A 72,089-nucleotide genomic window follows, 5' to 3' on the forward strand; every position below is an offset into this window, starting at 1 on the left:
TATCGATGTAACATTTGCCTGACACAAATATGATTAGGAGTCGTGTCATGCCCTTGTTTCGAATCGAGCTTAATTATTTCTTTTACCGTGTGGTTGATTGCTTGAGGACAAGCAATGGTTTAAGTGTGGGGATATTAGATAACACGAAAATGTATCGTTTATTTGGCTCGATTTATATCAATTATTTCCTTATTTTATCTTAATTATGTTGTTTTATGTTGGTTTTATGCTGGTATTTCTATTGTTTCAGGTTTTACGCTCATATTGAGACTATTTGTGAAAAGGAAAGAAATTGAGCTAAAATCACTACTATTTGTGCCTAAAAGATGGAAAAGAGGTACTGTAGTGAAGTGGAGGTGCAAATGGAATTAATCAAATGTGAAGGGTGAAAATACGATGGATCAAGTGTGGAAGCCCAACCCACGAAGCTGAGACGCCCGTCTAAGGGCCCAATTGCAGGGAGACGCCCGTCTCCAAAGTTCTAGGGCCACGTCATCAAAGGAGACGTCCGTCTCCCAAGCTCACCCACGTTCATAGGCCACATCACATGAAGGAGACGCCCGTCTCCAAAAGCACGTGGACCCCGCCACTTTCTCCATTAATTTCGTGAACAATTCCAAGTCCACTCACCCCATGATTTTCTCAACTTCCCACTATCCCACTCTTTCTCACGTGATAACTCCCACTTCCACTCACTATATAAAGAGTCTTAACATTCATTTGAAGGTATCCAAGTTTTAGGCGCGGAAGCGCTGTTCATAGTTTTAGGCATATATTATCACTTTGTAAAAGTGGTAGTTTCTCACATTGAGGAACTACCACACCATTAGTTTTAGGCCTACAATTTATGTACTCTTGGATCACAATCTTGCCGACATTATTTCAAAGCTTCATTCAAGTTTCAAGATTTGTTTTGTTCGCAATTTAATTCAAGTTTATTTCGTCTGCTTTACTTCCAGGTTTATTTATTTGCAATTATTTTAGTTTTATGTTCTTATAATATTGTTTTATCATTATTATTATTATAATATGGTTAGTAATTATAATTTCATGTTTAATAATTATAATTCCATGTTTAATAATTATAATTTCATGTTTGTTTCTTTAAGTATGTCTGGCTAATTTATTTAGATGTCGGTATGTAAAGTAATTTAACCGTAGGGATCCGAATTAAATTGGCTTAATTATGTTTTATTAATTATCACTTGTTTTTAGTTTGTATGTCTAATTTAATTAGTAAGTCTTAAAACCAATAGAGCGAAAGTTTGAGGGGTTAAGACGGTCAAAGGTTAAAATCAATAGAGCGAAAGTTTGAGATCTTTAACTGGATAGTAGACATAGGACATTAGTTTTAAGGATGGCGAAAGCGTATTAGAACTAATTAGAACTTATTTATTTTCAAAAAGTGTTTTTATACCCGCGCGGGATGGCGAAAGCGTACGTTAGGGATATTAGCATGTTCCGAGTCAACAGAACGAGAGTTTGAGATTAGGAGATTTAAGTAGATAACGACTTCATAAAATAAGCATTTTATTAATTACGTTGTTTTCAAAAAGCGTTTCTAAATCTGGTGGGATGGCGAAAGCGTACATTAAGAGTTAGGATCGTAGTCTGAATCAATAGAGCGAGAGTTTGAGAGGAGGACTTTTAATCAATAGAATTAATAAAGATCTTTAATTGAATTAACACCATAGCCAGTGGACCTTCGGATCACCTAAGTTAGATGAAATACATACTGACATCCGTTTGTTATTATATTTTACCTAGATTTAAGATTTTAGTTTCCCCATTTATAAAAAACCCAAATATCATTAGCCTTAGCTTTACATAGTAACTTTAGATAACGGTAGGTCGATTTATAGTCCCTGTGGATTCGATATCTTTTAAAACTACACGACACGACTGTGCACTTGCAGTTATCCCGACTAATAGACACGCAAAGTCGCGATCAGCCGCTCGGCACCCACCACCACCAAGCCATGTCGATCACCATGCTTCCTGTACCCTTCGGAACACTTCCTTCATGCATGCCATCTGTCACACCTTGTGTGCCCCTTGGCACACCTGTTTTCCTGGTGACGCACTTCTGTATTTTCTTTCTTCTTGTCCAATTTCCCTTCAATTGATAGTTTCTCACACCAATTGACAGTTTCTCACACCATAACAATTTCATCAATTTCGAAAACATCCACATCAAATCAACGCACACACACAACAATTTTACACAACCCAAATTCCACATACTATTCATCATGCAACCCATTATAGAGTCAGAACCCCACCCTTACCTTGGATTGGAGACCGCTCTATTCTACCGATTAAACCTAGCTTTTGCCCTAGCTTCCAACCTTTTCTCTTCTAAATCAGAATCAAAAGCTGAAAATTTTCCCAAATATGCAGTTGTAGTTCGATGATGATATCTCACAACTCAGACCTTATTTTGAAGATTCCAACGGTCAAAAGTTAGATATAGGTGTTGCGAACCTACCCTCAAAATTTGAGCATGATCCAATGGTTAATGAATCGGGGATCGTCGATTTAGTGAGACTACTGCAAGAAAAACGGGAATGAGTTCCTCTCCTCTTTTCTCTCTTCTCTGCAACTTCCCATGACCAATTTCCCAAGACTTTTTTTCCTTCTAATTAACCTAATCCTTATATAATTAATTTAACCTAATTTCATTAAACCTATTGGGCCTAACATTCAACCCCCACTTATACAAAACACAACCATAGAAATAAGCCTAACAAAATCTTATATTATTCTAATATATTACTACTACAAATCAACTTAAATAATCAACTCAATAATTCCACTAATTAATCAACTTAGCAATTCATCACAACATTTCACAACTTCAACAATTAATCCAAAAATAATTTAATTAAATAATTAATTAAATTACCGGGCGTTACAACCCGCACGTATATGTGACGGATATGGATATCATATTTCTCCAACAGAACAGACATGGATATTATAATGTATATCCACATGGATATCCATTTACATCTCTAATTCCGGGCAGTCACATAATCAATAAACTATGGACCTTATGATTGTAGTCAAATAATGTGGATTTAACGTGATATAAACAAATAAAATTTATCACGAAAAATTAGATGGTTGAAATCAACCTGCTGCCATCAATATTTGACTGCAGGGAAACCATTTTCCTACCCGAAGGCCCTTTATAGTTGGTCAAACATTAGAAGGTTAAATATGTTTTTGGTCCTTATAAAAATGACATGTTTTGGTCCCTACAAAATTAGTGTGCACGTAATTTTAATCCTACTGGTAAACTACTGCGTAATTTTGAATGATTATTTTGCAGATATGTTTAGAACATTATAAAAAGTTCATTGAAAAAAATTAAAATTTAATTTCTAAGTCGAAATTTTCTTTACTTTTATCATTATCTTTTGAAATTTAAAAAATCATATTTAATTATTCTCATTTTAAAATTTTAAAATTTAATAAATAAATATTTTATAGTATTCTAAACATATATGAAAAATATTATTCAAAAATTTAAAAGTTAAAAGATAATTAAACAATTTTCAAAAATTTAGAAAATAATAGAACTAATACTGCAAAATTGTGTATAAATCAAAATATATGCAACCCCTGATAACATCAAAATATATGCAACCCCTGATAACATTGATAGAAGAGTAGACGTTTGCCTCCCAATTCAAGTTTATTAAGATGTGAACTCTTCATGAGGACAGCGTGACTGTTGCATTCCAATGTCATATTCTCAAGAATATACTGATAACATTGATAGAAGAGTAGACGGACAGCGTGACTGTTGCATTCCAATGTCATATTCTCAAGAATATACTGTTTTTTAATATGTAAACTCTTCATGAGGACCTGCCTCCCAATTCAAGTTTATTATGTGAACTCTTCACGAGGACCGCGTGACTGTTGCATTCCAATGTCATATTCTCAAGTATATACGCTCTTAAAAGTCATCTAGCTCTCTTTGCTTTTCTTCACAATGGCACAATTATGAAATCATAATGATCAACTGTCTAATATATTGAACTAATTAACAGCATCATCTTAGCTACGAAAGGCTGATAAATTCAAAAAAATTCTTTCCATCTTCCTTATCTGACACTATTTAGAACATGTGTTTCCCAGAATGATAAGTCATTAATTATACTTTTGTAAATATGGGCAATACAGTACTTGGTTAAAATTGATGGATGAATCATATTCAATGCCATGAAAAACTATTGCACAAAAACTCCAACATTTGCATCAGTGAATGTTCATAAAATTCATACAAAAGAAATGGAATTGAATACACGCATACACCAACAACACTAAACACAATGAAGGTGAGAAAGATGAAACATAATCATGGAGAAAGTAGTGAGGTCACAAAATCATTCTGGACTACAGAGGGACCTGAGGTGCATTAAGCACTATGTTACACTCTTATACGATTCTTCTTGGAACTCTATCAGTTGAAAAAGATTAGGTTTGTGCTGTAAAAGAGAAAGCAATTTGCTTGTTTTTGGCTTCACCAAAGTATAGGACACAACAAGATCATACATGCTCTGCTACATTGCTAATTCTCTACGCCTTATTCACACGGATCTTTTGGCCTTCTAACAACTGCAGTTAACAAGTCATCAAATAAATAGCAAATAGCAAATTAGTGTGAGCATTGTATTTTTCATAGCTTAATCACTTATTAAATCACCAAAAATTATTTTCAATCAATAAAATTCAATCCCATCGAACAACACATCATCAGACAATGCTAGGATTTTTGTTAAGAAATTTGGAGATAGGAAACTTATATTGCAAGATATCAAGATCAATGTTGTCAAATTGCGGCCATGGCAGATTGTGGTTGCGGATTTTCAACATAGCGCCATGGAAAAGCCATGGCGTTGCGGATTTTGCTTTGCGGCACCATGGCGGCCGCCACGAGTTTAAGTGCATGGCGGTATGGTGGAAATTGCGTTTTTTATTTTTAAATTCTTGTCCGGGTATTTTTTTATTAATAACCACCATTAAATACTCTAGTTAATTAAATATATATAAAACCAAAACCCTACAACCTTTCCATTCTCCAGACTTTTCTTCTCTTCAGTCTCTTTTCTCTTCTCACGCTTCTCCAGAGACTTTTCAGACTTTTCTTTTCCATCTGTTTCTCTTATCTTCTTACACAACTATCCGGTACTCTTCTTCTTCAGTTTTTTTTTCTCTTTTATTTTTTATTTCTTTTATTTCTCTTCTTTTTTCCTTTCCATTACTGTCTTTTCTGTTCTACTTTGTTGGTTCTCCCTTTTATTTTTCTCCTGCTCTGTTTTTTTAGTGTTGTATTTATCTCATTTTAAGTGCTGTCTAGGGTTGGGAAACCTCCCTAACCTCTAGGGTTAGCGGTTGAAAGAGAAGTGACCATGGTTGAAAATATATATATATATATATATATATATATATATATATATATATATATATATAGGGCATATCATATGAGAATGACATATTTATATGAGAATGTGAGAATGAATCTGAACCATTGGATTTTAAAATAAATGGTGGAGATTATAAGTGAATCTTTTTTTTCTCTCTCCTACTTCATTTATTTCAAGATGCATGAGAGAGAAAAAAAGATTCATATATAATCTCGACCATTTATTTTAAAATCCAATGGTTCAGATTCATTCTCATATTCTCATATAAATATGCCATTCTCATATGATATGCCCTATATATATATATATATATATATATATATATATATATATATATATATATATATATATATAACAGAGATACAAACTCTACTCACTGTATTTTTTGCACAAAATTGAATAATGAAAGAATAACCAGAGCCAAAGATCATCTAATAAGAAAGAAGTGCAATGTTCAAGCTTGCATCAAATGTTCATTCGAAATAACTTCAAAGAAGATTATGTTGAAGTTAGAGAAGAAGATTAGAGATTTAATAATGTTTTATAGTTGTGTTTTATAATGTCTTTTATGAATGAAATGTTTTGAGGTACTTAAGACATGCCACATCTATTTTATTTACCTTATATATGAATGAAATGTTTTTATGACTTCTGATTTTTTATTTTTTTGGTGCTATTACTGTTTTTTTTAGTATAAATAATGTTTTTTGTCTGTCCATCATGCTTCCACAATTTTCCGATCCGCCATATTTTTCTGGCAGATTTTTGGCTCGCCGCAATTTTCCGCAATCCGCCATAGACAACACTGATAAAGATACATCTAAGAAAGCTTGAGGAAAATTACCGCAATCAAAGTAAGCATGACCAAAAGATACAGCGAGGGACGAGATGTGCACTTCTATGTTTTTACAAGGGAACTCAATAATGGGAAAGTTATTGTGCTTTTGCCAATGTTTGGAATATACTAATATCTCAGATTTTCATTCATTAAATTGGACATGAAGTTTGGATATCATCAAATATGCAACAATATCACCTGCAAAACTAATTCAGCCATAGCCTATTCCTATCTTAAAGGTTTGGAGTGACATATTCATGAACTTTGTTGAGGATCAATCTAAAACTCACTGAAAAGACACTATTTGGTGGTAGTTGATAGATTAACTAAAATTTGTACACTTTCGTCCTAGTTGCTGAAATCTTCATTCAAGAGGTAGTAAGATTACATGGATTTCCTTCTTCTATAATTTGGGAAGGTGACTTACAAATTAGATTTACATGGTAAAAGCAAAGTACATCATGTTTTTCACGTGTCTTTGCTCAAAAAAATGGTAGGCCAACAGCACCAGCTCAACCTTTACCTGGCATGCTCTCCGATGGTACAGCCTGAGGCAATACCAGACTCCAGAGACAGACAGTGCAGGAGGAGGTGCTGGTTTAGTGGCAACATCTCCCAACTTGCGAGAAAAGGGGATTATAACTCAAATACTGAAGCAGTTATGGTAGATGGCATCAGTTAAGAAATTAGTGTCATTTAGGAAGTTCGAAAGTGGATCGTTAGGGAAGGATTCCTTTGGGGAGAGTCTGGTTCTCTCAAATAACTAGTACTATTTTTTTTCAATTTCTATTTAAACAATATGTTTCCCAATTTTTTCTGTTTATCAGAGTCTCCACTGATAAACTTAAATATGTAATGAAATAAAAAAACTGAAGTTGTTAGTCTCCAGATTATCATTATCTACAAGCAAGGTTTGGAGAAGTAACTCTCCACTACATAATGGAGCCATGAATATGAAGAATATCAGGATGTCTTAACTTGCAAATAAACAAGAAAGACAGTTAACAACTTACAGCATCATTGAAAGAAGAAATAGCAGCTTCTACATCCTCATCTGATGAAAATGTAACAAAACCAAATCCGCTAGATTTTGAAGTCCCGGGAACCCGTGAAACCTTGGCACTAAGAGCTTTTCCTTTTTCAGAGAAGAAATTTTTAAGGATATCAGATGTTACATTTTTAGCCAGATTTCCCACATATACCTTGTAGGGACTATCAACAAATTGGGTTTCCTTTTCCTCAGCCTGAAGTGGCAAACTTCCGGTTGTTAAAGGTCTTTCGGTAATATTCACTTTAATCTCACGCCCTCCAATTTCCTGTCATAAAAACACAAAGTTCATAAGTCCCTTCAGAAACCTAGACCATTGAACGAAAATCAGTAATCTTTTAATGTATTTTGTACATTCAGCAGTAAGACTTACAGTGCCATTGAGTTTCTCAACTGCTGCGTTTGCATCCTCAACGGTTTTCATCGTAACAAATGCAAAACGACGGCTCTTTTTAGAGTATTTGTCATACATAACCTATGAATAAAAGCATACAAAAAACTCACATTGGCATGGGAGCAAATCACCTAATACCAATTTACTCTAAATTTACTATACTGCGACACCTATGAAGTCCGGACTCGGACATGGATACAGGACACAAGGACCCGCTAATATAGAAAACACAGGATACGGACAAGGCTATATATATTTTATATATTAATATAAGGATTTAATATAATAATGCAATGTATGAGCACAATTCATAAAGAGTGTAAAGCGAGAAGCAAAATTTATATATATTTAGAATTAGTACTTTCAATAAAAAAAACATAAATCCACCATAACAAAATAATGCAAATCATAACATATTGATAAAACTGATAAAACGAGTGTAAATAAAAAATCTGATAATTATTGAGCTGGGCTTTTTTTTTTTTAAATTATTTGAAACAAAGTGTCTTATCCGTGTCGGCGGCAATTAAATTACTTTTTTTCGTTGGACAATACAAAAATTGTGTCGGATGCAGCGACATGCCTCTGAATGGCGTGTCGGCGCTTCATAGTGCATTACTAAAGCCACACACTTCTTAGTAATTACACATTCAAAAGTACTTTTAACACTACTAAGGACTTGTTTGGATAAACAGCTTATTTAAAGCTTATAAGTTATAACACAGTTGCTTATCAAAATAAGTGCTTATGAATAAGTACCTCGGCTTTTTCAACAGCGCCATGTTCTTGAACAATCTGAGCGAGTTCATCATTCCCAACAGTCCGAGGAATGTTACCGATGTAGAGCTTCCTAACAACCGGAGACGCCGCCGTTGCTTGTTCGGAAACCGTTACGTATCTTCTAAAACGGCGAGTGAGAGAAGAAGGTGGCGATTTCAAGTAATTGCAATTTGCGTAAGTGTTGTGAATTGATTTTGGGGGTTGTGTTGAGAGGGAAAGGAAATTGGGTTGTGAGAGGAGAGAAAGAGAAGACATTGTTGTGAAGAGATGGAGTTTGATGAGGATTTGAGGAAGTAACGGGGAAGTTTAGAGGTTTATCTTGTTATCTTGGTGGTGGTTGTGGTGTTTGATTGGAAATGAGGTCTTTTGTTTAGTGAAAAAAATGGAAATTGATTTTTTTTATGGTGACTTCTAGTATGAGGGCTCCAACAAATCCCTCATTGGTGGACCATGATTTAAAACCGTTAGATTAAATCTCCTCATGCCTATACCACGCTAGATTAGACCTCCATCCAAATTCTCTCTCCTTATTCAACTCCTCTCAACTTTTTGAATTACCTTCGTGTCAATGAGAAAAACTAAATAAAAAGAGAATCACAAAATAATATTAAAAAAACATTTTAGCTGTGTTCTCAATTCCTCCATTTTTTGACAATATGCAAAACATAACTGCAACTATTTCCTATGTAGTTTCATTTTTCTTCTGAATCAAACCGAAATTTTTTTATTCAATGAAAAAACTGAAGACTAAAACAACCTTAAATTTTTACTGAAATCAAAAACTGAAATAATTAGAAGGAGTATGTATTTTTAATTTCTAGATAAAAATGCAGTAGATGAAGAAAAATGAAAGAGCAATTAAAAAACTTAAAACTTTATTACATCTTGTTAACCAACTTATTCAATCGCAGTGATAATCCAAACTCCACAAACATATCTTCAGTGTCACTTATCTACCTTTTTCAAGGGACCAAATCAAACCATTAACATTCCTATAATTCTCGGAATAAAAAGATCAAATCAAATCAATTAACATTTGAGGGGGTTTTTGAACGAGTGTTTTAATTGTCTAAGTTGTAATTTATTTTACTTGCAATTTTTAATGTTGTTCAGTATTTTGAAGGTTGTGTAAGGGAAGAAAAACCATGATACCTCAATGGAATTGTCCAAAATGTCCATGAAAATGGAAAGTAGGGAAAAGAAAATATAATTAGATGTGAAAGGGTCCATCATAATTTATATAATCCAAGGGTTCATAATTGTGGTCCACGGTGAACCACTTACTTGCTGGTTCACCCTAGACACCACCTTTTTTTATATAATACAAACGTTTTTTTGGGTCGGGTAACAAATAATAATAATTGGGTTTAATGAATATGTTACACGGTCTGTGCATCAACCGTTTTCTAATAATAATAATAATAATAATAAATTAAATATACCTTGAGTCAATTAATTACGATCTCGTGCGAAATTAAACTGAAATTTTTAAATTATTTATATGAAATAGCATGATGATATATTCTACCCGGATAAAAGTTACTATATCTCCAGTGTAATAAGGCTTTGGTTAATATGCATAAGGATTTTACTTATGCACCATGCATAAGCCTACATAAGCCATTGGATCATGTTTTTAATCCAGTATTGAATATTGAGTATTGAGTGGTGGGTATTGAGTATTGAGTAATAACAATTGATGTCTAGAATTTGATCCAATGATCCAAGGGTCCATGATAATCTATGCATAGTGCATAGATTTTTATCTATGCACGATAACTGCACCCGTGTAATAAGAATTTAATTGGTGCTCTCAGAATACTTTTAATTTAACAATTTTTTAAGGGTTTGTTTGTTTTAAGGTTTCAAATTTATATTTTTTAAAATGATATTTTTAGGGATAGTAAAATACGTCGGATCCATTGGATTGGTCTGTTTGACCCGCCATTTTTAGAAGCTGGATTAAAGTTTTCGGCTCGGTATCTTAAGTTGGCCCGTCATGCTTAACCCGCTTAAAAAAATGGGACGTGGCGGATTTTGCCTGCGATTTTTTTGTTAAAACGTTTTTTTTACTTAGAATTAAAACAACTTTAACTATAAAAACAACAATCTTCTCTTAGGATTATGTTGATTGAATTGTATTCTAAATCTTTATACAGACAAATTAAATTATAATTGTAACTTTCTTTTCTATAACTTTCTAATACACACGTTGATTGGTGTCATACCCCAAAATTTACCTCCCACACTTCTCTCATAACAAAGGCAAAGTTCAAATCTCAAGACATGGCTCATTCAAAAGATCCAGATAATTCACAGTCAACTAATTCAAAATGAAAGGTCAATCACAATTAAGGCATGATCCAAACCATAATTATTGGGCAAACATGAGGTGCATAACCATCATTTGATCAAGAATTGATCATGATTCCATTAATAGAAACTCAGAGATGAACAAATACAAAAAAGGTTCAAATTAGGGTTTCTTAGAAGAAAGTCAACCCAACTTTGACTGGGCATAACTTTCACATGGAACATCAGAAATTCCCCACTCAAAGCCTATTTTGAAGGAAATTGAATTCTCTACAACTTTGTGTCTCACAAGCCAAGGCTAGAAATGCTTCATTTAGGAGATACAAGGCAAAAGATTACAGGTCATTATCAGGCATCCTTCAAAAGCAGTTTTTTCCCAAAGAGAATATGGTCAAGATAAAATCTTCAAATGAAGAATATGTTCCAAAGTGGCTTGTAGAGGACCTCTTGAGGTCTCTAAAAAGTATTAGAACTCCCTCATAGCTCAAAAATTGAAGGAGATATGCTTGATCAAAGTTAGGTGATTTTTAGGGACCAAATGTGAAAAAGGAGGGTTCAAATGAAGAAACTTTGCAAAAGGGCCCATAGTTTTTTCATACAAACTTGGTCCACAAGCCATTAGCATGCCCAAAAACCACTTGCCACAAAAATTAGCATTATATTTGAATTAATATGATTTTTATTTCACTTTTATGATTTAATAAAGATTAAAAATCAAATATTTTGTTAAAATTAGATTTTGAGTGATTTCCAATCAGAATTAATGTCCAAATATAATATAATTTCGTGCATACTGATTGGAGAAGGAAATTAATACAAATTGGGCCAAATATAGTAGCTTAAAATGCAAGAAATAAAATCAATTTCTCAAATTAGGAAGATTGGATTTAAGTGAGGTTTTGGACAAAGATTTACCCTAATTCTACTCTCCTATAAGTATACAACACAAGCCAATGGACTAGGGGTCGAAGAGCTGCAGAGAAGAGAACTTGCAAGAACACAAAAATTCTCCAAGAAACTCAAGATCGGTTTCAGGGAATTAAGGCGTTTCATTCCAGTTTGAAAGTTGCAATAGCCTTGTTGAGGGATTAGGAACGTGTCTGGATACTCGCGCGTCATCAACACCCCCAGAAATCTCTCCATTTAACTCAGGTAGGTCATTTCAAAAACTCACTCGATCTGAATGAATCATGCATCTATGTTGAAAATTGATTGCATATTTAGGTTTGTTTTGATATTGTGAACGTTTCTGGATTGCTGGTTGGGAGTCTATGTGTCTGAAACGTGATTTGCCATTAGAGTCAGTTTTGAGTTTTTAGGGCTCGATTTAGGGTTTTCTTTTAGAGGTAAAATTAGGCCAAATCAATGGTGTAGTTAGGCTCGTATGGTCTAAACGAGGGTAAAGGAAGGGTCGCGAACAATTTATGCTTGCACAGGTGCTATTCGCTATTTCTCAGGTAAGTTTACTACGAATGAAATCGTAGCAAAATCGTAGCTAATTTTGCAGGGATTTTAAGATGGTGTTGGGGACGATGATGAGGTGGCAACGTCTGGTTTGCCAGTTTAAAATTCGCGCGCATTTTTATGGTTATTGGTCATGTCTTTTATTTATTGTTTTGGGTGTGTATAATAAACAAAGAGCTTGTGTGGTTGGGTTGGTTGAGACGCGCGCGTGTGTGGGGAGAGGTCGCAGGTTCGAGCCTCTCCTCCAACATATATTTTTCTGGAATTGTTTCTATGTGATCCCATGTGCCTTAGCCTCATACCTGCGTCATACACCCTCAGATCCTCACCATAGGATCTTCCCTTGACCAGATCCAGCGCTAAATAATCAAGTACCCATATCATGGTCCCTCATGAACATCATATTGAATCATAATCTCAATAAAACCTAATTTCTTTTAATTATTTGTTTATTTTAAATTAAAATACTTATTTTAATATATGTTAATTATATTATAATTTTTTTTTAATAAAAATAAATACATGATAATTATATTAAAATTTTTAATTTTTTATTCGCGCCGATTAAATCAATTGATCGCTGTGGTTAACAATGATTTTAATTAAAATACTATTAAATTAAAATAAAAATCAAGCTATATTTGATTAAATGGCTGCAATCATCTTATTGATTGTGGTGATTAATCCTGCCTCGTTCTATAATTAATTTGTTATTATTTGTGACCGTATTAACCGGTTATGAGCGGTAACAGTATAAAATAAAATTCATAAAATAATAAAATACAATAAGTTGTTATTAGTGATAATCGAATTAATCGATTTGAATTGGTAACAATGCAAATCCTTAATCTTTTAACTATGGTGATCAAACCTATTGATCATTGCGGTTAATTGTGCCAAATCAGGGTTGTACGCCCTAAACCCTAATAATTCTAAAATCCATTCAAATTACAAGACAAATCAAACTGCGATAGGCTAACTAAAAAGCCTCTAAAAAATACATCTCTAATCAAATTCAAACTTTAAATGGCGTACAACCCTTCCCGAACTACGTAGACTCTGATCCTCCCTAAGGAGGTACGTAGGCACTTGGCAACAAGGCGAGTCCCCCTCTTCAAAATCTCAATCATGTCATTAAAATTCTGTTTGCCACATTTCTTTACAAATCCTGCCATGCAACCCTAGTCTTTGAACATTAGCCTTTAGGAAAGGGCTGAGGGTGCCTAACACCTTCCCTCAGCCTGATTATAATAACTTACCCTCAATCTCTTATCTGCGTAGGGTTTCCTATTCGCCCTTCAGAATAGGTGGCGACTCGAAAGCTGGAATTTTTTAGGCAGGTTGCTACAGCTGGTGACTCTGCTGGGGACAACACTTTTAGTGAATTATTATGCTCCTAAGGCTTGAGTGGGTTTAGGTTGATGGCTCGTGGTTTATGGTTTAGGGTTTGTGGCGCACTTTAGGTTTGGCAAGTTGCCACATTTAGGGTTTGGGGGGAGGTTTATCTTTTAATAAACATTAAATTATTTATTTGTTTATTTGTTTTATGTTTTTTTATCTGCCTAAAAATATCTGCTTTTATTATTATATATTTGCTCTATTTTTATGTCGGTTAAACCTTAAATGTGGGAGTTAACTGTGAGACCAAAAGGGGACATGAATCGCCTTACGAATCTCACTGATAACTCCACTCGGAGTGGGTTAGGTATTTGGAAAGGTCCGAAACGAAGCTTGACTTTGTGGAGGGCTGGACTGGATACTTAGCTGATCTCTCCGGGAACCTACCCAAAAATTCGAACCTCATGGATAAAATGAGTTGTTCCAAAATCCGAAGAGACGAAAAAGTCTCGGAGGCTACGAACGACCCCATGAGACCTTTTAGAACCCCCATATAAAGGCTGGCTCCCAAGAGCCCCCTACGTCGAACCTATGAACCTGGGTTCTTTGAAATACCGTGTTTTTTTGCTTAATTATTTTTTATGTTTGTATTTTTTTTTTGTTATGTGTTTGCATGCATCATCTAATCATTTGCATTTTTCATCATGTCTTATCCACAAATAAAATGATAATACACATATATGTATATATATTTGGTAAAATGTATTTTGTTGGTGAATGTGTAGGAAGGATGAGTACGAAGAAGACAATCGTGCACTTTACTGTTTCTACTCCAGACATTAAGAAATTGAAGATCATCAAAGAAAAACTGCCGTCAGGTGCTTTGGATAGGTTTGAGATTCGCTATGGTAATATCTTGGATTTGCTAAGGGTAAAAGTGCAAGAAGAGGCTATCACCGCTTTGGTACAATTCTATGATCCGCCTTTGAGATGTTTTACTTTCCAGGATTTTCAGTTAGCACCTACCATAGAAGAAATGGATGCTATGTTGGGTTTTTCGAGGATAAAAAAGGAATTCTATACTGGTGTGGGTAAGGAAGTTGACTTTTCGGATTTAGAAAAGGCTTTGGGAATGTCCGCTGAGGAATTAAAAGCTAACTATAAAACTGAGGGAGAGGTGCATGGGATCAAAAGATCTTATTTAGAAAATAAAGCGCTAATGTTTGCTCAAAGGAAACAATGGGACATTTGTGGACATGTGTTAGCTCTCTTGGTTTTCGGTGTTGTTTTATTGCCAAAGAATATTGACTATATTGATCCTACCGCTATTCATGCTTTCACTTCTTTTAGGCTTTTTGACAAAGACCCAACTCCGACTATCCTCGCTAACATTTACTATGCTATTCATATGAGGTATGAAAGAAAGAGAGGAGTGCTAGTTTGTTGTGTTCATTTGCTCTATTCTTGGTTGACTTCCCATCTCTACAAAGCTAGTTGCTTTATCAAAGAATTAACTAGGAACGATTGGTCTCAAAAATTAAGGGCTCTTAAAGCAGACTCTATTCTATGGTATGCAAGAAAATTAAATTCCGATAAGATCATTTACAAATGCGGAGAATTCAACAATGTGCCATTGATAGGAACTCTTGGTTGTATTAATTATAATCCTGCTTTAGCACTACGTCAATTGGGTCATTCCATGGATAAAGAACCTTCCGAGCAACGTATAAAAGAATTAATTTTGCATGACAATGGGAAAGGTGAACCAAGAACATGGAAAAAGGTAATTCAAGCTTGGAGAAATGTTCAAAGGAGAGACTTTGGGCCAAAGAATGTAATTGCAAAAGCATCTTATACCGCATGGGTTCAAGAAAGAGTTAAGAAAGTGTTGCTTCCTTTTGTTGTGGATCCCGCCTACAAGCCTGATTCTCCTGATCCTGTTCCTTTATCCATCGAAGAGATAGAAGGAATCAGGGCTGCCTTAGAGGTGTCCCGAAAGGAGAAAGAGAAATTAGAACTTGATTTGCATCAACTTACTAATGAAAGGAGCCAACTACGCTTTGACCTTAAAGAGAAAGATCAAGAGCTTCAAGCTGCTAAGGAAGAGAATGATAGACAAAGGAGTAAAAGGAAGCGAGCAACCGAAGGAGTTCTAAGTGCTAATTTTAATCTGGAAGCACATAATGAGAGGTTGGAACAAGCGGATAGGGAAATTGCAAGGTGGAGAAGGCGTTACGAAAAGGCTTCCCATGACAAAACAGAATCTGAGAAGAATCTGGAAGCTGTAATCTTTGAATTAACTGATAGGACTAAAGATCAAGAGGATGAAATAAGAGGCCTCAAATATGATCTTCAAGAAGCCCTCAATGCTGGACAACAAGAGCACACAAGAAGATTAACCACGAAAGAAGAACTTTTACAGCGCACTGGTGAGTACGAAAGAGCATTTCAAGCTATGGTATCACTTAGGGAAGTATTCACAAGACAAAAGGAGGAATACGAGGAAGCCCTGGAGGAAAAAGACTATTGGAAGAGACTCTACACAATTATCTTTACGGCAAATGAGCATGTGAGCATGGTTCCTAAGATGCTTGAAGAATATGAAAAATGTCGTGAGGATCATGATAAGCTAGTCTTCTTGTGTAATGATCTAATCCTGGATATTCCAAAAAGTTTGGAAAAAGCAGAATCATCTCCCATCATCCTTCCAAAAGTCGTCAAAGAGTTTATGGAGCTTTGTAGGAACATGGTGGACAAGTTCAAAGAAGACATCCAAAGGCGTTCTTAGCTTTATGTTATTTCCTTGTTGCTTTTGTTTCAAGTACTTTTAACTTAATTTATTTTGAGTACTTTTGTTTAATTTCAATTTCCTCTTTGTGAACCAACAATGGATTAGTATTTTCTGTTTAATAAAGTGTGTTTCTTTTTCGTTACTCATCGTTTCTATAAATATTCACCAACCTTGTTTACTTCTCTAAAAAAAAAAGGGAAAACATATGTGTATATACATGTACAAAAAAAAAGAGAGAAAAAATAAATACATATGCAAAAAATATATACATAATACATGTGTGCAAAAAAAAAGAGAAAAATGTACATGTATATATAAAAAAAAAAAAGAGAGGAATAAAAATAATATATAAATATATATGTGTATTTTAATAATGTGGATAAGACATAAACATTGCATGACCATATCATTCATAGCATGCATATCATATTTATTTTTCAAAACATTAAAGCAAAAAAAAACTATCTTCATCTCCAGTCACACCATTGCAACTCAACCACAAATCAAGACCAGAGCTCAGAAGAAGAAAGCAATGGAACAACTAGAGCAGAACCAAGCCGCCCTTCGTGAAGAAATGACCCAATTGAAAGGTACTGTTGAAGACCTCAAGGGAGGAATGACCCAAATGCTGAGCTTCATGAAAGACCTCAAAGATAAGCAAGACAAGGCTAAGGAGGTTCAGGATCAGTATGAGGAGATACCTCAGGATGGCAACCCATTGTTAGGGTATGTTCGAGGCCATGACCCTCACAAAACAAATGCTCACTCCTCAAAAAGGGTTATTACGATTCATGAAGAGGGAGAAGCCTCTCGGGAAGGGTTTATTCCTGCCGTTCAGAAGGAAGGGACATCTCGCACAGTTCATATTCCTATCAATAATTCTCTTAGGGATGAGGACTATCTGGACCTGCAATATGGGGACACTAATGACACAAACCAAGTTCCCCAACCAAAGCTGAACTCTACTAATTCTGGAGAGGATTCTAAGGACAGTGGACAAATCAAGGCATTGGAAGAGAGACTGAAGGCTGTGGAAGGGTATGATGCTTTTGACGTGGATACTTTTGAAATGAGCTTGGTCCCAGATCTAACAATTCCACACAAATTCAAAGTTCCGAACTTTGAAAAATACAAGGGACTCACATGTCCAAGGAACCACTTGCGCATGTATGTGCGAAAGATGGCTGCTTATGCTCATGATCAGAAATTAATGATACACTTCTTCCAAGATAGTTTAAGTGGAGCATCGGTGGACTGGTACATGCAACTGGAAAAGACTAATATCCGAAGCTGGACCGACCTTGCCAATACCTTCCTTAAGCAATACAAGTACAATTTGGACATGGCACCCAGTCGGATGCAACTCTGTAACACGGTGAATTGACTTTTTAATAATCGAAATGTCGCGGTTAAGCAAGAGTCGCCACCGACTTTTATTTTATCCAAACAATATTCGGAAAGGCAAAAAGAAACAGAAAAAAAACTTTTTAAAGAAATCTAAGTTCGGGGGGTAATTTATGCAAAGGGAAGGTGTAAGGCACCCTTTGCATCCATGGTTTTCCATGGGCTCTTAATTGCTTTGCTTGCTCGTTTGTTTAGAAAATGTAGATGAAAGAGATAGGGACTTTAGCTCGTAAATGAGCGTAGCCCTTTTGAAAAATTATGAGAAAGAATATAATGAAAGTTTGAGCATTGCAAGGCAATTAGGGGCAATTACCTTAAACTCAGATGATAGGTCTCTTTTTAGCCTTTCAAAATGAAAGGGTCTATCCTTGCCATAAGAGGGCAGGAAGCCTTTCGTTTGGAGGTTGAAGGGTCATCGAAGCATCCTTTGCCATAAGACTGTCCCATGCCATAGAAGGGCAGGTAGTCTAAGGCAAGGATCAGAATAAGCCATTTCGTAGGCAGCCAGAAGATACCTCAGCCTTTTTCCGTAGGCAACTTCCGAGGGTCGAGGTCATATTGCGTATCGAAGGCAACATCATTTAGGGTCGTATGACCTTTAGTATTCGAGGCAGCATGGCTGAGGTATCTTCGAATTCGAGGGACGTGGCTTATTCTGCAAAAACACAAAGGCAACAGGCAACAAGGCAACAAGGCAACAAGGCAACAAGGCAACAGAGAGGTTACCCAAAGGGTGCGTGTGTGCAACAATCACGTGATTATATTCAGATATTTATCTTTTAATTAGTTATTCTAATTCAGTTTAAGGCTTGCACTCCCTAAGATTACTAACCACGCAGTATATAATAATATAAAGCAATAAAGGGGGCGGGAAATTGTAACCAGCGGATCCCTTATCAGGGTTGACACAAGTAATAATAAAATAGAAAAAATATTTAAGATAGCGTTCAGGGTTACCAGACTCGTCGTTTTGGCGTTCGACAAACCCTGAAAAGGCAAATAAATAACAAAATTGGGTGAGTGTATGACTAATTCAAAGGCGGGCGGGGGTAACCCTAAAAAATAAAGAGTAGATAAATAAAGATAAAAAAACAATGATCAAATAGGCGAGGGTACTTAGCTTTGATTCGATTTGATCTGATATGATTGCTAGGCGCTTTTGGGGTTGACCCTGAAAGGCAAGGCAGAAAAGGGATGAATGCAAGGCAAACCCTAATATCAAAATAATTTAGATATAATTTAAATTAAATTAAAATTAAATTACTTAGCTTCGAGGTTTGTTGAAGGCGCGCGCTCGGGGCGAATCATGTTGCTAACCCTGATAATGCACAAAAAAGAAAATAAATCAGTGTAGGGCATGATCTTGTAAGTCCTGATTAGGGTATGAAATTAAATAAGAAAATATAGGTGATTAAATTAATTATTGGTCTCACGACCTAATTAATTAAATCGGGAAAAGAAAATTAAATCGAATGTAAAATAAATTTTTTAGGAATTTTTTGGTATATAGACAAAATAATCATGAATTTTAAAAGTATTTTAATCATCAAGTTAATTTAAATAACTATTATTAAATTTGTATATTAATTGTATAAAAATAAATGTATAAAAATAAATAAATTTGTAAACGAATAATATAAATGATAATATAAATAAATGAATAAATATTAAGAAAAGTTTTTGAAAGTAAAAATATGATTTGTTTTATAAAAGAAAAAGAATTTTAAAAAACAAATATATATATATATATACATATATATAAATAAATAATCGGTTCATATAATTAAAAGAAAAGAAATTTAGAAAAACTTAGCTTGCGATCCTGTGTTGCGCATGCATAGTAGTCTTTGGTGTACCGGCGTGTCCTGGGCGTTGGATTGGATGATGGAACAGGTGGAGGGCCAGGATGATGAGGGACCACAGCATCACATGCTTCATGATGCGCTGAATCATCCTGGAGACTTCAGGGTTGCGCGCGCAAACCAATTCGAATTGGCCAGTCATAACACGCCAGCTCGTCATCTTCAACCTTGGGTTTCTGCAACTCCCCCTTTTTACAGCGCTTTTTAGAAAAAGCGCTATGAATGCTTGCCCTGAAAATAACGAATACAGGCAAACCAAAACAAAAATATTTCGCGATGGTACCATTACGTTCGTCTGATTCTCACGAACCTGATGATTGCTTCGATTTAATCTAATGGAACCTGTATCAAAAACCCCCAAATCAAGGGCACAAACCCTAACATGGTAGTATGTGCATAACACCATTATATTGCACCAAATCCTCCAGAAACGACAAACATACTATTATAAACACGAATATGCAATTAGATTTGCGAATGAGTGCATGAATTCTCAAGATCGAATCAACTTAGGAACCGGCCAAGAACGACTTACAGTGCTCAATTATGGGTGATTCGTGACTCGAAAACGGTTGGGAACTCTTCAGTGGTGATCTGGGAGTGAATTGAGATCGTTTGCAACACCTGAATAGACTTTGATCTCAGTTTTGGAACTTGAGTTTTTGGAGAATTTTTATGCTCGGGTATGGGACTCCTTGACGGCCGAATTCTCTCCCTTAGGGTTTGGACGAGTTATGTACTTATATGTGAATGATTTAGGGCACCAAAAACTGATCAAATCTCTTTGAATCCAATAATTGGAATCTTGATTGACATTTGATTTTTTCCTTCTAAAATTGGCCCAATCTTGATCTTTTCTTTCCAATTTCAATCCCCACGAAAATTGGTCATATATGATGCCCAATTGGTGATGTTATTTGATTGATTTTAAAAAGAAAATAAATCTTTTCAATTTTTCCTTTAATCTTGATTAAATATATGATTTTAAATGAATAAAAATTCAAATAAAATCAAATTTCCATCATATTTTCGTGGCAAATAGGTTTTGGGCTCTAAATGAAATATGGATCAAGATTGAACCAAAGTTACTTAGGCCCATTTGCAAAGATATTTGGATTTCTTCACATATTTCCCTCCAAAATAGCCTAGCTTTAACAAGGTCTATCTCCCTCAATTTTTGAGGTATGGAAGTGTTCTAAGATATTTTGGAAACCTTAGAGAGTCCTCTAACCAATATATTTGGTCTCACATCAAAATCTTTTTCCATTCTTATTTTATGTCCTTTTGAAAAAAGTATCTTTTTGTTGACTTTTGAAAAGGACCTACAATGTATGAAGGCGTATCTCTTAAACCATTGACCTATGAGCTCTGATTCTTGGACCATTGGATAGAGGAATGAATTCCCTTCAAAATAAGCTTTAGTGAAAATTTTTCTGATGAAGTATGAATATTTGGTGAATTTTCAAAGTTTGATTGCCCAAAATAGTAACTTTTGACTTTTGACTCTTCTGATGTTTCCTTGCATCATTATGATCAACCCTTGATCAAATAATGATTTTAGAGTTATGGGGATGTTGCTGACCTTATGGAACCACTTTGAGCCCTTGATTCAGTGATTTTCTTTTGAATGACCTATACCCTAATTCAGGGCCTTGTATAGGAGAGTGTATTTTGGAGCTTTGTGTTTTGATTTGATTTTGTGTGTGGAAAATAACATGGGCAAATTTTGGGGTATGACAAACTCCAAAATCTGTTGCAAAAGAAGGAAGAATCATTTAAAGAGTATGCTCAGAGGTGGAGAGAGATGGCTTCCCGAGTCCAACCTCCCTTGTTGGAAAAAGAACTGGTAGATATGTTTATGGCTACACTACAAGGGCCATATTATGATAAGATGGTTGGAAGCGTGTCATCAGGATTTTCAGACTTGGTAGTCATCGGTGAAAGGATTGAGAATGGGATCAAGAATGGAAAGATACAAGGGGCACCATCTGGATCCTATCAGGCGAAGAGGCCTACCCCCAACTTCACAAAAAAGAAGGAAGGAGAAACTAATGCTGTAGGCCATCAGGAAACTAGACCTCCTATGACATACCCACCACGACAAAACCGGTTTCAGGGAGGACCAAGGAGATTCGATCCGCTACCTACTTCCAAGAAAGAGATTCTGAAATATTTAGTAAATGAATCTTTGGTAGAGGTTAGACCACTGCCACCTCCTCCTCCAGGCAAGCTCATGCCCAACTACAAACTAAATGAAAGGTGTGAATTTCACGCCAATTCTCCCGGACACACCCTGGAGAAATGTTGGGCCTTCAGCCACATCGTTCAGGATTTAATTGAATCAGGGGCAATCGCCTTTGACAAACCCAATGTGAAGACGAACTCGATGCCACGCCATGATGGTGCAGTCAATGCAATAGAGATTGTCAATGAGCAAGAGTTGGTTCAACAACGGAACTCCCCCATAGATGCCCTTAAGAGGTATCTTCTCATAAAGGGGTTTATCCTAGAACACAACGAGGCTTTTAAAGACACTCTGCAAAGACTCATGGATCAAGGGCTGATCCAGCTGGAGGAACACCCTGAAGAGGAATATGTTGCAATGGTTGAGAGAAACGAACCTTTAATGATACCCGCACAAAGGGCAAGAAAACCATTAATCATCCCGTGTTCAAGGTCGCCACTGGTAATACCTGTACAAGAGCACACGAGGATCATCCCAATCAAAGGACCATACCCTTTGGACAAGATGAAAGCAGTACCATGGGAGTACGAGACCGATACCAATACTGCAGTGTCAAGCATTATTGGACCTGGGGGCATGACCCGTAGTGGGCGCATATTCAAAACTACGCAGGCACCACAAACGGCTAGTGGAAACTTGACACCATCTGAAGAACAAGCGGTGGTAAGACCAAGTGACGAGGCTGAACCTAAGGATAAAGAAACTTCTAATAAGGATGCTGAGGAGTTTCTTGCTCTGATTAAGAAGAGTGATTACAGAGTGGTGGATCAATTGCAACAGACACCATCTAAGATATCTCTCTTATCACTATTGATACATTCTGAGAAACATCGAGATGCTCTGATGAAGATCTTAAACGCTGCCCATGTTACCAAGGACATTACGGTCAACCAGTTTGACGGAATGGTAGCAAATCTAACTGCTGGGGCATGCCTGGGCTTCAGTGACAATGAGCTGCCCCTACAAGGAAGGTCACACAACAAAGCCTTGCATATCTCCATGCAATGTGGGAAGGCTCATCTGGCTAGAGTTTTGATTGACACGGGGTCATCTTTAAATGTGATGCCAAAAGCGACACTTGACAAGATAGCCCTAGAAGGACTGGTAGTTAGACCAATTCGTCTGGTGGTAAAAGCATTTGATGGGTCACAGAGCCCAGTATTAGGAGAAGTGGATTTGCCGGTTGTGATTGGTCCTCACACCTTCTACATCAATTACCAAGTGATGGAAATCGAACCAGCTTACACCTGTCTACTAGGACGTCCCTGGATCCACGCAGCTGGGGCAGTTACCTCTACCCTCCATCAGAAATTAAAATTTGTGAATGGGAACTCTATAGTAACCATCAATGGAGAAGAGGACATATTCGTCAGCAACTTGAATTCATACATATTGAGGCTGGGGACGAAGCATTGGGTACCGCATTTCAAGCACTAGAAATTGCAACTGCTATCACACTACCAGTGGAGAAGATAAGAAGGGCGGTAACATCATGGAAAGATCTGCAGGATGCAGATATTAAAGGCTGGGGCAAGCTGCCAGAGGTTTTGGAGAAGAAAGATCGCCTGGGGTTAGGGTATCAACCCACCAAGTTCAAAAGCATCAAAAAGGAGGAACAACAATTTCCCTCAATAATGCAAACTTTTGTGACTGGTGGGTATGAACATGTAGCTATGGTGTCCAACAAGAATTCTCGAGAAGGGACGTCCAACTTCATCCGAGAAATCAGACCAGGAGAACAGATACAGAATTGGACAAGCATGGAGATACCGGAGATAGTTTTCATTTCAAAGTAATTTGCTTTTGTGTGTTTTATTTCCCTTTTTCAAATAAAAACAATAAGGCTCATGCCTCGCCCGAAGCATCGAGTTAGTTTGTAAGGGCCCCATTTACTTTCAAGTTTGAAGTTTATTAATAAAATTGTCTTTGCATTTTGGTATTGAAAACATTGTCTTTCCTCGCATTTATTCCTTTTCCATTTCTGAAAATGACAAATAAATTTCTTGCACAAACAAAGCACGTTCACATCTGCATACTAAAAGAAAACAAAACATAAAACATGTGCAGATCACCTTCTGACACCACCGATAATAATACTGCTGAGACTCTATACAAACCCGAGGCTCTCGCTAATCAGGCTGAAGAAGGGGATGAGGAAGACGATGAACTTCCGGAAGAGTTGTCAAGGTTAATGGATAAGGAATCCAAGAGCATGCTCCCTCCACAAGAAGCCATTGAAATCATAAACCTGGGAACGGATGAAGAACCCAAGAACATTAAGATTGGGGCAACGCTAGGTAAGGACATAAAAGCAACGCTAATCAAGCTCCTCCACGAATATGCAGAGATTTTTGCTTGGTCATACCGTGACATGCCGGGGTTGGATACAGACATCGTGGTACACAAGTTACCTCTCAAAGAAGGATGTGCGCCGGTCAGGCAAAAGCGCAGAAGGGTTCGACCAGATATGGATAGTAAGATTAGGGAAGAGGTGCTCAAACAGTTCGACGCCGGGTTTCTTGCTGTAGTTGACTACCCACCATGGATTGCAAACATAGTGCCAGTCCCTAAGAAAGACGGGAAGGTGCGCATGTGTGTAGACTACAGGGATCTAAATAAAGCAAGTCCAAAAGATGATTTCCCACTACCACATATAGATATCTTGGTGGATAATACAACACAAGCTTCGGTGTTCTCCTTTATGGATGGGTTCTCCGGATATAATCAAATCAAGATGGCCCCTGAGGATATGGAAAAGACCACCTTCATGACATCTTGGGGAACCTTCTGCTACAAAGTGATGCCTTTTGGATTGAGAAATGCAGGGGCAACATATCAAAGAGACATGGTCACATTATTCCATGATATGATTCACAAAGAGGTCGAAGTGTATGTAGATGATATGATTGCCAAATCTGGCACAGAGGAAGAGCACATCACAAATCTACATAAGTTGTTCGAACGCTTAAAGAAGTACAAGCTAAGGTTAAACCCGAACAAGTGTACGTTTGGTGTAAGATCGGGAAAGCTGTTGGGATTCATTGTAAGTCAGCGAGGTATAGAGGTTGATCCTGACAAAGTAAAAGCCATACAAGCGATGCCCGTTCCAAAAACAGAAAAAGAGGTACGAGGTTTCCTGGGTCGATTGAATTACATCTCAAGGCTCATTTCACATCTAACAGCTACATGCGAGCCTATATTCAAACTACTCAGGAAGGATCAACCTATCAAGTGGAATGATGATTGTCAAGTAGCCTTCGAAACCATAAAGAATTACTTGCAAGAACCACCTATACTCTTACCTCCTGTACCCGGAAGGCCACTAATCATGTACCTCACAGTACTCGAAAGGTCTATGGGGTGTGTACTGGGGCAACAAGATGAAACAGGCAGGAAAGAACACGCTATCTACTACCTCAGTAAGAAATTCACGGATTGCGAATCTCGGTATTCACCATTGGAAAAGACATGTTGTGCCCTAGCATGGGCCTCCAAACGTCTAAGGCAATATATGCTGAATCATTCCACATGGCTAATATCGAGAATGGATCCTTTAAAATACGTGTTCGAAAAACAGGCACTCACGGGTAGAATCGCAAGGTGGCAAATGTTGTTGTCCGAATACGACATACAGTATGTAACTCAAAAAGCAATAAAAGGGAGTGTATTGGCAGAACATCTTGCCCACCAACCCCTCGAGGAATACCAATCTATGAAGTTCGACTTCCCCGATGAGGATATTATGCTAGTAAGAGACTATGAAATACCAGGACCCGACGAGGGACCTGAACCGGGTTTGGTATGGAAACTCATGTTCGACGGTGCCTCAAATGCACTAGGACATGGCATAGGGGCAGTATTGACATCTCCCGATGACCGGCACTTACCCTTCACTGCAAGACTATGTTTCGACTGCACCAACAACATTGCAGAATACGAAGCATGCATACTGGGGTTAGAGGCTGCAATCGACCTAAGGATCAAACTCCTTGATGTATACGGAGACTCAGCATTGGTAATCCATCAAGTCAATAAAGAATGGGACACTCGAGATGCAAAACTAATCCCATACCGAGACCTTATACTGGAGTTGACGGCTGAATTTGATACTATCACTTTTACTCATATCCTGAGGGAAGAAAATCAAATAGTCGACGCACTAGCAACGCTCTCCTCTATGTTCAAGGTGACCTGGCCAAACCATGAACCACGGATAACTGTTAGACACTTCGACGAGCCTGCCTATTGTCTCACGATTGAGGAGCAGTCTGACAACAAACCATGGTACCACGACATTAAAAAGTACCTGGAAAAACAAGAATACCCGGAGAATGCCTCAACAATTGATAAAAAGACACTGAGAAGACTTGCATCCAAGTTCTTCTTAAGCGGAAGCATCTTATACAAAAGGAACTATGACTCAGTGTTGTTGAGATGTGTAGATAAAAACGAGGCCAAGGAGATTATCAGGGAGGTACATGAAGGAACCTTTGGGACCCATGCAAACGGACACTCAATGGCTAGAAAGATACTGCGAGCAGGGTATTACTGGTTGACAATGGAGGCCGACTGTTTCCAATATGCAAGGACCTGTCACAAGTGCCAGATCTACGCTGACAAGGTGCACGTACCACCAAACCCGTTGAACGTTCTGAGTTCACCATGGCCATTTGCAATGTGGGGAATCGACATGATAGGGATGATAGAACCTAAAGCTTCGAATGGACACCGATTTATATTGGTTGCCATAGACTACTTCACCAAATGGGTCGAAGCTGCCTCTTACAACGTGACGAGACAAGTAGTCACTCGGTTCATCAAGCATAATATCATATGTCGGTATGGGGTTCCAAGCAGGATTATCACCGATAATGGGTCGAATCTGAACAATAACATGATGAGGGAGCTGTGCGAGGAGTTCAAGATCGAACACCACAATTCTTCACCATACAGGCCTAAGATGAATGGCGCTGTCGAAGCTGCGAATAAGAATATCAAAAAGATAATACAAAAGATGGTGAAAACATACAAGGATTGGCACGAAATGCTCCCATTCGCCTTACACGGTTACAGAACCTCGGTGCGTATGTCTACAGGGGCAACCCCCTTCTCCCTAGTCTACGGTATGGAAGCTGTCCTCCCAATTGAAGTGGAGATCCCGTCACTAAGAGTCATAGCTGACACAAAGTTAGAAGAATCGGAATGGGTAAAAACTCGTTTTGATCAGCTTAATCTCATTGAAGAAAAGCGACTGACAGCCTTGTGTCATGGTCAACTCTATCAGAAGAGAATGAAAAAAGCGTTCGATAAGAAGGTCCGACCTCGAACCTACAAAGAAGGTGACATTGTCCTCAAGAAGATACTGCTACCTCGACTCGACGCTCGTGGAAAATGGACACCAAACTATGAAGGTCCATACATTGTAAAAACGGTGTTCTCAGGAGGGGCATTAGTCCTCACTACAATGGATGGGAATGAGCTACCGCACCCAATCAACTCGGACGCGGTCAAGAAGTACTATGCCTAGCAAAAGCAGGATTACCGGACATAATCCGAAGGCAAACTACGAAGGATAGGGTATCGTGCAATCATCTACTTTTGAAGTCGAAGGATTATTGGGGCCCTCGATAACAAAAAGCAACGGCAGTATTAATATCATTTCTATTTGTCATTTTCTTTCTTCGCATTTCTGTACATTCGCCAATTCAAGGCAATATCAATAAATTTCCTTTTTTGCTTACTACACTTTATTTCTAATTTCAGTAACATTTGCAACGGATAATTTATTTTTATAAACTTTTAACATGGATTTAACATGAGAAACTTACAAACTTTCAACACAAAAGCAATAGAATAAGACTATGAAAACTCCGGAAGGCTACAAACGCCTCGTGATGCGATCACTTAAATCTAGCAGAATATCATTACAAAGGATGGTATCAATGGATTAATCAGACTGAGCCAGAAGTCACAAACAATTCAAAAAGAAAAAGGCAATGGGTGATAAGGAGATGAGTGATAGGTGTCAGGATTATCATATGTACATTAGTGCATACATTCATCAATATACAACATATACATGTGTAAGCATTCACACATACGCATTATACAAACAACAGGGGCATGCGCATGACGCATAAACATGATGCATACGCATTTACAAAAAAAAAAACAAACATTCTACACAGGTAAATTCTGCAACTACACTTGTAGATAACCCTGTTGGTGCAGGTGAACTTGCTAGAACTATAGCAAGCGATCCTATAGAGGTCCACAAACTGCGAAAACTTACCAGAACTATGGTAAGTAGGGGTTCACAAACTACGAAGACTTACTAGAACTATAGTAAGTGAGGGGCCCGCAAACTGCGAAAACTTACCAGAACTATGGTAAGTAGGGGTTCACAAACTACGAAGACTTACTAGAACTATAGTAAGTGAGGGGTTCACAAACTACGAAGACTTACTAGAACTATAGTAAGTAGGGGTTCACAAACTACGAAGACTTACTAGAACTATAGTAAGTAGGGGTTCACAAACTGCGGAGGCTTGCTGGCCATAGCAAGCCGATTACACAACCAACAGAGGTCCTCGCTATGTAAGACTCAGGCTTTAGCAGGACATTTCTCTTCATCCATACTCAAGCTCAAGGCAAATTTAGGGGCCTTCCAGTATTTAATAACTCTTCGATCGGAACGACGCGAGGTCTACACACCCTCTTGTCACCCAATCCAAGGTAATTAAATAGGGGCAGCTGTCATACCCCAAAATTTACCTCCCACACTTCTCTCATAACAAAGGCAAAGTTCAAATCTCAAGACATGGCTCATTCAAAAGATCCAGATAATTCACAGTCAACTAATTCAAAATGAAAGGTCAATCACAATTAAGGCATGATCCAAACCATAATTATTGGGCAAACATGAGGTGCATAACCATCATTTGATCAAGAATTGATCATGATTCCATTAATAGAAACTCAGAGATGAACAAATACAAAAAAGGTTCAAATTAGGGTTTCTTAGAAGAAAGTCAACCCAACTTTGACTGGGCATAACTTTCACATGGAACATCAGAAATTCCCCACTCAAAGCCTATTTTGAAGGAAATTGAATTCTCTACAAATTTGTGTCTCACAAGCCAAGGCTAGAAATGCTTCATTTAGGAGATACAAGGCAAAAGATTACAGGTCATTATCAGGCATCCTTCAAAAGCAGTTTTTTCCCAAAGAGAATATGGTCAAGATAAAAGCTTCAAATGAAGAATATGTTCCAAAGTGGCTTGTAGAAGACCTCTTGAGGTCTCAAAAAAGTATTAGAACTCCCTCATAGCTCAAAAATTGAAGGAGATATGCTTGATCAAAGTTAGGTGATTTTTAGGGACCAAATGTGAAAAAGGAGGGTTCAAATGAAGAAACTTTGCAAAAGGGCCCATAGTTTTTTCATACAAACTTGGTCCACAAGCCATTAGCATGCCCAAAAACCACTTGCCACAAAAATTAGCACTATATTTGAATTAATATTATTTTTATTTCACTTTTATGATTTAATAAAGATTAAAAATCAAATATTTTGTTAAAATTAGATTTTGTGTGATTTCCAATCAGAATTAATGTCCAAATATAATATAATTTCGTGCATACTGATTGGAGAAGGAAATTAATACAAATTGGGCCAAATATAGTAGCTTAAAATGCAAGAAATAAAATCAATTTCTCAAATTAGGAAGATTGGATTTAAGTGAGGTTTTGGACAAAGATTTACCCTAATTCTACTCTCCTATAAGTATACAACACAAGCCAATGGACTAGGGGTCGAAGAGCTGCAGAGAAGAGAACTTGCAAGAACACAAAAATTATCCAAGAAACTCAAGATCGGTTTCAGGGAATTAAGGCGTTTCATTCCAGTTTGAAAGTTGCAATAGCCTCGTTGAGGGATTAGGAACGTGTCTGGATACTCGCGCGTCATCAACACCCCCAGAAATCTCTCCATTTAACTCAGGTAGGTCATTTCAAAAACTCACTCGATCTGAATGAATCATGCATCTATGTTGAAAATTGATTGCATATTTAGGTTTGTTTTGATATTGTGAACGTTTCTGGATTGCTGGTTGGGAGTCTATGTGTCTGAAACGTGATTTGCCATTAGAGTCAGTTTTGAGTTTTTAGGGCTCGATTTAGGGTTTTCTTTTAGAGGTAAAATTAGGCCAAATCAATGGTGTAGTTAGGCTCGTATGGTCTAAACGAGGGTAAAGGAAGGGTCGCGAACAATTTATGCTTGCACAGGTGCTATTCGCTATTTCTCAGGTAAGTTTACTACGAATGAAATCGTAGCAAAATCGTAGCTAATTTTGCAGGGATTTTAAGATGGTGTTGGGGACGATGATGAGGTGGCAACGTCTGGTTTGCCAGTTTAAAATTCGCGCGCATTTTTATGGTTATTGGTCATGTCTTTTATTTAATGTTTTGGGTGCGTATAATAAACAAAGAGCTTGTGTGGTTGGGTTGGTTGAGACGCGCGCGTGTGTGGGGAGAGGTCGCAGGTTCGAGCCTCTCCTCCAACATATATTTTTCTGGAATTGTTTCTATGTGATCCCATGTGCCTTAGCCTCATAACTGCGTCATACACCCTCAGATCCTCACCATAGGATATTCCCTTGCCCGAATACTGCAGTGTCAAGCATTATTGGACCTGGGGGCATGACCCGTAGTGGGCGCATATTCAAAACTACGCAGGCACCACAAACGGCTAGTGGAAACTTGACACCATCTGAAGAACAAGCGGTGGTAAGACCAAGTGACGAGGCTGAACCTAAGGATAAAGAAACTTCTAATAAGGATGCTGAGGAGTTTCTTGCTCTGATTAAGAAGAGTGATTACAGAGTGGTGGATCAATTGCAACAGACACCATCTAAGATATCTCTCTTATCACTATTGATACATTCTGAGAAACATCGAGATGCTCTGATGAAGATCTTAAACGCTGCCCATGTTACCAAGGACATTACGGTCAACCAGTTTGACGGAATGGTAGCAAATCTAACTGCTGGGGCATGCCTGGGCTTCAGTGACAATGAGCTGCCCCTACAAGGAAGGTCACACAACAAAGCCTTGCATATCTCCATGCAATGTGGGAAGGCTCATCTGGCTAGAGTTTTGATTGACACGGGGTCATCTTTAAATGTGATGCCAAAAGCGACACTTGACAAGATAGCCCTAGAAGGACTGGTAGTTAGACCAATTCGTCTGGTGGTAAAAGCATTTGATGGGTCACAGAGCCCAGTATTAGGAGAAGTGGATTTGCCGGTTGTGATTGGTCCTCACACCTTCTACATCAATTACCAAGTGATGGAAATCGAACCAGCTTACACCTGTCTACTAGGACGTCCCTGGATCCACGCAGCTGGGGCAGTTACCTCTACCCTCCATCAGAAATTAAAATTTGTGAATGGGAACTCTATAGTAACCATCAATGGAGAAGAGGACATATTCGTCAGCAACTTGAATTCATACATATTGAGGCTGGGGACGAAGCATTGGGTACCGCATTTCAAGCACTAGAAATTGCAACTGCTATCACACTACCAGTGGAGAAGATAAGAAGGGCGGTAACATCATGGAAAGATCTGCAGGATGCAGATATTAAAGGCTGGGGCAAGCTACCAGAGGTTTTGGAGAAGAAAGATCGCCTGGGGTTAGGGTATCAACCCACCAAGTTCAAAAGCATCAAAAAGGAGGAACAACAATTTCCCTCAATAATGCAAACTTTTGTGACTGGTGGGTATGAACATGTAGCTATGGTGTCCAACAAGGATTCTCGAGAAGGGACATCCAACTTCATCCGAGAAATCAGACCAGGAGAACAGCTACAGAATTGGACAAGCATGGAGATACCGGAGATAGTTTTCATTTCAAAGTAATTTGCTTTTGTGTGTTTTATTTCCCTTTTTCAAATAAAAACAATAAGGCTCATGCCTCGCCCGAAGCATCGAGTTAGTTTGTAAGGGCCCCATTTACTTTCAAGTTTGAAGTTTATTAATAAAATTGTCTTTGCATTTTGGTATTGAAAACATTGTCTTTCCTCGCATTTATTCCTTTTCCATTTCTGAAAATGACAAATAAATTTCTTGCACAAACAAAGCACGTTCACATCTGCATACTAAAAGAAAACAAAACATAAAACATGTGCAGATCACCTTCTGACACCACCGATAATAATACTGCTGAGACTCTATACAAACCCGAGGCTCTCGCTAATCAGGCTGAAGAAGGGGATGAGGAAGACGATGAACTTCCGGAAGAGTTGTCAAGGTTAATGGATAAGGAATCCAAGAGCATGCTCCCTCCACAAGAAGCCATTGAAATCATAAACCTGGGAACGGATGAAGAACCCAAGAACATTAAGATTGGGGCAACGCTAGGTAAGGACATAAAAGCAACGCTAATCAAGCTCCTCCACGAATATGCAGAGATTTTTGCTTGGTCATACCGTGACATGCCGGGGTTGGATACAGACATCGTGGTACACAAGTTACCTCTCAAAGAAGGATGTGCGCCGGTCAGGCAAAAGCGCAGAAGGGTTCGACCAGATATGGATAGTAAGATTAGGGAAGAGGTGCTCAAACAGTTCGACGCCGGGTTTCTTGCTGTAGTTGACTACCCACCATGGATTGCAAACATAGTGCCAGTCCCTAAGAAAGACGGGAAGGTGCGCATGTGTGTAGACTACAGGGATCTAAATAAAGCAAGTCCAAAAGATGATTTCCCACTACCACATATAGATATCTTGGTGGATAATACAACACAAGCTTCGGTGTTCTCCTTTATGGATGGGTTCTCCGGATATAATCAAATCAAGATGGCCCCTGAGGATATGGAAAAGACCACCTTCATGACATCTTGGGGAACCTTCTGCTACAAAGTGATGCCTTTTGGATTGAGAAATGCAGGGGCAACATATCAAAGAGACATGGTCACATTATTCCATGATATGATTCACAAAGAGGTCGAAGTGTATGTAGATGATATGATTGCCAAATCTGGCACAGAGGAAGAGCACATCACAAATCTACATAAGTTGTTCGAACGCTTAAAGAAGTACAAGCTAAGGTTAAACCCGAACAAGTGTACGTTTGGTGTAAGATCGGGAAAGCTGTTGGGATTCATTGTAAGTCAGCGAGGTATAGAGGTTGATCCTGACAAAGTAAAAGCCATACAAGCGATGCCCGTTCCAAAAACAGAAAAAGAGGTACGAGGTTTCCTGGGTCGATTGAATTACATCTCAAGGTTCATTTCACATCTAACAGCTACATGCGAGCCTATATTCAAACTACTCAGGAAGGATCAACCTATCAAGTGGAATGATGATTGTCAAGTAGCCTTCGAAACCATAAAGAATTACTTGCAAGAACCACCTATACTCTTACCTCCTGTACCCGGAAGGCCACTAATCATGTACCTCACAGTACTCGAAAGGTCTATGGGGTGTGTACTGGGGCAACAAGATGAAACAGGCAGGAAAGAACACGCTATCTACTACCTCAGTAAGAAATTCACGGATTGCGAATCTCGGTATTCACCATTGGAAAAGACATGTTGTGCCCTAGCATGGGCCTCCAAACGTCTAAGGCAATATATGCTGAATCATTCCACATGGCTAATATCGAGAATGGATCCTTTAAAATACGTGTTCGAAAAACAGGCACTCACGGGTAGAATCGCAAGGTGGCAAATGTTGTTGTCCGAATACGACATACAGTATGTAACTCAAAAAGCAATAAAAGGGAGTGTATTGGCAGAACATCTTGCCCACCAACCCCTCGAGGAATACCAATCTATGAAGTTCGACTTCCCCGATGAGGATATTATGCTAGTAAGAGACTATGAAATACCAGGACCCGACGAGGGACCTGAACCGGGTTTGGTATGGAAACTCATGTTCGACGGTGCCTCAAATGCACTAGGACATGGCATAGGGGCAGTATTGACATCTCCCGATGACCGGCACTTACCCTTCACTGCAAGACTATGTTTCGACTGCACCAACAACATTGCAGAATACGAAGCATGCATACTGGGGTTAGAGGCTGCAATCGACCTAAGGATCAAACTCCTTGATGTATACGGAGACTCAGCATTGGTAATCCATCAAGTCAATAAAGAATGGGACACTCGAGATGCAAAACTAATCCCATACCGAGACCTTATACTGGAGTTGACGGCTGAATTTGATACTATCACTTTTACTCATATCCTGAGGGAAGAAAATCAAATAGCCGACGCACTAGCAACGCTCTCCTCTATGTTCAAGGTGACCTGGCCAAACCATGAACCACGGATAACTGTTAGACACTTCGACGAGCCTGCCTATTGTCTCACGATTGAGGAGCAGTCTGACAACAAACCATGGTACCACGACATTAAAAAGTACCTGGAAAAACAAGAATACCCGGAGAATGCCTCAACAATTGATAAAAAGACACTGAGAAGACTTGCATCCAAGTTCTTCTTAAGCGGAAGCATCTTATACAAAAGGAACTATGACTCAGTGTTGTTGAGATGTGTAGATAAAAACGAGGCCAAGGAGATTATCAGGGAGGTACATGAAGGAACCTTTGGGACCCATGCAAACGGACACTCAATGGCTAGAAAGATACTGCGAGCAGGGTATTACTGGTTGACAATGGAGGCCGACTGTTTCCAATATGCAAGGACCTGTCACAAGTGCCAGATCTACGCTGACAAGGTGCACGTACCACCAAACTCGTTGAACGTTCTGAGTTCACCATGGCCATTTGCAATGTGGGGAATCGACATGATAGGGATGATAGAACCTAAAGCTTCGAATGGACACCGATTTATATTGGTTGCCATAGACTACTTCACCAAATGGGTCGAAGCTGCCTCTTACAACGTGACGAGACAAGTAGTCACTCGGTTCATCAAGCATAATATCATATGTCGGTATGGGGTTCCAAGCAGGATTATCACCGATAATGGGTCGAATCTGAACAATAACATGATGAGGGAGCTGTGCGAGGAGTTCAAGATCGAACACCACAATTCTTCACCATACAGGCCTAAGATGAATGGCGCTGTCGAAGCTGCGAATAAGAATATCAAAAAGATAATACAAAAGATGGTGAAAACATACAAGGATTGGCACGAAATGCTCCCATTCGCCTTACACGGTTACAGAACCTCGGTGCGTACGTCTACAGGGGCAACCCCCTTCTCCCTAGTCTACGGTATGGAAGCTGTCCTCCCAATTGAAGTGGAGATCCCGTCACTAAGAGTCATAGCTGACACAAAGTTAGAAGAATCGGAATGGGTAAAAACTCGTTTTGATCAGCTTAATCTCATTGAAGAAAAGCGACTGACAGCCTTGTGTCATGGTCAACTCTATCAGAAGAGAATGAAAAAAGCGTTCGATAAGAAGGTCCGACCTCGAACCTACAAAGAAGGTGACATTGTCCTCAAGAAGATACTGCTACCTCGACTCGACGCTCGTGGAAAATGGACACCAAACTATGAAGGTCCATACATTGTAAAAACGGTGTTCTCAGGAGGGGCATTAGTCCTCACTACAATGGATGGGAATGAGCTACCGCACCCAATCAACTCGGACGCGGTCAAGAAGTACTATGCCTAGCAAAAGCAGGATTATCGGACATAATCCGAAGGCAAACTACGAAGGATAGGGTATCGTGCAATCATCTACTTTTGAAGTCGAAGGATTATTGGGGCCCTCGATAACAAAAAGCAACGGCAGTATTAATATCATTTCTATTTGTCATTTTCTTTCTTCGCATTTCTGTACATTCGCCAATTCAAGGCAATATCAATAAATTTCCTTTTTTGCATACTACACTTCATTTCTAATTTCAGTAACATTTGCAACGGATAATTTATTTTTATAAACTTTTAACATGGATTTAACATGAGAAACTTACAAACTTTCAACACAAAAGCAATAGAATAAGACTATGAAAACTCCGGAAGGCTACAAACGCCCCGTGATGCGATCACTTAAATCTAGCAGAATATCATTACAAAGGATGGTATCAATGGATTAATCAGACTGAGCCAGAAGTCACAAACAATTCAAAAAGAAAAAGGCAATGGGTGATAAGGAGATGAGTGATAGGTGTCAGGATTATCATATATACATTAGTGCATACATTCATCAATATACAACATATACATGTGTAAGCATTCACACATACGCATTATACAAACAACAGGGGCATGCGCATGACGCATAAACATGATGCATACGCATTTACAAAAAAAAAACAAACATTCTACACAGGTAAATTCTGCAACTACACTTGTAGATAACCCTGTTGGTGCAGGTGAACTTGCTAGAACTATAGCAAGCGATCCTATAGAGGTCCACAAACTGCGAAAACTTACCAGAACTATGGTAAGTAGGGGTTCACAAACTACGAAGACTTACTAGAACTATAGTAAGTGAGGGGCCCGCAAACTGCGAAAACTTACCAGAACTATGGTAAGTAGGGGTTCACAAACTACGAAGACTTACTAGAACTATAGTAAGTGAGGGGTTCACAAACTACGAAGACTTACTAGAACTATAGTAAGTAGGGGTTCACAAACTACGAAGACTTACTAGAACTATAGTAAGTAGGGGTTCACAAACTGCGGAGGCTTGCTGGCCATAGCAAGCCGATTACACAACCAACAGAGGTCCTCGCTATGTAAGACTCAGGCTTTAGCAGGACATTTCTCTTCATCCATACTCAAGCTCAAGGCAAATTTAGGGGCCTTCCAGTATTTAATAACTCTTCGATCGGAACGACGCGAGGTCTACACACCCTCTTGTCACCCAATCCAAGGTAATTAAATAGGGGCAGCTGTCATACCCCAAAATTTACCTCCCACACTTCTCTCATAACAAAGGCAAAGTTCAAATCTCAAGACATGGCTCATTCAAAAGATCCAGATAATTCACAGTCAACTAATTCAAAATGAAAGGTCAATCACAATTAAGGCATGATCCAAACCATAATTATTGGGCAAACATGAGGTGCATAACCATCATTTGATCAAGAATTGATCATGATTCCATTAATAGAAACTCAGAGATGAACAAATACAAAAAAGGTTCAAATTAGGGTTTCTTAGAAGAAAGTCAACCCAACTTTGACTGGGCATAACTTTCACATGGAACATCAGAAATTCCCCACTCAAAGCCTATTTTGAAGGAAATTGAATTCTCTACAAATTTGTGTCTCACAAGCCAAGGCTAGAAATGCTTCATTTAGGAGATACAAGGCAAAAGATTACAGGTCATTATCAGGCATCCTTCAAAAGCAGTTTTTTCCCAAAGAGAATATGGTCAAGATAAAAGCTTCAAATGAAGAATATGTTCCAAAGTGGCTTGTAGAAGACCTCTTGAGGTCTCAAAAAAGTATTAGAACTCCCTCATAGCTCAAAAATTGAAGGAGATATGCTTGATCAAAGTTAGGTGATTTTTAGGGACCAAATGTGAAAAAGGAGGGTTCAAATGAAGAAACTTTGCAAAAGGGCCCATAGTTTTTTCATACAAACTTGGTCCACAAGCCATTAGCATGCCCAAAAACCACTTGCCACAAAAATTAGCACTATATTTGAATTAATATTATTTTTATTTCACTTTTATGATTTAATAAAGATTAAAAATCAAATATTTTGTTAAAATTAGATTTTGTGTGATTTCCAATCAGAATTAATGTCCAAATATAATATAATTTCGTGCATACTGATTGGAGAAGGAAATTAATACAAATTGGGCCAAATATAGTAGCTTAAAATGCAAGAAATAAAATCAATTTCTCAAATTAGGAAGATTGGATTTAAGTGAGGTTTTGGACAAAGATTTACCCTAATTCTACTCTCCTATAAGTATACAACACAAGCCAATGGACTAGGGGTCGAAGAGCTGCAGAGAAGAGAACTTGCAAGAACACAAAAATTATCCAAGAAACTCAAGATCGGTTTCAGGGAATTTAGGCGTTTCATTCCAGTTTGAAAGTTGCAATAGCCTCGTTGAGGGATTAGGAACGTGTCTGGATACTCGCGCGTCATCAACACCCCCAGAAATCTCTCCATTTAACTCAGGTAGGTCATTTCAAAAACTCACTCGATCTGAATGAATCATGCATCTATGTTGAAAATTGATTGCATATTTAGGTTTGTTTTGATATTGTGAACGTTTCTGGATTGCTGGTTGGGAGTCTATGTGTCTGAAACGTGATTTGCCATTAGAGTCAGTTTTGAGTTTTTAGGGCTCGATTTAGGGTTTTCTTTTAGAGGTAAAATTAGGCCAAATCAATGGTGTAGTTAGGCTCGTATGGTCTAAACGAGGGTAAAGGAAGGGTCGCGAACAATTTATGCTTGCACAGGTGCTATTCGCTATTTCTCAGGTAAGTTTACTACGAATGAAATCGTAGCAAAATCGTAGCTAATTTTGCAGGGATTTTAAGATGGTGTTGGGGACGATGATGAGGTGGCAACGTCTGGTTTGCCAGTTTAAATTTCGCGCGCATTTTTATGGTTATTGGTCATGTCTTTTATTTAATGTTTTGGGTGCGTATAATAAACAAAGAGCTTGTGTGGTTGGGTTGGTTGAGACGCGCGCGTGTGTGGGGAGAGGTCGCAGGTTCGAGCCTCTCCTCCAACATATATTTTTCTGGAATTGTTTCTATGTGATCCCATGTGCCTTAGCCTCATAACTGCGTCATACACCCTCAGATCCTCACCATAGGATCTTCCCTTGACCAGATCCAGCGCTAAGTAATCAAGTACCCATACCATGGTCCCTCATGAACATCATATTGAATCATAATCTCAATAAAACCTAATTTCTTTTAATTATTTGTTTATTTTAAATTAAAATACTTATTTTAATATATGTTAATTATATTATAATTTTTTTTTAATAAAAATAAATACATGATAATTATATTAAAATTTTTAATTTGTTATTCGCGCCGATTAAATCAATTGATCGCTGTGGTTAACAATGATTTTAATTAAAATACTATTAAATTAAAATAAAAATCAAGCTATATTTGATTAAATGGCTGCAATCATCTTATTGATTGTGGTGATTAATCCTGCCTCGTTCTATAATTAATTTGTTATTATTTGTGACCGTATTAACCGGTTATGAACGGTAACAGTATAAAATAAAATTCATAAAATAATAAAATACAATAAGTTGTTATTAGTGATAATCGAATTAATCGATTTGAATTGGTAACAATGCAAATCCTTAATCTTTTAACTATGGTGATCAAACCTATTGACCATTGCGGTTAATTGTGCCAAATCAGGGTTGTACGCCCTAAACCCTAATAATTCTAAAATCCATTCAAATTACAAGACAAAACAAACTGCGATAGGCTAACTAAAAAGCCTATAAAAAATACATCTCTAATCAAATTCAAACTTTAAATGGCGTACAACCCTTCCCGAACTACGTAGACTCTGATCCTCCCTAAGGAGGTACGTAGGCACTTGGCAACAAGGCGAGTCCCCCTCTTCAAAATCTCAATCATGTCATTAAAATTCTGTTTGCCACATTTCTTTACAAATCCTGCCATGCAACCCTAGTCTTTGAACATTAGCCTTTAGGAAAGGGCTGAGGGTGCCTAACACCTTCCCTCAGCCTGATTATAATAACTTACCCTCAATCTCTTATCTGCGTAGGGTTTCCTATTCGCCCTTCAGAATAGGTGGCGACTCGAAAGCTGAAATTTTTTAGGCAGGTTGCTACAATTGGAAAAGCTTGAAATAAAAGATCAATTGTATGGCTTGCAGAATTATTAAGTTTTCAATACATTAGCTCACATGTTTTCTTTAAAAATAGATGTTGATTATAAGAAAAATGAAGGATTTGATTAGTGTATACATGTGACAAATTTAGGATTTAACTATTAAGGATCGGTCAATAAAGAGTCTTTATGATGTAAATAGTGAGAAAGTTAGATGTTAATATTTTATGCACTATGATGTTTTTTTTTTACCAAAACAAACTCATATCATTTCATAACATAACTGTTGTTCAATACAAAGAGGAATCGAATAAAGAGACATATGCTTAGACCAAGAATTGGTCGCCCTTACTAACAAGTGAGCAACCGAATTCGCTTGGCGTTTAGTAGACTTTACCTCAAAGTCGGGATGAGAAACTAAAAGTTGTTTAATACTAGAAATAATAACACAAAATAGTGACCAAAGCAGTTATTGTTAACAGCCTGTACCACCGTTTGAGAATCACTCTCAAAGGTAATGTGCTTCATATGCATATGAATAGCTCCTTGAATTGCTTCCTTAAGTGCCAATGCTTCTGCTTCTACAACCGTATGGTTGCCAAAGTCCCACGATGTAGCTGCCAAAATAAAACGACCGAAACAGTCTCTGAAGCATCACCCTCTATTAGTAGTGCCTGACTAATTATTGAAACATGCATCCACATTGCATTTGACCCTCCCCGAACGGGGGGGGGGGGGGGCTTCCAGGTGATATGATGGTGATATTCCATAGTGCTTGATTCTTGGATATTCTGAGCCCTAGCCCAGTCCTTACAAACATGGTACCCCTGCATACCCAATTGGATTGCATCCTTCTTCTCATTATTTCATATCCAATTATTCCTATTATTTCACAGCACCCATAACATAATCGTCACTCTACCTGCAACCCTCTTATCTTCCAACCGACAAATGCCATGGAGTACCGACTTCACATTGCTCTCGTGCTCAATCCTAGTGCCAATAACTTCACCTAACCCTGCGATAGTCCAACAATGTGTCGTTTGGGGACACCCAAACAATACATGCCACTCATCCTCCACCCCACCTTCGCAAAGTTGACAAATAGTGGGACAAGGGACATACCGTTATCTCAATCTACTACGTGTAGGAAGACAGCCCCTACAAATCCTCCAAACTAAGTGTTCGGTCCTTGGTGGAGCTTTAATCTTCCACATGTGGTGCCAATCCCCGCTCACATTACTAACCATATGGTTGTGGCGATTGCGCAACCAAAGCTTGTAACCTAATTTCACCGTATAGCAACCACTTTGTTCCTCTTTCCACACCAAAAAGTCCTCTGTTACATCTTCCAATAAGGGAACCTGCAAAATAGCATTGCCAATCTCAAGAGGAAATAATTGGTTAATCTTAACATAATCCCACTGCTTAGAATTAGGTTGAAAGAGGGAATTAACCATCAAATTATAAACATGCCGCTCTTGCGGAGCTACCACCCAACCCCCACTATCATTCCTTAACCAAGGATCATTCATCACACTGATGTTGCTCCCATCTCCGATCCTTCACCTACACCCTAGTAAGAGAACCTCCATCGCTTCATCTACACTCTAGTCGTGCTCTGCTATCGTCGCCCATGCCTCCTCAGGAACCATGTGATGATCCCAGTCTGCAAAGACCTCATATAACTGCCGACGACTCATGGAAATAGGAGCGGAGATTGTGAGGTCGCGAGGTATCGTCTGTGCGTAGCCAAACTGACGCATGACGCGCTCCGAAAGATAACATACAATAATGGTTGAGTTGGCGGCCAACCATCCAGAATATAGCACTATCTCATCAAATGGAACCGTCTCATGATGCTCAACATAACAATCGTATTTGATGTCGGTTAAGACCGCGCCTCTAAGGATCTGACACATAGTTCCCTCTGAGGGGACTGAATGCACTGGCACGCGACATGAGCTGCACGTAGGTAGTCACCTCTCCCTAGCCAATAATGTCTAGGAAGTGTTGTAGTATCCAAGCCTGAAAAAAAACACGGTTATTTTAAAGTACTATCAGAAATATATAATAAGTAAAAGGGTATAAGATTGTTACCACCAAAAGGGTACAATTTCCTGCAAATGTCCTTGCCTTCCACGGGCATCCCTCTATGAGTCTGTAGTAGCTATACGCCAGTACAGCTGCTCCCCAGTTGCACTCATGGATACATGTTGTATCCGATAAGTACGTCAGATAGACGATGTTTGTGTACGATGAGCTCGTGTCCACAAGAGCTGAGTGCTTATCAAATATAAGAAGTAACATCTCAGCGCCCGCTGTCTGTGTATATCCTCCTCCACCTCGTCACCAACATCTTGATGTGCCGCAAGGAGCTTCGCATCATACCTCCTTCGTAAGAAGCTAAATCTGACATGGGCCCCATGGGTCCTCTCTGCCTCTCAGCCTCTAACTCAGCAATCAACATCTCTTGAGTTTCTTCCTTCGTCATCCTACTGTGGCAAGGAGGATACCCCTGATAGGTAGATGCAGGAGGCATGCCACATCATCAAGGGTGATGATAATCTCACCGCGAGGTAGACGAAATGAGGAAGTTTCTGGATGCCATCTTTCTGCAAATGTCGCCAGCATCCCGTTATGTATCGTCCCGTAGTCGAGCTGACAGAGGTCTCTCATGCCAGGAGCTGATAGTACCTCTTGAAACCACTGCTGGTCAGGCTGTGCGAGATCATTAATCTTCCGCCCATGGTTGTAGAACCTATAGGGATCATCCTCGTGTAGCTCCGGAGGTGGCACAACGGTAGAAGCAGAAGAACTTCCCGGACGACGTCTGCGGGGGGTGGCATATGTGAGGAACCATTAGGATCATCCTGAGGCCACTGTGGTGCAGTAGTATATGGGGAGAAGACCCGGCTGGAGCGGGTGATGGAGAAGGCCTGGCTGGGGCGAGTGTATCAGATGTAAAAGGTGCATCTGGTGGAACAGCAACTCCATCAGTGACCTGAGATACTACATGCGTCTATTCTCGCCGCACGGATGCGTGCTGTGTAGTCCCCCCATGAATGTCCCTATCTGGACCATGGGTCATGATGTCTGCATTATGATACAAAAAACCTCGAGTTAGATACTGCGTATTTATTAATAAACAACATAAGAAAAACAGAAAATTACTCTTCTGTAGATGCACCTAAGGAAGTACCATAGTTTCAAAAACTTTGGTGCTTCCGTAGATGCATCTACGGAAGGCACTGAAGCTCAGAAACGCAACAATGGCGCAACTCTACTGTTCAATCATCAAAAAACTCTATTTTTGTGGCTTGATCATCCGTTTTAAACCTCAAACAGCACCTCCATTGTCTCTAAACTATATTTCTAAACCTATCCAATCATTTCTACACCTAAATATCGAATTATAATTCGATTTTACAAATACTCTAAAATAACTCAAATATCGAAAACTTACCGATTACATAGAGATTTGAACTTGATGGAATGTGTTGATACTTTATAGAGAATATATTTTTGGCCTCTAAAAAATTATCAAATTTTGTTTTTAGTTTCTATTAAAAAAATGACATGTTTTGGTTCCATAAAATTATTATGCACATAGTTTTAGTCTCTGTTATTAAATCGGTGTGTATTTTTGAATGATTATTTTACATAAATGTTTAGAACGTTTTAAAAAGTTGCTCGAAAAAAAACTCAAAATTTGATATCAATGTCGAGATTTACATTTTTTTAATCATTATTTTTTAAAATTTAAAAAATTTATATTTGATTTTTCTTATTTTAAAAAATTCTATAATTTAGTACAAAAACATTTTATAGTATTCTAGTATGAAAAATATTATTCAAAAATTTAAAAATTTAAGGGTAATTAAATAGGTTTTAAAATTTTAGAAAATAGCAAAGACTAAAACTGCATTCATAAATTTTTTGTAGAGACTAAAATATGTAATTTTTCTAATAGAGACTAAAAATGAAATTTGAAATATTTATCGGGGCCAAAAATATATTTAACCCTATTTTATATCATCAATTAATTATAGTTGTTAAATTATTTTTAATTACATTTAAATATTTTTTATGAATATTGTGATGCATCGATTAATCTCTTTTAAGTTTTTAACTTTTATAGAAATATTAATTATTCTTTTTAGCTATAAGGCTTAAATCAAACTTTTGGAAAGAAATACTTAGATACGAATCTAAATCCTTATTTTTAGTAATAAACAATAAAAGTGAGAAAATTAAAAATATTTAAAATTTAATTTAGTTTTTAATTGTCATCATGGAATGGTTGATTTAATTTTTTAATTAATAAAAATAATGTGATTGATTGAGTGTAAAACCATGTGTTCTGGTTGTGTCCATATAAATATTTTTCAATTTTGCACTGCATCAATCACCGAAAACATTTGGTTGAAATAAATGTCTCTTTTCTCTTGATAAAAATTTTTGAATTAATTTCAACAATTACGTGTAAAGAATATCTAAATATTAAAATAATTATTTTTACATTGCTCTCAATTTTTTTAGGCTATGTTTGGGAGTTTGGAGGGGAGGGGAGAGGAAGATTTCCAAAAATGAAAAATTAAAAAAATATAGAAAAATATTTGACATTTTTTGAAAAAATGATTTTGTTTAGAATGATAAAAGAGTCATTATAATTACTAAATTTTTAATTTTCAGAATACTATGACAACCTAAAAGATATTTAGAAAATTTATGTAAGCCCTTCAAAACCCTTCAAAACCCTCTTTCAATACAATTTTTGAGTTCCCCCATTTTATGGGGTTTTTGGTGTTATGAATAAACTCAAACCCTCCAAAACCCTCCTACCCAAAATCTTTTTATCCTTTTCACCTAATTCTTCTTATTTTTCAAAGCCCTCTCCTCCCTTCCCCTCCAAACTCCCAAACATAGCCTTAAAAAACAAGTGAGTTGGACTCTCACATCACTTTTAATTTAATTCAATTCATTTCATACTTATAAAAATAGTAAATATTTCAATTTGATAATTTGAATTTAATAAAAATATTATTACGCTAATTCAATACATTTAATGACACATATGATTACATTTATACGCCCGAATAAATAACATTGATTCCACTATGTAACTGCACACTAAACTTTGAAATTTTAATAGTAAATACAAAATGTTACAAAATTTCTTACGCCAATTCATGTTGATAGAGTAACCAGCAAGCATTTAAAAATACCAGTTTCAAATTTCCTCAGAAATATTGCTGTAACAAAAAAAGTTCCTTTGAAATAGCAGTTATCATTTTCAAAATTTCCACAGAAAAAGTTCCAAAAGTTTCATCACTTCTGCAAGGTTCCTCCGATCCAATTACTTCCTTGTAAGTATCTCTCTTCCCAAAGCAAAATTGTTTGATAGTTTTAAATTGCGGTTACAGTTATATCATCTGAGACACTGATACCTCTGAAAAATGTGTGTCTGTGTATTTGTCGTGTCGGACACCTACACACATTTAACTTATTCACTCTTTATTATCATTATCGCAGTGTGAGTATCAGTGTCGTGTATATGTGTCTGTGTCTGTGTCGGATACTTACACACATTGATTAATTGATTAGGTTATATTGCTTGTTGTTAGGGAAATGAGTTCTTATTCTTGTTGTTCAAATTTCAACCTATGATTCTTGTTTTGATTTTATGTTTTTGTATTGTTAGAGTAAGCAATGGCGAACCAGAATCAAAACCTGATCCAGCGGAAGCAACGTGAAGATTTTTCTTTGAAGGAGACAACACCTAACATCAATGCCGGAAGAGTGATAAGTGGTGACAGGCTTCCAACTGCATTTGATCTTGTTGAACAGATGCAGTTTCTTTTCGCTCGGGTAGTGAGGGCGAAAGACTTACCGGAAACCGGTAAATCGGATACCTGCAACCCTTTCGTCGAAGTGAAACTCGGAAGTTTCGTAGGAACAACAAAGGTTTTCGAGAAAAATTCAAATCCGGAGTGGAACCAGGTTTTCGCTTTTTCTAAAGAGAGGATTCAAGAACAAGTTTTGCAGATTGTTGTGAAGGAGAAGGATGTTCCTGATGCGTTGATCGGTCGTGTCGCGTTCACGATTTCGGATATTCCTATGAGGTTTCCGCCTAATAGTCCTTTGGCGCCGCAGTGGTATAAGCTAGAGAATCTCAGTGGTGTGAAGCTTGATCAAGGAGAGTTAATGGTTTCTGTTTGGATGGGAACACAAGCTGATGAGAGTTTTCCTGATGCTTGGCATTCAGATGCAACTGCTACGAGTGACGAGAACATCGCGTACACTCGCTCGAAAGTGTATATCTCTCCGAGGCTTTGGTATCTTAGAGTTACTGTGATTCAAGCACAAGATTTGTTACTCAAGAACAAAAGTGGAAACAATGGTGACATATTTATTCAAGGTGTTCTTGGGAACTTGGCGTTGAGAAGCCGGCCGATGAGGATTCATCCGAATCCTATATGGAACGAGGATTTGATGTTTGTTGCAGCCGAGCCTTTCGATGATTCCTTGCTTTTGAGCATTGAGCAAGGTCTAGGAAACTCCAACAAGCATGAAAGTTTGGGCAGTTGTGTGATTCATCTTAAGGACGTGGAGAGAAGAATCGACGCAACTCCAACGGCTAGTGTTTGGTACAATCTTCAAACGCCTAAAGAACTCGAAGGCGACGAGGGCATTAAATTTAGTACTAAACTGCATTTTCGAATCTCTTTGGATGGAGGGTATCATGTTTTGGATGAGGCAACTCACTATAGTAGCGATCTAAGGCCGTCGTCTAAGTATTTGAACAAACCAAGTATCGGTGTTTTGGAATTAGGAATCTTGAACGCGGTTGGACTATCTCCGATGAAGAAGGATCGAACTGATGCGTATTGTGTAGCGAAGTATGGTCCAAAGTGGGTGAGAACAAGGACTATTGTCGATAGTTTTTCACCGAGATGGAATGAGCAATATACTTGGGAAGTTTATGATCCTTGCACCGTTATCACGATTGTCGTGTTTGATAATGGAAACTTACATGGAGGAGGGAAAAATGGAGACGGAGGAGTCGATAAGAGAATCGGTAAGGTAAGGATTAGGCTTTCGACACTCGGAAGTGATAGAATCTATACTCATTTTTATCCACTTATAAACTTGCATACTCAAGGAGCACGAAAAATGGGAGAAATTCAATTGGCAGTGAGATTTTCTTGTCCTTCTTTGTTGAATGTTTTGCAAACCTATACTCAACCTTTGCTCCCGAAAATGCACTACCTATGTCCGTTGTCGATGTTTCAGCTCGATAGTTTACGAAACCAGGCTGCAGCGATCACGATAATGAGGTTCAGAAGAGCCGAACCGCCTCTTAGTAAAGAGGTAGTTGAGTTCATGCTGGATATGAGAGCAAATGTGTGGAGCATGAGGAGAGGAAGAGCTCAGTTTTACAGGATCGCGAGTCTTCTCAGCGGTTTAGTCTGGTTTATCAAAAAATTCGAGGAGATTCGCAGTTGGAAGAGTTCGTTTACAACGATAGCTGGTTATATCATGTTTCTCTTTATCATTTACAAGCCAGGAGTTATTTTGCCATTCATGTTTACCATCTTATTCTTTAACGGAATTTTGAACTTCCGAATTAGGCCGAGGTTTCCTTCTCATATGGATACCAGATTGTCTCATGCTGATACAGCAACTACTGAAGAACTTGAAGAAGAGTTTGATCCTTTTCCAACTAAATTCAGCGGCGGTAATCTTCAGAAAAGGTACGACAGATTGCGTGGCATTTCGGGAAGAGTGCTCGCTGTGATGGGCGATTTGGCAACCCAAGGAGAGAGAGTGCAGGCCCTTATCAGCTGGAGGGATCCAAGAGCAACAGCATTGTTCCTGATTTTCTGCGTGGTTGCTATGATTTTGACTTTTGTCATTTCTTTTCGCATTATCGTCTTCCTTTCGGTCACTTATGTGTTAAGACCTCCAAGGTTTCGCTTCGATTTGCCAGCGTTTCCGCAAAACTTCCTCAGGAGGATGCCTGCAAAATCAGATGGCATGTTATGAGCTGCAATTTGTCTTCCGTCTTTTGCTTTTTCTTTATTTGAATAATCTGTTTGGTTTTTTTTTTCCTTATGTTTAGTAATTCTCATTTGTGTATTTCAGAAATGACAATGTCTTTCAATTTCATTTGTTTTATTTTATCTCTTGATTAATCAATGGAATGGCGCATTTTCAATAGCATTATGCATTTCCGATACGCAGGGCCGTCTTTGAGGGCCTACATAAGGGTTAGGGTTCAAAATTTGACATGGTCAAATTGTGGCTAAATAGAGCCTAGTAAAATATTTGTTACCGTTAAACCGCTAATCCGTGTAAAATATTTGTTCTGTCACAGTTAAATTGCGACTAACCTACACGGATTCTTCAAAAACTTAAGACGGCCCTACCTGTATGTCTAACTTATAATCGACAAATTTCATCAAAAATAACACTACGAAATTATGAGAGATAGATCGTTGCTAAAGAACAGTTTATTCATTGATGCTGTATGGATTAATTTACAGAAGTGATAAACTATAATGATCATACATATAACAAGTAAATTATAATCCTAATTTAGCATCTAAACTTTTTTATTCTGAAGAAAATAAACAAGTATCATAGCATGCTATCAGTTTGAGCTGGTAGCCTCTTGAAGAAATTGCTTGGAACAGAAGGCATCTTGCTTCGAAACTTCGGATGTCGTAAAAAGTACAAACCAGCAGCCAGAGCCACCACCCTTGGTGGCGTTGCGTAGAGAATCACCGCGGAACATAAGCTGAACACTATAAAGAGACTAGTTGCTCTTGTATCTCTCCAACTCAGTAGAGAATGAAACCTCTCTCCTTGTGTAGCTATGTCTCCGACAACAGTTTGAATCCTTCCCGCAACACTTCGAAGCCTATCGTACCTCATTCTCACAACATCATGAGGTTTAGAAGTTGGAAATGTATCAAACTCTTCATCAAGTTCGTCGATGTTTACTCCTTCAGCCCAAGAGAGTTTAGTATCCATATGAGTTGGATTTCTCGGACGAAACCGATAGTTCCATAAACCAATCAAGAACATGTAGAGAAATATCGTCGGAAGAATCAATTCTGGATAGAGAATCAGTATAAAATACAGAACGTGAACTAGAACTGAAGTGACCGGATTCTTCCAATTGCAAACTTGGTTGAACCATTTCCCTGTTGTGATCACGCTAGAGAAAAGCGACATAATGCGAAAAAAGTTCGCTTTGCTTCTTCTCATGCTCCACATATGAGAATCAACATCCAACATGTACTCAACTACTTCCTTCCTTAGAGGAGGTTCGGCTCGACCAAGCCTTGTAGCAACGATATTCATCGCTTGGTACCGTAAACTTTCAACTTGGTTAACAGTGAAAGGACTTAAATAATGCATCTTTGGAAGCAAAGGTTGTCCATAAATATAAACCATGTTGGCTAATGAGAGAGTAGTGAACCTTATTGCTAGTTGAAGCTCCCCCATTTTTTTGACACCATGTTGATGCAAAACAAGAAGTGGATAAGAGTTTGTGTAAATCCTATTAGCTTCAAGTGTTGAGAGCCTAATCCTCACCTTTCCAATTCTTGAATCTCTAGGAGATTTTTCTCTTTCTTTTTCGCCTGCACCGCCTAGATGGCAATTATCGAAAACTCCTAGTGTTATCACAGTGCAAGGATCATAAACTTCCCATGTGTATTGTTCATTCCATTTAGGACTAAACGTATCGAGAATCGTTCTAGTTCTGATCCATTTCTGACCATACTTGGCTACACAATACGCATCCGTGCTCCCGCGGCTATTGTTCATCTTCATTGGAAGAAGCTTTTGAGCTCCTAAGATCCCTACTTCAAGCATACCAATAGGTTGCTTCCATAGTTGTCTAGCAGTTGGTCTATAATCACTTGCATACAAAGTCGATTCGTCTAAGACATGGTATCCACCTTCGAGGCAAATTCTCATGTGAATCTTACTCGAAAATTTAACCTCGTTTCTTCTATCGCCTTCCATCATCCCAAAACCGTATTTCTCGAGATTGAACCATCGAGAATGAACTGGCCTATGGTCTAGCCGCTTCTCAAAGAGTGTCAATGGCAAGATTATCTTTCCAAGTACCTCGTCTTTTGAGCCGTGCACGCGATCCTCCATGGTAATCGTCAATTGCTCCTCAAATGGCTCGGCCGCCACAAAAATCAAATCTTCATTCCAAATTGGGGTAGAAGTTGGACATACCTGTTACAATACAAGAAAATATCTCTGGTGTTACGTTAGAGTATCTTACGATATCTCTTAAAGAACGACTTTTCGTTGTTATAACAAACTTTGAGATAATAATGGATCTGATAAAAACCATAACTTTAACAATACCTTAGTTCCTAGTACTTGGCTTCCCATCTGAGCTTTGATAAAAACCTCCGGCCTGCGGTTTCTATCGCTCGATATGACATCTTGCGCTTCAATCACATTAACCCGTAGATACCAAAGTTTCGGAGACACGTAAACCTTTGATCTGATATTGAAAAGACCTTCTCCATACACAGTTGCAGCATCAGAATGCCAAGCATCTGAGAAAGCTTCATCAGCTTGTGTTCCATTCCAAACCGCAAGCATGATATCCCCTCGAACCTTTCCGTCTCCTCTTCTGTCTTCAAGTCTATACCATTGAGGAGCCAATGGACTATCCGGTGGAACTCTAGTTGGAACTTCATTGAGGTCGAAAACTACTCTTCCAATGTGATCATCTCTGCCAACTGTTTCTTTATCTTTCACAATCACTTCCAAAACCGAAGATTGAATTTGATCTTTGGAGAAAGCATAGACTTGATTCCACTCCGGATTCGATTTCTTATCGATATGCTTCGTTCTTCCTTTATAGTTCCCTAGCCTCACTTCAACATAAGGATCACAGCTCGAGGTGAGACTATTCGTGGAGAGATTCTTCGCTTTCACAACGCGAACATACAAATAAAACATCTGCTCAACTAGATCATACGTGCTGGTCGATCTTTCGCCACCACTCATCCATCCTCTTCCACTATTAGGCCATCGTTCACCGAGCTGCGGACTCGTGTCCCTTAGATTGTAGTCCTCTTCATGATGACTACCAGGATGATGGAGGTTTTGAACTTGAGGGTTCATTGATTGCATTGCAACCTGATTATTAGCATTGCCTCCTGGTCTTCTCTTTATTGAAATCCTTGGCTGCATTATGTTTTCGCAGTTGTTACCTTTTCGAGTAACGCTTGGTCGCAAATAGGCCTCGTCTCGTGGCGAATCGAGACTTGAATGGTTTGAGTATGGTAAAGCTTGTGATTCAAAATGGAGTTGAGGTTCTTTGGAATAGCTCTTAGTGATAATGCAATAGGAAGCTAGAGCTTTAAGTAGCTATTCACAAGTAATGAAATATTCGATTCTTAATGAACCAAATTGTAGTTAAGAATGAAAAAGATGGAAGTTCACATAGTTAAGGTTGTTACACTAGTAGAAGTTCTTTGGTTTCAAGAAAGGAATAGTTTGATGAAGAAGCTGCATGAGACTAATTAGTGTTAAGTGCTTTTTGATAGGTTTGTGTTAATTCCATGAAGTTACCAAAATGAAATTATGCGTGTGAAAAAATATGGTTGATAGAATGAATTGAACTTAAAAAATTAGAATAATTAAATTAGTTAATGAACTGAATTACTTAAATTGTTTAATTAATTTTTTTTATAAAAAAAAAATCCATTTTATAAAATATAATCTAAAAAATACTTTTTCATAAAAAAAAGTATTTTTCTTAAAACCAATTTTTTTTCAAATATACAGAAAGATTCTTGCATAGAAACAACCATAAATCTATATTTTTAAATTTAATTTTTTTTATTTGAATTTATGGGATGGTTGTGATTATGAAAGGGAGAGAAAATTTTGTATTTATTTTTTAATTAATTAAAATTTTATGATTGATTGTGTGTAAATTTTTTTTTTATATACGTGTCTAGCTAAGAATTTTTTTTCATGAATAAAAAATCAAAAATTTATTTTCCTTTAAAAAATAAGTATTTTACTTTTAAAAAATTGTTTCTTGCTTAAAAAGTTAAATTTTTTAATGAAAATTAAAAAATAAAGAAAATTTTAATTTTTTCAAAAAACAAAAATTTTATGAATATTAAAAATCATTTTTTCCCTAAAAACAAAAAAAAAAAGTGAAAAATTATTTGTATAAAAATTAAAAAGTTAAATTTCAATTTTTATTTCTATCTTATATAATTCACGAAATTAATTATTTTATTTTAAATTTCTAATTATTTTCACTACAAATCAATAAATTATCAATAAAATGTCTGTTTCTAAAATTATATTTTTTATTTATAAAATTTCAAAAAGTTTCTATAGAATGATTTGCCAACTTTCACAAATGACACATTACTACAGATAAATTATCAATTTTAAATGCAAAAATATTAAAGAAGAACCAAAACTATTTAATTTTAAAATAGAGGATTGATTCTATAAATAAAAGAAAAAAAATAAAAAATGTAATTAAATTAAATTAAAATAATTGTTTTTTTGAAAATAAATGAATTATAAAAGAGTTTAAAAAATATAATGGGTCTATAAATATAAATGGATTATAAATCGATTAAAAAGTACAATTTTAAACTGAATAAAACTACTTTAACCATGAATCGTTTTTTATTAAAATAGTTATTTAAAATTGAACCAAATTCCTCGCCAAACAAACACCTTTAAACAAAGAGGTTATTTGTGTAAAGGGAGTAGTTGAAAGGAACAATTCTTTCTTGTATATGCAGCAATGCCAAAGGTAGTAAACTGAGGCTGGAAGCTGCAACCTGCAACATAGTAAAGGAAGCTTTCGGGTTGTGTTAATGTACAAATATACTTTCCTTGTGCTTTATTTTTCTTTCTCCTTTTAGGATTTTGTATATTATAATTGGTTATCTATCTTTAGAGATTAGTGACATTTTTCTATTTTGTTCTTTTTATAATTAACTCCTGTTAAAGTTATTCAAATGGATGGTGCTATTTTTGGGAGAAGTGATTTCTGTAAAATAGGGTAACATCAACGTGGGAGGATGAGCTAAAAAAGAAGAAAGGATAATGCAGTGATACCAAACCAAAGCAAAAATCCAAAAGTCATTTACTTGAACCTCGTTATTAAAAACTTTGATAAAAAAAAATACTTTAAATCTACTTTAATATATAAAAATTAATTACTACCAAACTTCTCTAATTATCCTAATGAAAACCAATTTAAGATAGTTTTACATATCTCTGAGAGTAATTACACACCTATACCTATTAATTGCAGCAGCCTATTAATTAAATTTTTTTTATTGGAATATGAAAAAACTTACAACACGTTTTATGCTGCTCAATGCATTGGAACATTCATTTTTTCAAAACCCTAAACCGTTTCAATTTCCTCCCTACATCTATATTGTCGTACTCTTCAAGCAAGATGTCATCCCTAAGTTCTTCCTCCTTCCAGTTCCCGTCTTCCTCTCTTTCAATCAATACTACTGAGGTTTATTTTGTTCCTCCTTCCCCCCAGTTCCCGTCTTCCTCTCTTTCAATCACTACTGATATTTTTTTTCTTCTATGTTGTTACTAAACAGAATATGAGCCGAAAATTTAGCTCCCTTAAGGACATTAACGATTCAAAGGAAACATGGAGATTGGCCGTTCGAGTTGTTGATTTATGGAGTGTTATCAACAGCAAGGGTAAGGAGCATCTGGAGATGGTTATAATGGACGCATCGGTAATACTTCGTATTCTTTCAAATCGTTTCGTATGATAGTATATTTCTCAGTTATGATATTGTAGTTGTTTGTTATCATCAGGGTGATAGGATACAAGTTTTGATTCGTGCTGACCATACACCAAAATGGAAAGAACGAATACATGAAAACATGACTTGCATAGTCAACAATGGAACTGTTTATGATAACGATTTTCAGTGGAAGCTTTATGATCATGACAAGAAGTTTGTGTTTATTGGTGGTACGACTGTGAAGGAAGTTGATATTCATAACCTTCCTCCGAAAAGTTTCTATTTCAAAGACTTTTCTGATATACTTGCAGGCAAATGTCAACTTAACCGACTTGAAGGTAAATAGATTATGCTTTTTATTTTCTTCCTACTCAAATCTATTATATTACAAAACTTGATTTTTCACTCTGTTTTGTAGATATTATTGGTGTTGTTCAAGAGATCAACAATTTTCAGTATAACAACTTTGGAAAAAAGTCTTTTGTTTCCCTCAATGTTAAAGACCTGAAGTAATTTATTTGATTTCAACCTTCTCCTATTTAAGTAGACGATTTATAGTAATTTGAATGTATCATATTGATTTTTATATATTTGTTTCTACAGAGGTAACATCCTTAACTGGACGTTATGGGAGAGCTACTGAACAATTTTTTTGGATTTCTACCATGATGAAAAAAACAGTGGTGCTATTGTAATTGTACTAACTCATGCAATGATAAAGGATTCACAAGGTGTGTATCAACAATATCCTCTTATTAATTTGTGATATATGTCTGAAGTTCATTTAATGTTTTATTTTTTTTATCTATTTTAGTCTCAAATGGATGGAGTGGATCTAAATTGCTAATTAACGAAGACATTCCAGAGATAACTGAGTTTTTATCAAAGTATATAAAAATTTTAATCATCTTAGAATATAATTTTGTCCTTTAAAAATTATCATCCTTTACATGCATTGTGTTACAATGTTCCAGGTTACCTGCAAATGAGCAGACTGAAAAGCCTTCGCAGTCATCAAAGGGTATGTCTCTTTGGTCTGGTGCCTCTCAATTCACCCCAATTGAAAGTTTCGTCCATAAGGCCAAATGTATTTCTCTGAGTGAGCTCTGCAAGGTCAAACAGGTAAATGGTTATGGAAAATTTCCAAAAGTTAGCTCAATATTGTTTTATATAGGCGATGTTATGTGAGGCTGTTGCATATAATAATCTTTAACTTATTGTATTTTAGGACATGTTATGTGTTACTGTTGGAACAACTCAAAAGTTTTTTGTCTCAAAACATGGTTGGTTTTATTATGGATATACTAAATGTTCTTTAAAGGCATTTGATGTGAACAATCCATACAAATGTTCATATGGACAGAATGTTGAACATGCCATACCAAGGTTATATTTTTCAATTGTACCCCAATTTAATTCATTTGGAATTCTTCAATATTGTAAATGTTCTTATAGTTTTGATGTTATGCATTTTTCTAAAAGGTATCTAGTTGACATCTATGTAATTGATGGTGAATCAAAATTTCGCTTTGTGTTTTGGGATACTGACTGTGCCGACATTATTGGAAAGTCTGCTGATAGTATTTATAAAGCAATGTTGGAGGTATAGTATAATTCATTATCTATTTTAATAGTTTTTGTATTAAGAGTTCTACTTACATTAAATTCAATGTTTAGGAAGGTGAAGACGATCCTATGACATATCCTGATGAACTTGACACGCTTCTTGGTAAAAAAATGGCGTTCAGGGCTAAAGTTCAGCCAACATTTGGCCAAGCATCTGTTTGGAAACTTTCATATGATGAAGAATTTATCAAGGAAATTGAGAGAGATTATATTATTAATGAGGTAGGGCATTTTTTGTGAACATATACATAGGACTTTTATGAATATTTGTATCTTAATCTTGACCTCATTCTCTAATCTGCAAGGTGATAGCATACCTTTAACCAAAAACCCAATCGTTGATCGTGTCGATTGTTCCATTGTATGTTAATTTCGCTTGAAAAATAAAAAGTAAATTACTTCATTTTCTTAATACTTACTTTTTTTTAATTTTATACAAGGAGTCTTTGTCTGCATATGAAAAAAATGATCCTGATAAAGTTGTAACCAATACGCCGTCTAAAGGAAGTCTAATTACTCTTGATGTTGAAGATTCTGAATGTCAACCTTATGGAGCTACTCAAATTTCAGGAACGAAACCATCAAAGAAAGTGAAGATTGAATCAAATGTCTGAAGACTCCTATGAACCAGTTTTATCTAAACATTATTATTAGTTTTCTGTTATTAGTTTTCTGTTATTTTACTTTTATTGAACAAGAGACACGAGTTGTTTACTATGCATTTTCTATCATATATGACTTGGTTTTTGCTATAAATTATGGGTACTGTTACTTTTTAGTAATCTACTCTTTTCACCTGCCAATGTTAATAGCTTAACTGTCATGTGTGTTTAATACTCCATATAATATTTCCCGAATATAATTTCAACCATCAAGTGAAATAAAAGTTTGAATAAATTATTGTATAGTATATTTCTTCTTACTTGCAGATTAATTGTTTTAATAAACCATATTTTACTGTATCATTCTTACAGTCAGTTAAATGTACTAAAACGTTTTTCTTCATTTATAATGGTTAATGTTATTTAGGGAAGACAATTATATTCTACACATGCTAATGACCTTTCATATAATAGGTGTTTGATAACCCATTTAATATTTCACTATTAAAATTTCAACCATCAAAATTTTTAAAAAATAGCATACAAGATTCTGCATCTTTTTGAGATTTCTACTTATAAGATTTTGCATCGATAAACCAAAATTGGTGTTGAAATAAGTCTCTTTATTTTTTCAAAAACCATGTCTTCTAAAGCTAATAATAATTCCCTTACCAACATTTTTAAATTGATATTAATATTTAATACTAACTTATACTAATTTCAAACACCATTCATGATAAAATTAATATTAGTGACCTTACAAATAGGAAGTTTTTTAATATGACTCTTGAATATTGCACCAGTATGATGTCAACCATCATACCTGCCTAACCTAATACCAGTAGAAATTATTATAGTAGCTTATTTGTACATATTGTCATTTACCAATGCAAAGATTGTCATCTTCTTGCCTCTGCGCGTTTTACATCATTATCATTGCATGAAAATTAATGGTTTAGTACATTTATTGATTACTTCACAATCTTTTTGAACTGCATACAATATTTATTATAATAAAACCATTCATATGCATTGATTATCACTTAAAAAGTTTGGAGGGAAAATTTTGCACATTTTTTTGCTACTTGGCTCCATATTCAGCCATAGCTTGCATAATGGTGGTAGCTTTTGTCTAAAACAACATGGATAAACAACAAAGTGTTGAGCATGGCCACTTTAAAAATATTCTCAGAAGAAAAAGATCATTCGATGCTAGACAGCATAAAAAACGTGTGCTTGGAGCTAAAATAGTGGTGCTTGGCACGAGGATTAGCCGAGGAGCTAGTTGGTTGTTCGCTTAGTTAAGTAGTGAGTCGATGATCTGGTCATGTAATAACCGGGGGAATATTTTGAACTCATGTTTGTTAATGAGAGATAATGTGTTACTCTCGTATTTGTTATTTTTATGTTGAGTAGCCTTAGTGCCCAATGTTTGAATTCATATGACTTATTGACACTATGATATCATGCTTGGTAGATGATTATAGTATGAGATATAATCATTGAAAACATTTGAGAAAGAATTATTCCGATGTGATGTGCATACTTAAGGAAATATGAAGTTTAAATATGTGTTAACATTATGACCAGGTGTACTTGTTATGTATGTTTTGTTAGTTTTCATTTTTGTTGGAAACACCATGTGATACCCTTTTGATGTTATGCATTCCATTTTACTCTGATTTATGTTATATTTGCTTGGGGTTAGAAAAGGATGTTACATATGTCCTAATTTACCCTTGATTTTATTCATGAATACACATAACATGTCTCACACACACACACCACTTGAGATATTTATCCTTGTATGCTTGCTTGAGGTGTTTGATTTCTCACTAATGCTAAAACTCTAAAGGAATGGAAATGATATTGACTAAAATTGTCAAGGTACTCACTCTCTTTTTCTTCTCTTTTACTTTGTGCTTAGTATTGTTAAAGCTTAGCACTTTCCCCCTATTTTAAAACTGGTTTTGTATTGTTAAAGCTCAACCCCTTTTAAAATTAACCCTAGTTTTGTATTGTTAACGCTCAACTACCACTCTTTTAAATCACCCTTGTTTTATATTGTTAAAACTTGGCACCTTTTAAAACTTGTTAAGCATTGTTAAAGCTTAACATTTTAAAAACCCGTTGAGTATTGTTAAAGCTCAACACCCAAAAAGATTTTGCCACTTTGCTCTTTATTTTCCTTTTAAGAGGAACTACAAATGCTCTGACTTTCCTATTGCACAAAAAGGGTATGTAGACACAAGGTGTGATGTCTTGCCGAACACACTTTTAATAAAATCTATTTTCTCACCATCCCACTCTATTTCACAAAACACATAAACAACAACAATAGAAAATATATTTTCAAAGAGGTTCGTGTGGATTACTACAGATGTGAGGGGTGCTAATACATTCCCCTTGCATAACCAACCCCCGAACTTTAGATCTCTGTTTACTTTATTAGTTTTGATTTTAAAAAAATTCTTTGGGTTTTATTTTTCTTTTTTCTCATTTCGTTGGAAAACAATAAAGTGCGGTGGCGACTTTCACTAAAATACGAGCTGAGTTAATCCAATGGCCTCGGTCTTAATTTTTCACCGTTACAAACCATTATTAAAAAACTCGGATATGCATTAAAAACATCTAAAATGTGCAATGATAATGATAAGCTATATAATTAATATATTTCAATGATCGCCGCGATCCGTTAGAATTAAAACGCGCAAGTAATCAATTTTCAATTTATTTAACACTTATTATTGTTAATTTTGACCAGAATTTTCTCAAGGTTTTGTTGTTATGAAATCCAATTAACATCACAGAGATTGTAATCAACACAACAAAACAGTTTTGAGACAATAACGAATCAATATAATCGTATCAATTGCACAATTTTATAATTCTATAATTTTCTATTAAAAGTAAATGAGAGAGAGAGAGAGAGAGGACACAAGAGTTTGTTTAGGCAGTTCACCAATCCTCGCTATGGCTACGTCTGCCCTCAATTCCAAAGGAATTGAGATGATCAATCTTACTTTGCAAAATGTGTTTACAAGAGAAATGTAGCAATCCAACCCTACAAACCCTATGTTTGATGTTTATTCTAACACTCTCTCTTCCCTTGACTTGAGTTTGATCAAGTCACCCAATAATACCAATATGATTCACTGTCTCGCGCAACTCTTTTGCAACAAACCATAATTCTTCAAAGATTTCACTCGTTCGAATCCAAATTGTGAATTTTGTCACCTAAGATTTCCAACTGATCCACCGTCTTACGCTACTCCTTTTCAAGAACCTCCCGTTCTTCAAAGCTTTCACTCGATCGAATCAGAATTGCAAAAAATTTGTACAAACCCCCAAATTAACACCTTGATCTTGGAGGATAAACACTCACAATTTTTCCCAATGAAACCCCCAAAGATTCTCAACCCAATTTACAATTCAACAAATTAAATTGGACGTTATCAACCGAATCTAGATGGCACCCAAAAAAAGAATGATTATGTGTAATTTTTTGTGTGTATTCATAGATGTGAGGTTATGAAGAGCAATCTCTGTATATTTATGGTTTCACCAAATTTTAAATGATGCATGTATGAGGTATTTATATGTGCAAGTTGGAGGAAAAAGAAAAACAAGAGGTTTAGAAAAGGAATGCAAATTTTACAAAATTGTGTAGCATGTGTCGACACATACGAGTCATGTGTCAACTCGTATTAGTGCATGTGTTGACACATACCAAGTCATGTGTCGACTCATGAGAAACACAAGCTACATGCTTTAAAAGTGGTTTGTATGTGTCAACACATAAGTCATATGTGTGAACTCATAGAGGCAAAATTGCTTCTATGTGTCGACTCATAAAAATAAAAGTTATAGCATGTGTCGACTCATGCAAACAGAGCCTCCATGCTTTAATATTGATCCACATGTGTTGACTTATTCCTTGTATGTGTCGACTCATAGAAGAAAAATTTCTTCTATGTATCGACTTTAAGGTTGCATGTGTCAACACATGCATTATAGTGGCCACAGGCTTTAAAATTCACTTATATGTGTTGACTCATAGAATGTATGTGTCGACACATGGACCTTTTTTTCACTTGAAAGCATTTTTGTTGCATGAAATATTTTCTTAGGCTTTGTTTGTTTGAAGAGAAATAAGAAAGAGAGAAATAGAGAAGAGAGAAAGAGAGAAGAGATTATCACTTTCTCTTGCTTGGAATGCAGAGAAATAGAGAAGAGAGATTTAAAAACCGTGGGACCCACCACTTTTTATCTTCTCTTCATCTTAGAGAAGAAAGAAGAGAGAAATGATTCAAACGTTTGTTATTCTAATTTTATCCTTTATTCCAATGTTATATTATTATTTTATGTAAGCTATTTATGCTGAAGAAATGAATAGCAAATTAAAGCAATGGTCTTCAAGCCTCTGTTTCAAATGCACAAAATAAAAGTTTGCTTGAAAATACATTTCAAACAAGTGGATAATATAAATCGAGGGTTTTTTTTTATATTTATTCTTTCTTTTTTAATATTTATAATAATAATTTCTATTGTTTCAAAATTATTATATTTTTTATTAAATTGCTATTATGTTAAATAAATTATTTAATTAAGGGTATTTTGGTATTTTTATAAAAAGTTGGTACTTCTTTCTTCTCTATTTCTTTTGTATTTCTTTTATAACAATCAACCCATCAAATTATCGCTATTTCTCATATACTTCTCTCTTTTCACAATCTTTCTTACCTATTTCTCTCTTTTCATTCTCTCTTCACTACCAAACATACCCTTAATGCCCAAAGTCTTTTCTAAATGCATTCTAAGAAGTTTTTATGTTTTCTAATGCTAAGATGAACATCATGACTCAGATGATACCGTCTAATATACATAAATGCTAAAGATCCTAGTTTCGACATCATGCAAAACATCTAATTAGGAAAGTGCACTCACAGTATGAACAACCACAAGTCAACCAACCCAGCACTTAAGTAATCTATTTCCATATCTGTTACCCTAGGATTTCGACTTACCAATAAATGGGCAACTGGGACTCAAAATTGGTAATTGGGCCTCAATTTGGTAGAAAGGCCCTAAATTGGTAATTGGGCCTCAATTAAATAACTACATTGCCATTTGGGTCAAAGCGGTTCGACTAAGTAATGCTTAGTAGTCGAAGTCGTTCGACTAGAAAGATTATCAGAGGCTTCAGCGTTCGACCAAAAGTATGCGAAGACTTAAGAATTTTGCTGCAGAAACTGAAGTGGAAGTCGAGAGGTATTAGAAGTTAAAAGGAGACGGTTTTCAGCAGTTACAAGAGACGCGTTGAGGCCTTATACATCGAAGATGCTGCATGTCGAAGACACGTGTCGGTTGATGACAGTCAACCGTTAGTAGTAGTTATCTTATTTTTACTATTTAAGCAAGTTCAATAGGAATAGTTAGAGGTCCGCATTTTCTACATAAACACAAGTAAACTCAAATCTCTGTGCAATAATGAGTAAAGAGTGCAACTTTGGAATGTACGTATGCGTACCAGTTTAATTAATGCAATCATTTTACGTTATATTTCATCTTTCAGTGCACATTTACTGCCTTTTTTATTGCTTTGATTTACTTTAAAGCCTTTAATTTCAGTGTTTTACTTTTACTTTAAAGTCACTGTTTTATTCAATACAAACCAGATACACATAATATAACAAAATAAAGCAATTAGTCCTGGAGTATTCTAGTTGACTCCACAAAAGTAACCTTTAAAAAGGAAACTAGTGCTTATTTACCATTTTTCTGGGTAAACAAATTGGCACACCCGGTGGGACACGTCAATTACTGTTTGTTTTATATTTGTTAGTATAATAGTTATGTATGATATTAAGAAGTGGTCGGAAATTAACTAACATGGTTGAAGTTAATACAAATAATTCTGATCTTTCTGGAAATCAAGGGGTTGTTCTGACCGGAACAACACCACAAAGTGCCGCAGATTCATCCCCAGTTAGAACAACAAATACTGGTGGATCGACGACAGCAATATTGGTATCATCACCAACGAATGTACGGTCACCGTTTAATCCGTTACGACCGCCATTTCATGGAATGATGCCTCCACCAGGTTTTAACCCTCAGTTTGGAATGCCCACGTCTATGATGCAAGGTTTGCACACAAATCCTTCATTATATTCTGACAGCATGATGGCTACAAGCACATCAAATCCAGGGGGTCGACCTATAGGCATAGGATATAATCACCAGGCTTTGCCATCTTTAAGTACTACGTCAATGTTGTCAATTCGACAACAAATAGACGAAAGTAATCATGAAATGGTGAATGCCCTTACTCAACAAATGGGAACTTTTTTTACTCCCATGATAAATAACACGAACCAAAGTTATGAAATATTGGCTGGACAAATGGCCAGAATTGCAGATTTCTTTGGAGCGCCCCCACAACCAAACCTTTCGACTACTCAAGGGTCGAATGTGAGAGGGGTCGAACCTACAGGACAAGGAGATCAAATTGAGCAAGAGATCCCTAGAATAGTACAAAGGCATCAAGATGCTGACCAGGTTCTTAGGAACATCCAGCAAGATGTCAATGTTGGACACAATAATATCTCTAATGTAGTCGAACAAATTTTAGTTCAGAATGGAATAAATGTAGGTTTGCATAGACCAAATTTCGTTTCCCCGTTGTCAGAATATGTAAGGCAAACAGAATTGCCTAGGGGGTGGAAAGCCCCAAAATTCACCAAATTTGCTGGTGAGACTGGCGAGTCGACAGTCGAACATATTGCTAGGTTCCAGACAGAGGCTGGAGAAATTGCAAACAATGAAAATCTAAAGATGAAGTATTTTCCAAGTTCTTTAACAAAAAATGCATTTACTTGGTTCACGACCTTATCTCCACAATCTTTGTTCTCATGGAACCAATTAGAACGATTGTTCCATGAACAATTTTATATGGGACAGTCGAAAATTAGTTTGAAAGAATTAGCTGGAGTTAGGCGAAAGGGTGCAGAGTTTTAGGTTACTGAAAGCTAGATGTTTCACACAAATTCCTGAACATGAGTTAGTCGAAATGGCTGCAGGTGGGTTAGATTATTCCATAAGGAAGAAATTAGACACCCAACATCTGAGAGATATGGCACAACTGGCAGATAGAGTACGCCAGGTCGAAAGGCTAAAAGCTGAAAAAGCCAGAGCTAGTAAATATCATAAGAAAGAAAAGATAGCTTATGTTACTACAAGTGAGTTTGACTCTAATAGCGACAGTGAATACGAAGAGGGAGAGGTCAACGTGGCTGAATTAAAGCCAGGGCCACCATATATCTGTAAATTGCTCAAGCCCTCAAAAGATAAAAATCTGATTGAAAGTAAAAATGAAAAATTTTCTAGTAAAACGTATTCATTTGATATAACAAAATGTGATGAAATATTTGATTTGTTGGTTTCTGATGGGCAAATCATAGTACCCCCAGGACTTAAAAATCCTCCTCTTGAACAAAAGAAAAAAAGAGGATTTTGTAAATTTCATAATTTCTTGGGTCATAAAACTTCTCAATGTGTCCTTTTCAGGGATTTGGTGCAAAAAGCTTTGAAAGAAGGAAGGTTACAGTTTGGAGAAAAGCCAAAGTCATCAATGCAAGTTGATATTGATCCTTTGCAAGTCGAATAGGCTCACTATACTGAGCTTGCTGATGTGATGATGGTCGAGACTACTGATGGTTTCGTTAGAAAGCAAAACGGCGCTACTGATGGCAAAGTTTTGAACATGGTTTATCCTGAACCAAAAGAAAGTCTTTTGAAATTCCTTAAGAGATGCCACAATAACAACTCTCAAGTTGGATTATGCCCAAGGTGTGATGATGTTTTCAATGTTGATACTGCAAACAAAGTGAGGTTCGTTCCTCGTCGAGGCAAGAATCGTCAATTCATGTACACAGGAGAAAACAGTGGTCGAAGGGCTGGAGAATACAGGAAGATGTTTGAAAAACCAAGGACTTTCCGTCCCAAGACGGATGTCCCTGAAGACAAATGGGTGAAACCCATTAACTTCAGAGGTAAACGCCCAGAATGGCAGATTCAAGGTGATGGAACCAATGCTGAGGGCTCTTGGACGGATAGTGGATCTAAAAGAAAAGATTACATATCGCCAAACTACAAAGGAAAGAACCCCATGACTCGAACGCAGTGGAGGCGTTACCAAAGAAGCCATAAGAATGGACAGGAAAATTCGAAAATGGTGCATGCAGGATTTTCTCACTATCAGCCAAAGCCTTTTCACAGGAAGTTGACTGAAGAGCAGGCTAAAATAGCAAATGAAAGACTGGCTGCAGGAATGATCCTAGGAAAGAAACTGATTAAAGAATTGGTTGATGATGATGCTTCAATCCTCAATACAGAAAAAGAGCCTGAGTATTCTCCACTGTCGGACGAAGAGGTCAACGACAACTTTGACATAGAGTCAGATGAGTTGCTAATCGACTGTGGAATTGTCTCTGTACTTCCAGCAGAGTTCGACAGAGTATCTGAGGTATCTGAGAACGAAGATGATTTTCTTCCTGACGAGAACGTGGAAGAAACTCCTGTCTGTTACTATGTAATGGGAAAAGGAGTGGTAGAAGAGCAAAAGGCTGTGTTTGAGAGGCCAGGTCGAGGAATGATGTATCATTTGAAGCCTTTATTCATAAGGGCGAAAGTGGATGATGTTCCAATAAACAAAGTGTTTGTCGATGGTGGGGCTGCTGTAAACTTAATGCCTTATTCCTCACTCCAGAAAGTGGGTAAATCTGACAAAGATTTAAGGCCCCATAATATGGTGTTGTCTAATTATGAGGGCAAGACAAGTGGAATACTTGGAGTGATTCAAGTAAAACTAGCTGTTGGTTCGACTGACAGGTCAACCATCTTTATGGTGATTGCATCGCAGGCAAATTTTAAACTGCTATTGGGTTGAGAATGGATCCATGGAATAGGGGCAGTTCCTTCGACCTTACATCAGTGTGTGGCCATTTGGAGGCCAGATGGTATAGTGGAGAATATTGAAGCTGACCAAAGTTATTACAAAACTGAAAGTGGTCGTAGACACTTCGACCAACATCTGGCAAATGTAGCTCCTTGCTACAAAGCAGAAGAGGTGTATTCTTCTGATGAAAGTGTGTCGAAGTATTTGAACTTAGACCCAAATTATGGTTTCATTTGGAATAAAGAAGACCCTAATGAACCATTGAACCATGAAAGTCCTCCAGAGCAGAGGAAATCAGTCAAAGATGATGACCACTGAGTCAGAATACCTGGCTCGAATAACAGCTTATTTGGCCGAAAACAAAGAAAGAACGGCTTTAGAAGCCGAATTAGAGAAAAATATGGCTATTGAGGCCATGTTGGTAAAAAAATGAGGACAGTCCTAAAGACGATCACCAAGTCGAACGACTTGATGGGATATACGATGATGAACCTTTAGGTTTCGAAATGGATCCATTAGGATCATTCAAAAGAATGCAAGCTCAAGATCCCCTGGAAGAAGTCGATTTGGGTGATGGGATCATTAAAAGGCCTACATATGTGAGCACGAAGCTTGCAAGTTATTTAAAAAACAAGTTGATTCGACTCCTAAGAGAATACAAAGATTGTTTTGCTTGGGATTATCACGAAATGCCTGGTTTGGGTCGACAGGTGGTGGAACATCGATTACCTTTAAACCCAGGTAAAAAACCTATCAAGCAGCTTCCTAGAAGGTTTGCGCCAGAGGTTATGGAAAAAATTGTCATACCCTAATTTTTGACCCCCCTGAGATGACATATCTTCAGGATTTTTCATCAAGTCAAAACAAGTACCCAGAGCAGCCAAACATTCAATCGAGGGTATTCAAAGACAAGAAAACTCAGGCAAAGGATCAATCAATAGAGGGATTAGTCTCTAATACAATCATAAGATTCAAAAGCCTCATTATTACACCTATGATTGATTAAAACACCCAGTCATCTAAGCACAGGATTACTCAGATCAACAGACTAGGGTTTGGAGCCTATCAAGGACTAAAATCAGGGATCACTCTTGGGAAACCCTAAAAAGCCCCAGGGAACCATTCAAAGACATCAATCATCTTCAAATAACTCATATGACAAGATCCACTGGACATTACACCTCAGTTCAGAGTCTACAGTCATCATTGTCCTCTGGTCGACAATTAGGGTTTTTGACCTAATTCACCAAGATAGTTGACTTTTAATCAGGGCATGAATCCAAAAATCAAGACATGATTCAATAGTCTCTACTACCTCAATATAATCCATTTACATCATTCATTTGAGGATAAGATCTTGTTTCTACACAAAAGTCCAAAAATTCCCTTTATCAGGCAAAAGTCAACTGTATGGGATCACCTTTGACTTTTAAGGTTTTTGGTCAAAAAATGACTTTCAAAGATTAATATCATCAATATATGGATATTAAAGTCATTTGACCAAAGAAATTCCAAGAAATTCATCAAGGAGCAAAAAGTCGGGAATCAGGGTTTTTGAGGGCATAGTGAGAACTCAAAATTTCACCTACACAACTCAAAAAACTTCCAACATGAAAGTTGTAGATCTTGCAAAATAAAACAACATCTTACAAAGGAACTTTTTTCAAAAGATCAACCATTTATGAAGTTTTGGAAATTTTGAAGTTTAGGTCATAAACACTTAGAAATTTTTCTAAGTGTTTTTAACCTAGTTTTCATCCAACTTTGGGCTCATTTTTCACAAATTTCCCAAATGATTCTGAAGAAGACATAAACTAATGATTTAAAGTAGATGTTTAGGGCTTTCCAAATTATGTTCAAACTTCTCCAAATTCAATTTGAGCTAGGAGTTATGCTTGTTCAAAGTTGGCCTCATGAAGTAAAATTATAGGTCATGTACAATTTGAAACTTTGCAATTTTGTGCATATTGCTTCACTAAGTGATGCTACACGACCTCTAATGCATCTGAAACCATACCATACATCAATTTCCATCATTGCATAAGGATTAGAGAAGATTCCCAAAAACAAAGGCATGTGATTATGTAATGATTGCATTTTTGAATTTATGGCAAATTGGTGATTCATCAAAGGAATCTTCTCCCAACCAATTGGAGCTCATTTCTGCAGCAAATTTGTCCCCTAAGATCAAGCAAAACCGATGGCTAGGGAGTGGTATCAAAGAGCTCATCATTGCACTTGGGATATTCTTTGAATTTCTTCATGGCTAAGAAACCAAAGTGACTTCATTAAGCAAGCTTACTATCTCCAATTGCTCAGCATCATTTGCCTATAAATAAGAGAGCATACCTCAGTAATCAAACACACCAAAGCAACAGAGTTCTTGCTTTCTCTCTTCTTTCTCCATACTTAAGGTTTTCAAAGGTTCTTTGGCAAGAAGACTCGGATTCTTCAAACCAAAGCTCTTCCCTTGGAATTAAGTATTCAAACACATTAGGGGAGTCATTTAGAGGTGATCCAAACCTCTGAAACACTTCTGGGAGTGAGGAATCATCATCTGCACCTCTCACTTGGAGCTGTTGCAGTTGGGGTCGAGCAAGAGGTTCTGGGTACTTTCAGTCCAAGCTAAGCATCTCAACACCTTCCAGGAGGATCACTGAAGCTATTTGGATCGTTGCAACAACTCTGCAACACACTTTGATCAGAGCCAGATCTTCATTTTTCAGGTAAGTTTCCAAAACTTTAAACTCTATGGTTCACGCATGATAAATTAAAAATGAAGTTACCAGTTGGTTTCTGCACCTTCATAGATCATTAGCCCTCAATCAATTGCATCAAAACATACATATATAGCATTTCATGTTTAAATTCAGTTTTAGGGTTCTTAGTGTTCATGCTTGCGAATTTTATGTTACACTTAGAATAAATGAAATTAAAGGACACCATCATAATCCTCGTCCAAAAACGAGCAAAATCCATCCTTACATCTTTGAATTTGGTTGAGAATTGAGGGAGATAGGATTTCCAGAAATTGAAATCGTGAGGTTGAAGATGAAGTTGCTTTGCGCGCGTTTTTTTGAATTCTCAGAAGCAAGTTTAAAATATAATCAATTGGAAGCGTGTTTTGAACGACTAAAACGTTCAGCTCACTTGGTTACAAGCGCCTCTCACTTTCTCATGCCTTAGGTCTGGGGTTCAATCCCCCCCTCAGACCTTTTATTCATTTTATTTTTTTCAACTCATTTAATGTCTTGCTTTCACATATAATCATATGGGCTCTTTCCTTAAACAGGCCACGCGCGTGGCCCAGTTGGTATTTGTTTTGTTTGGTAACCAAGAGGGCGTGAGTTCAACCCTTGGTGAGACCAAACCATATTTTTACTACTATTTTTCTTCCTTTTTTTTTATCAACTTCACACAATCATTTAACTTATCAAATAAATCCATTTTTACTTCATTTTTCACACACTTGTCATTTAATGTATATATTTTGTGAATAATCAAAAAAATCATAAAAATATTATTTATTTCATGTATTTTTATTAGGTTTAAAATAGTATGTTTTAGGTGTTTTCTTAAATACTTTAATACATATTTTCACTTTGTTTTAACCTAAATCATTTTGTAAATAAAGTTTATGATAAAACCCTAATTGTTTAGGTCTTAATTAAGTAAAAAATCTTTATTTTTACTTTAATTAAGTTGACTTTTGTCAATTCTCAAAACTGTTTTCAATCTCCAAATAAATCAAATGATTAGGGTTTTCAAACAACAAAACCTTGTATCATTCCAGATCATTTTCAAATTGCTTTTACACTAGTACTGTAAAGTACTGGGCCTCTAATAGAGTGTAAGTCCCAAACACCTTCTCTTCTTAGCTTGTTTTCAAAACTGTATTTTCAAAATCTTCTTTCTGTTTTCAAAACATTCTTCTGGTATTTGAAGGGCATTATTCCCGGTGAAACTCTTCAGATACCTATGTGACCTTTGTCCATCTTCACTTCTTCTGTTTTCAAAAACCATTAACTGTTTATCATATATATATTCAACTGTTATCAACAAAACAACAAAAATTACTGTTGAGGCTCTGTACATACTTCTTCAATGGCCACCACTCCATCCAGGTTAGGCTTTACAAGCTTTCAATTTACAGTCTTTGTTTAAATTACTGTCAAATATAAACTATGCATATATTAGTTTAGAACTACGTTTGAGTATAAACCTTAGGACAGTTAAACTATATATATATTATAGGAATATGGCCTAGGATTGAGAATGTCTTCCCGGTGAAGGCTCTTTCCTAATTAGAGATCTGTAGTTCAAACCCCCAAGATGAATTATTCCCGGTGAAACATCTTGGCAAAAACCTTAGAATCCAAATAATAGGACACATCCACCCAAAGAGGAATTATTCCCGGTGAAACCTCTTACCCATTTGCTTAGAGCCAAAATAAGTTCAAAACTGCATAGCTTTCTCTTGTGCTATAACAAGGACCCTCGATTAGCCTCCTCTTGGGCTTTGTACAAGGACCCACAGGCTTCTTAAAAGCATTTCCAGCTTCCTCTTGAGCTTGTATACAAGGACCCCTCAGGTTTCTTATAAACATAGGAACAGGTCTTTAGTCACCTTTTAGCCTACCCTGGTGAGTTTCTTCCAATTTAAACCAGACTTTAAACAAGCTAAGTTTGTCTCAATTCTACATTGAGTACATTTTTTGGAATGAGAGACATGGACAGTCTCTGTCACCCTTACCTTCATCAATCTTCCTTAGAAGAGTCTAGGATCTATGTTCATTTCTCCTCAGCATGTGTCAGCCTTCATCTTGGGCTTTAAACAAGAAGTCTCCATTAGATAATCCTTCTGCCAACCTTTTCAACAAAATCCCTGGAAAGGGTTAGCCTCCAAAGTCAATTAAAATCAATCCATCATTTCAATAAAAACCCCTGGAAAGGGTTAGCCTCCAAAGTCAATTAATAAAAATGTCAAAAATAAAGATTCATTTCTCTTAGGAGATAATTTCCCCAAAAGAGTCAAAACCCCTGGAAAGGGTCAGCCTCCAAAAACATGATAAAAGTCAGTCTTTTAACAGACAAATTCACCAGCTGAGTCAAAATCCCTGGAAAGGGTTAGCTTCCAAAGAAAAACAGTCTTTCAATAAATAAAACCTCCTCAGTAGAGTCAAAACCAACAAAAACAGTTAGCCTCAACCTTGGGCTTCATACAAGGCACCAAACAATAAAACTCCCCTGTCAAGAGTCAGCCTCAACCTTGGGCATTGTACAAGGCAGATAATAGAGTCTCCCTAGTGAGTTCTTCATCATTCAGTAGCCACAACCTTGGGCTTTGTACAAGGCAGATAAACCATATTTTCATGTGTCAAAGATTCCTAACACTTAGGATCTTTCCCCATATAGTCATCCATACTTAATTCATTTAAGAGTCCGCCACAACCTTGGGCTTTGTACAAGGCAGAAAATAATGTTTTCCCTAGCAACAGTCAGCCACAACCTTGGGCTTTGTACAAGGCACACGAAATAGAGTCATTCATAGTCTTAAAAATTCAATTATCCTCAACAGTCAGCCACAACCTTGGGCTTTGTACAAGGCACACAAATAGAGTCTCCCTAAGTAGAGTCAGCCTCGATTCTGGGCTTTGTACAGAACACAAAAATACCCTGTAATTAATCCCCAGTGGAGCCATCTCCCAGAGTCAATAATTAATAAGTCAATCAAAAAGCCTCAAGCTTGGGCCTCATTCAAGCCAGCTAAAGTCAAATCTTTCATATAGTAAATAGAAATAGCTTATCTCTATAGAGAGATATTTTTACTACTCTACCACATTCAAACAAACAAACATTTCAATTTCAATTTCATTCAAAGTCTCCCATTTAGGACTCTGAAAGACATGCTCTGGCACATCCCCAGACTTGTACACTTTCCCTAATTTGGATGAGCATCTTTCTTTCATTTTAGAGGCACGATGGCTGTCATACTTGATCAACCAAGTAGACTCCCCTCTTAATGAAACATCATTTTTTTTAGCTTTTTCTGTCACTTTTAAATGTTTGTGGTAGAATAGTACAAATACCTCTCTGTAAAGATGATTTCATGTCTCTTTACTGTAAACAGAGATTTAATTCCAAGCTTCAACCTTGAGCTTCAAGCAAGGCACCAAAAACAAGTAATTTCCCTAGTTAGTTCCCCGAACTACATTAAGCTCTGACTTCCACTAGGGATATGTAGGCATGAGGTTCACAAGGAATCTCAGCGAGCTAATAAAATACCAAAAATAGTCAGTCTGTCTATCTGTCTGTCTTTCTTTAATCAATTCAATTCTCTCTCCTAACACAAAGGAGAAACTTTCCCAATCATTAGCAGCAAACACAATCACAATGACACAGAGAAGGTTCCTGTAGAGTACTACAGATATGTAGGGTGTTTAAACACTTCCCTATGTATAACCGACCCCCCGGACTCCAGAATTTCTAGTCTAGGTGAAATCCCCACACTTAGCAAACTCCTAGGGTTTAGTTGAGATCTTTTTTCCCCTTTCCTACTCGTAGGACAAATAAGAAAGTTCGTGTGATATCGTAGGAATAACTGAAATAAAATTCATCCCACCACGGGCGCATTCTCCTTCCAAATTTCGCGTGAAGGGTTTAGCGTGCCGTCCTCCCAAGTGAAACGGGGAGGTAAAAGAAAACGACACCACAGAAAAATGGCGACTCTGCTGGGGATATAAGTGTTAAAAACCTTGGTTTTTCATCCAAACCAATGGTTGACCTGTTGCTGGTCCAGCCCCAATGAGGAATTAGGGATGCCAAATTCCCCCTCAAACAAGAGAGGTCCTGCCTAACCTCTGTGTCATATCATGTGTTTGTTGCATATATATTTGTTTATTTTGTTTATTCTGTATCGGGAAAGGGCTTGATTCCCCCTTGTGGTGAGAAATCCTATACCCGGATTTGAGTGCAACATAAGATAGGATGGAGGATGTCTTCCCGGTGAAGGCCCTCTAATCTTGGTTTCCAAGTCTACTTTTGGGATTTGCCTGGCTGGTTGTGATTAACTGCGCCACTGCATTCCGAGACTGATTTGTACCAGGAGGACCTAGAAACACATTAACCCCACTTAAAGCCTTTTTTAGGACGTAGAGCGGTGATTACGGAAGTAATTGTCACGCAGATACTACACTCAGAGAAAACTGTCTTATAGATACCAATCAACGTATCTTTAAGGTTGAGCAAAAACTCTGAGACCCCTAGAACCCGTTCTACAGGTACAAAAATCCTTAACCTTAGTTTACCATTGGGGCGGGGATTGCGTTTGGACTTCATGACCACTATACCCTTCAACGCCATGTTTGTTTAAAACTCTTGTGTATGCATTCATGCATTCATGCAT

The 72,089-nt window shown here is 37.0% G+C and overlaps 4 protein-coding genes across 4 annotated transcripts; 2 read left to right on the plus strand and 2 right to left on the minus strand.

Annotated features, from left to right (window-relative positions):
- Positions 1-4,197: 4,197 nt before the first annotated feature.
- LOC131662667 (small ribosomal subunit protein cS22-like) lies at positions 4,198-8,888 on the minus strand. The gene is made up of 4 exons (XM_058932513.1): positions 8,478-8,888; positions 7,698-7,799; positions 7,290-7,592; positions 4,198-4,629 (listed from the first exon to the last, which is right to left on the minus strand). Exons 1-4 carry the CDS (start codon positions 8,751-8,753, stop codon positions 4,591-4,593), a joined length of 720 nt encoding a protein of 239 aa, XP_058788496.1. The 5' UTR covers positions 8,754-8,888; the 3' UTR covers positions 4,198-4,590.
- Positions 8,889-45,404: 36,516 nt separating this feature from the next.
- LOC131662665 (FT-interacting protein 4-like) lies at positions 45,405-47,772 on the plus strand. Its single transcript, XM_058932512.1, has 2 exons — positions 45,405-47,326; positions 47,429-47,772. The coding sequence occupies exons 1-2, from the start codon at positions 45,405-45,407 to the stop codon at positions 47,739-47,741; spliced, it is 2,235 nt and encodes a 744-aa protein (XP_058788495.1). The 3' UTR covers positions 47,742-47,772.
- Positions 47,773-48,301: 529 nt separating this feature from the next.
- LOC131662664 (FT-interacting protein 1-like) lies at positions 48,302-51,126 on the minus strand. Its single transcript, XM_058932511.1, has 2 exons — positions 50,091-51,126; positions 48,302-49,955 (listed from the first exon to the last, which is right to left on the minus strand). Exons 1-2 carry the CDS (start codon positions 50,928-50,930, stop codon positions 48,336-48,338), a joined length of 2,460 nt encoding a protein of 819 aa, XP_058788494.1. The 5' UTR covers positions 50,931-51,126; the 3' UTR covers positions 48,302-48,335.
- Positions 51,127-53,184: 2,058 nt separating this feature from the next.
- On the plus strand, positions 53,185-55,737 carry LOC131659518 (uncharacterized). Its single transcript, XM_058928701.1, has 11 exons — positions 53,185-53,250; positions 53,342-53,485; positions 53,568-53,808; positions 53,916-54,006; positions 54,179-54,228; positions 54,312-54,384; positions 54,472-54,619; positions 54,726-54,883; positions 54,980-55,100; positions 55,175-55,345; positions 55,564-55,737. Exons 1-11 carry the CDS (start codon positions 53,185-53,187, stop codon positions 55,735-55,737), a joined length of 1,437 nt encoding a protein of 478 aa, XP_058784684.1.
- Positions 55,738-72,089: the final 16,352 nt, after the last annotated feature.

This window comes from Vicia villosa, linkage group LG3 (assembly GCF_029867415.1).
Source record: "Vicia villosa cultivar HV-30 ecotype Madison, WI linkage group LG3, Vvil1.0, whole genome shotgun sequence".
Taxonomy (NCBI): Eukaryota; Viridiplantae; Streptophyta; class Magnoliopsida; order Fabales; family Fabaceae; genus Vicia; species Vicia villosa.

Coding starts and splice junctions, on each gene's coding strand:
- LOC131662667 (XM_058932513.1), bottom strand. CDS start 8,753: ATGTCTTCTCTTTCTCTCCTCTCACAACCCAATTTCCTTTCCCTCTCA. Junction 7,593..7,697: donor TTGAGAAACTCAATGGCACT/GTAAGTCTTACT, acceptor TTTTTATGACAG/GAAATTGGAGGGCGTGAGAT. Junction 4,630..7,289: donor TTTCTTCTTTCAATGATGCT/GTAAGTTGTTAA, acceptor TGTTAACTGCAG/TTGTTAGAAGGCCAAAAGAT.
- LOC131662665 (XM_058932512.1), top strand. CDS start 45,405: ATGGCGAACCAGAATCAAAACCTGATCCAGCGGAAGCAACGTGAAGAT. Junction 47,327..47,428: donor ATTTTGAACTTCCGAATTAG/GCCGAGGTTTCC, acceptor AACTAAATTCAG/CGGCGGTAATCTTCAGAAAA.
- LOC131662664 (XM_058932511.1), bottom strand. CDS start 50,930: ATGCAGCCAAGGATTTCAATAAAGAGAAGACCAGGAGGCAATGCTAAT. Junction 49,956..50,090: donor GCCAAGTACTAGGAACTAAG/GTATTGTTAAAG, acceptor GTATTGTAACAG/GTATGTCCAACTTCTACCCC.
- LOC131659518 (XM_058928701.1), top strand. CDS start 53,185: ATGTCATCCCTAAGTTCTTCCTCCTTCCAGTTCCCGTCTTCCTCTCTT. Junction 53,251..53,341: donor TTTCAATCAATACTACTGAG/GTTTATTTTGTT, acceptor GTTACTAAACAG/AATATGAGCCGAAAATTTAG. Junction 55,101..55,174: donor TTTATAAAGCAATGTTGGAG/GTATAGTATAAT, acceptor TTCAATGTTTAG/GAAGGTGAAGACGATCCTAT.